At 39.2% G+C, this 72,089-nt stretch overlaps 2 protein-coding genes across 3 annotated transcripts; one reads left to right on the top strand and one right to left on the bottom strand.

Annotated features, from left to right (window-relative positions):
- Nucleotides 1-24,075: 24,075 nt before the first annotated feature.
- LOC110692115 (NPL4-like protein 1) lies at nt 24,076-31,875 on the top strand. The gene is made up of 2 exons (XM_021869103.1): nt 24,076-25,298; nt 31,162-31,875. Exons 1-2 carry the CDS (start codon nt 24,294-24,296, stop codon nt 31,417-31,419), a joined length of 1,263 nt encoding a protein of 420 aa, XP_021724795.1. The 5' UTR covers nt 24,076-24,293; the 3' UTR covers nt 31,420-31,875.
- Nucleotides 31,876-32,711: 836 nt separating this feature from the next.
- Nucleotides 32,712-56,779, bottom strand: LOC110692116 (CBBY-like protein). Of its 2 annotated transcripts, XM_021869104.1 has the most exons (11): nt 56,388-56,773; nt 54,708-54,757; nt 54,555-54,618; nt 54,145-54,193; nt 46,176-46,244; nt 43,687-43,748; nt 43,381-43,461; nt 41,107-41,261; nt 40,944-41,028; nt 35,224-35,367; nt 32,712-33,144 (listed from the first exon to the last, which is right to left on the bottom strand). In XM_021869104.1, the coding sequence occupies exons 1-11, from the start codon at nt 56,639-56,641 to the stop codon at nt 33,033-33,035; spliced, it is 1,125 nt and encodes a 374-aa protein (XP_021724796.1). In that variant the 5' UTR covers nt 56,642-56,773; the 3' UTR covers nt 32,712-33,032. The 2 variants fall into 2 exon arrangements, with proteins under 2 accessions (XP_021724796.1, XP_021724797.1); XM_021869105.1 differs by lacking the exon at nt 43,381-43,461 and having other exon boundaries at nt 56,388-56,779.
- Nucleotides 56,780-72,089: the final 15,310 nt, after the last annotated feature.

Here is a 72,089-nt window from a genome sequence, read left to right as displayed (position 1 = left end):
ATTCATGGTTTAAGCCCAAAATTTGCGAAATTCACGAAGAATTAAACCCTAATTTCGTAGCTAATAAAATTTGAAATTATTCACATGCTTAGTATATCATAAACTCAACAAATTCGCAACATAACTCAATAAATTTGCAATATTTATCATGTATATGCAAAATCAAATCAAAAAAATTTATATAAAGATTAAATTTTTAAAGAAATTAAACAAGAAAAAAGGAAGATAGAAGAGAAGAGGAGTAAGGGGAAACCGGCTGGGCACGGTCGTGATGGGCGGCTGGGCGGCTACGGGCAGGCGGTGGCAGCAGGCTAGGCTAACGGTGGTGGTGGTGCTCGGTGGCTGTGACTGAGGGCAGCATTTTCTCTCTTCTTTTTTTTTTGTGTGACTGTTTCGTGAATGAGGGCAGGGAAGGAGGGAAAGGGAGTAATAAGGAGAAGCAGTTAGGAGGGTTTTTGGGAGGGGTTTACTTAATTAAAAAAAAGAATGAGGAGGAATAAGGTAAGTTTACTTAATTAAGAATAAAAAATATGGCTTAAAGATTTTTCTTGGTTTTATTTGTCAAATCTTTCCAAAAGAAAATATTTATAAAGTATAAAATTATTACAAAATATTTGTATATGAAAAAAAAATATAATTATAATTTGCTAAGGAAAATATGGGGGATTACAGTTAGGTGGGGGACCATATGCCTTGCTCCCCAAGGCCTTGATTTGGTCCCCACATCCTTGCACAAAACCGGCTCAAGGAAGGTTAGCTGGCTGCCAGCTAGGGCTGCCAGCTAACACTGCCTTGCTGCCCAGCACCCCAGCCAGCCAGTGCGTGCTGCTGCTGGGCTGGTGCTGGTGCTGTGTGCTGGCGCTGGGCGCTGCTAGCACATAGTGCTGGCACTGGCCCTCAGCAGCCCACGCACAGGCTAGCACGCACACATACCTTGCGCACCATTGCTAGCACAGCCAGCATGCGTGCTGCTAGCGAACCACGCATGCTGGCCCCTTCCTCCGCATCGTGCTACGCACCACGCAACACGCAGCATGCTACGCACCACGCAACACTCGCACACGCATCAGCCAGTGCCTAGCACTGCTATGCTTTTTTGCGAGGCACGCACACACGCACATGTACATACGCCAGTGCCTAGCACTGCGATGGTTATGCTTGGTGCGTGTGTGGCCTTGCCATACGCACCCAGGCACCCAGGCTAGCAAGCTACTAGCTGCGATGGGCTACCTGGTGCTTGTGGTGCTTGCGATAGGCTGACATGCGCACCTAGGCACCCAATCTAGAACGCTGCTAGCTGCGATGGGCTGCCTGGTGCTTGTGGTGCTTGCGATAGGCTGCCATGGTGCCTAAGCATCATGCTAAGGCTGCGATAGCGCCTAGGGCTCGTTATAGGTTGCTTGTATGTCGCCGGCTCATCACCATCCAGTACTAGGATGTCCTGATCATCGGTTAAGACGATACGGAGGTATCTCTCTGGTTGAGATCTTTGCCGTTGCGACCTACGGAGGGTAATCGGTTGAGCATTTTCATTGTCAGTTTGATTCTTACCAATATTCTTAGATGCTTCCAAACATCTAGATTGTCAGTTTTGTCAGGTTGACATTGTTGCTCGTCCTCTCGAACTTCGTCGAGTTCGATTTTCCTCCCACTTGTCATTTTAGAAAGGTGTTCCTTCTCCAATAAGACACCATCACGAGCAACAAATACTTTGTTCTTGGATTTATTGTAGAAGTAATACCCTTTGGTTTCTTTTGGATATCTCACAAAGAAACACTTATCCGATTTAGGGTGAAGTTTGTCCGAAATTAATCGCTTGACATATGCTTCGCATCCCCAAATATTGAGAAAAGACAACCTAGGAGGTTTCTTAGTCCACAATTCATATGGAGTCTTTTCAACAGCTTTTGACGGAGCTCTATTCAGTGTTAGTGCTGCAGTTTGTAGCGTATGTCCCCAGAAAAAGATAGGGAGTTCACTAAGACCCATCATTGATCGAACCATGTCTAACAAGGTTCGATTCCTCCGTTCAGACACTTCGTTCCATTGAGGAGTTCCGGGAGGTGTCAACTCTGAAAGAATGCCATTTTCTTTCAAGTGATCGTCGAATTCATGGCTCAAATATTCGCCACCTCGATCCGATCAAAGTGCTTTAATTTTCTTGCCAAGTTGATTTTCAACTTCTTTCTGAAGTTCTTTGAATTTCTCAAAAGATTCAGATTTATTCGACATTAAGTAGATATAGCCATATCTACTATAATCGTCGGTGAAAGTGATGAAATATCAGTAACCTTGTCTTGCGGGTGTGCTCATTGGTCCACATACATCCGTGTGTATTAGACCTAATAATTCACTTGCTCTTTCTCCCAACTTGGAGAATGGCTGCTTTATCATCTTGCCTAATAAGCATCCTTCGCAATTTTCAAACGACTCTAAGTCGAATGAGTCAAGAACACCTTCTTTAAGAAGTTTCTTGATGCGCTTGATGTTAATATGGCCAAGACGACAATGCCACAAGTAGGTTTGATTCGACTCGATGGTCTTAGTTCATTTGGTATCATTCCTATTTTCTTTGTGTAAAGCATGCAATTTAATTTGAACATATGTTTGAAAGATAATCTTTGAAACAACTATGTTAGAAGTCTTTCATTTCAAACATCTTGGTGTCCAACACCATTGATAAAAATATTGTTCAAAAGCATGATAAAACTAGAATTAGTTTTAATTACATCTTAAAGACAAAATGGTGCATGCAAGCACGACCGAAAAACCATCTTCGTCGTCTTCTTGCTCTTGCACCAACACTTGATAAGCTTCTTACTTGGTTCCTGAAAAGGCAACATAAAGTGAGTCATACTTGGCATCCAATACCTTATGATAAGCTTAATTCACAAGTGTTTAGGAAGATACCTGAGGTAGTCGGAATGTAGTGGCCTTGTATGCCGCAATGGAAGCATCTCATCTTTGCCTTGACCTTCTTGAACTCCTTCTTCTTAGCTCTCAAGGGCCTTTTGGTCATTCCATAGGCGGTGGCTTGGCTAAGGAGTTGCACCACCTCCTTGAGAGAGTATGTCTCCTTTCCCGCAGCGATATGCACTCTAAGTGCATCATAGCCCGAGTGGAGTGAAGCAAGCAAGATATGCCCCGCCATCTCATCTTCCAATGGGATTCCGAGAAGCTTCATGTGTTTGAAGAGTCTAGTCATTCCAAGCACATGAGGTCGGAGGGGCATGCCGGGTCTCAATTTGGCATTGTAGACCTTTGTCCAAAGCTGGCGCCTTTCTTTAGCAAGACATCCCACGTTTGGTGGCTTTATCCTCATGTTTGAAAGTGACCTAGTCAAGTCAAACACGAGGCCATCAAAGTTGCCATTGTCACTCTTGGTGACTCTTACATTGACAACGTCCTCAAGTGCTTTGAGGAACATGTCCGGGAGATAGGAGGTAAGACTTTCCTTCCAATCTTCCGGGATGGAATTTGCCTCATCGGTCATGATTCCTTTGGCAAAGAAGCTTGGAATGGGAGTATCAAGAGTATACTCCAAGGAACAATTTCGGAGAGTTCTCCTGAGTTCCTCCTCCCATTCCTTGAAGTTGACCAAGTTTAAGGAAAAGGCCAACTTCTCGGGGAGTTCCGGGCACATATGGTCGTTGTTTGAGTTACTAGCAGACATTGTTCTACAATTAAAAGAATTTGAAGTGAAAAACCATTCATAAATCAATAAGTTGAAATTTAAAACGTTCATGCATATATTCAATCTTATTGAGCATTTTATCCACGCATTTAAAATGTCCCTTATGGGCGAGAATAAGATGATTCCGAGAACCCAAAGATCAAGAAATGGTTAAGCATGCTTTGGCTTGTCTTAATCATTAAATATCTTAAGGTAAGCAATCTAATTGCTAATAGCTCCAAGCTACTCTCGGTTTGATAAAACGTCGCATCTAATGCATCCTTGACATTTTATCTCTTTTGCCACGACATCTAAGGACTCCTTACTGATATCGTTGAGCTTAACCAAGACAACTTGTATACCTAGTATACCTTACGTTCCTAGGGAAGTAGTGATGCCTCGCTTTGGCGTAGCCCATCACATACGTGCATTAGTTCGGTAAGTGTTGTTCTTGGAACGACAAATTTTAGCTCAATATTATTAAGGGACCTAGGGTTTCTATGTTGGCAGCAGTGGGCTGGCTGGCTGGGGCTCGCTGCCTCGCTGCCCAGTAACAGCACAAGCTCGCCAGCAACTCACGCCTTACACACACTAGCAGCATTAAGGGGTTGGGCTGGCGCTTGGTGCTAGCATGCTGCGCCCAACACAACACACTACGCTGGCCAGCACCACGCATGCCTACACGCATGCTGGCGCCTAGCAGCAAGTGGGGGCTGGCTGGTGCTTGCTACCACACTGCCCAGCAGCGCCCCCAAGCACCCAGCAGCCAAGGCCACTTCCCAAGCCCAGCCTTAGCACCCCTCGCCACACAGCCACACAATATTGATGCTTAGCCATGCGCGCACCATAGGCAGCCCGGCTAGCCTTGATGACGCTTGCGGTTTTGCATCGATTTACGTGCATTTTACTCGGGATTTTAATTCCGATTTCTGTGTGACAATAATTAATTCTAAATTACATTTTAGAATCAATTTGAGGGAAAATAAAATAAAATAAAATTAAGTCCTACTTAAATAAAATTTATTTTATTGGTGCACAAGCCTAAATTATCCAAAAATTTCAATTTTGAACAAATTAGGTCTAACTTTATGCTTCAAATAAAATGAGCTATGTCCATAATTAATCTTGCCAATATGCAAATTAATAATGGGTTTGACAAATGGGAGTTGGAAAAATAAATTAACCATCCAATGATAAAAATTTTCCAACTTTCATACTTGTGTAAAATACCAATATTACATCTTCCAATATGAAGATTAATCAAATTTTACTCACAAGTAATTGAACTTGATGGATTTTAATCAACCAAACATGAAAAATCCAAACTTTGTTCAACATGGAATTTAGGGTTAGGGTTCCAATCATTTAAACCATTAAAGATTAGAACTTTAACATTACTTGGGAACTTAAAATTACAAGATCACAGCAAGTTTTCACATTTTATTTCAATTTATTTGCAAAATTTGTGAAAAAAAAGTTTATGTGAAAAAATGGTATATCAACTTAAAAACTCCATTATTATGCTTAAGGATATTTTAAAACCAGTAGATTAGTGATGCAAATGTGCATTTAATCTAACCTTGTAATGCTTGCATTAATCAAGGCTTAAAAAGAATTAAAATTATCGTTGAAAAACGAAAAACCCCATGAAAAATTGGTTTCTGGTTCGAATTTGGCTTCTGGACAGGCCTAAAAGGATTGAATCTATTTCAGAATGTTGATTCCACCCAAAAATCACTATTTTTGAGCCAAAATCTGGGTTCGACAGCCAAATCGAAAATAAAATCGAGTTTTAAAAAATTAATTAAAACGAGCATCTAATCCAATTAGAAGAACATGAACCACCAAAATAAATTCTTTTAAAACACCTTAATTAAAAAAAAATTGCAAAAATTAAAAGGAGCGTGTCTCCGATACCGCTGTAGGGTTTCGTAGTGACCCGACACTACGCGGAAGGAAACCCACCAAGACCCGCCCCTTAATTAAAACAACTAACAAGCATATTAAACTTAATCAAACAAGATTAAGAACAAGAATTATACCTTTGTCGCGTGCTTCGATCCCAAAGAGCTCTTACTTCAAAATCCCGAAAACACGAGATCTCCGAGGGATCGTACCCTCGACCCGACCCGAGCGTCCTAAGTCTTTAAGGTTAAACAAAACCCGAACAAAATAACTATGAGTTTTACGAATCAAAGGTTTACTCTTAATTAGAGTTGCCTTTTTAATTCCACTCAAGGTTGTTTATTTCCCAATACCCAAGCTTAGTATTTATAGGGAAATGAACCCTTGATTTTTCATCCTCCACCAATGTGGGAGTGTTGAAAATCAATGATTTATTTAAATTCCAAATTAAATAAATAATCAAGTTAATCATATTGCGACAAGTGGCATGATCACATGTAAAAGAGTGGTTGCCAAGGTTAGGTGGGGGACCATATGCCTTGCTCCCCAAGGCCTTGATTTAGTCCCCACATCCTTGCACAAAACCGGCTCAAGGAAGGCTAGCTGGTTGCCAGCTAGCGTGCCAGCTAGGGCTGCCAGCTAGCACTGCCTTGCTGCCCAGCACCCCAGCCAGCCAGCCAGTGCGTGTTGTTGCTGGGCTGGTGCTGGTGCTGTGTGCTGGCGTTGGGCGCTGCTAGCACATAGTGCTGGCACTGGCCCTCAGCAGCCCACGCACAGGCTAGCACGCACACATACCTTGCGCACCATTGCTAGCACGGCTAGCATGCGTGCTTCTAGCAAGCCACGCATGCTGGCCCCTTTCTCCGCATCGTGCTACGCACCACGCAACACTCGCACACGCATCAGCCAGTGCCTAGTACTGCTATGCTAGGTGCGAGTCACACACACACACACATGTACATACGCCAGTGCCTAGCACTGCGATGGCTGTGCTTGGTGCGTGTGTAGCCTTGCGATACGCACCCAGGCACCCAGGCTAGCACGCTGCTAGCTGCGATGGGCTACCTAGTGCTTGTGATAGGCTGCCATGCGCACCCAGGCACCCAGGCTAGCACGCTGTTAGCTGCGATGGGCTGCCTGGTGCTTGTGGTGCTTGCGATAGGCTGCCATGGTGCCTAGGCATCATGCTAGGGCTGCGATAGCGCCTAGGCATGATTCTAGGGCTGCGATGGTGCGCCTAGCACACCTAGTGTGCTTAGGCTTGCGCCTAGCCATGCTAGGTGCATGCTAGCTCGAACTAGCCTAGCATCCACATGGTTAGACCATTGTGGTGCTACAGCTACACTCATACTTGTCGCTTTGTGATTTTGCGACGCTCGGTTTCAACGCCCTAGGCTCGATATCCGACGTCTGTATTCATAAAACTCTGTCAACTCATTAAATCCTTTCGGATAAATTCGTCGTCTCGGATCAGTGATTCGATTGGGTTCAACCCGAAGGGTTCAGTTAAGATTAAGCTGTAACATCAATTGTACATTGATATTATTGATCGGAAGCGGCATCCACCTAGGCATTCTGATCACTTGACCTTGCAGAAGAATTAGCTCCGTAATAATTCTGAACCCTCTATCGGAAGAATACACTTGTTGGAAGGACACCATTCCTTTCACTAAAAATTTAAAGGGTCTTTGAAATCACTTTTCTTATTAAAATAGACTATGGCTTAATCTTTTAACCTTTAAAAACTTTCAGGAACTTATATTAAGTTCAGATAATTTGAGGTTGCAATCAATATTATTCCCTGCACATTACTCCCCTCCATGCCCCTTCCCTACACACTGTTCCTCGCCCTTCCTCCTTACCTACACCACTGCACCCTCCATGCCCCTTTCCCTGCACAGTACAATTTCAAATTGGAATTTCATATAACAATTCTAAAGCACAACCAAGTAATTGGCCAATACTCAAAGTTTAAGAGCTTAATTTCAATATAGCATTTGAATTATATCTAAAGTCGGACAATAAGTAAAATGCGGCAATAAGATGATCATCCTTAAGCAGGATGTTTTGTGATTTATGACACATGCTCTTTCTGACACAATCATAGCAAAACCCAGTGCCTTGAACAACACTAGTAAATCTGCATACGATTATACTCCATCATTACAATCATGAGTATCAAAACTATAATTTCATGTTAGAATTCCCGGTTGCAAGAAAATTAAACCATCACTTCATATCACAATTTCACACTGGAATTTCAAATTACAAATTAAAAGAGCAATCAAATTCATGAACGGAAACTATAAAAATAGGGCAATCGCAATTTCACGACTTTAAATCCCAAATTGTGAAAAAAAAAACCGAGCAGTCATTAGGTTTTTCTTTCACGGATTTAAACAATCGCAATTTCATACTATAATTTCTATCAAGATTATATTAAGAAATCGGGCAAGATATCAAAACTATCAAACAATTCGCAAAGAGCAATTAAATTCGTGAAAACAAACTTAATTAATATCAATTTACCGATGATAGAGTAAAAAAATTTCAGGCGATTGACAAAAGCGTAGCTGAAAGTGTCGCTTGAGATGTTAGATTTTGCAGTTGCGCGAATGAATTGGGAAAATTTAGAAATTATAAAGTTGACAAACTGACAAAATCACGAAGAGCCACTACTTGGTGGTAACCGTGGAGTTGAACCGCCGACCTCCGTTAAGTGGTGAGTAGAGAGAGAATATATCATCGTTTCTGGCTTTCTTCAATGAGAGTTAGGAGAGAGAAGAGAAAGAAATTAGGGTTTGATCTATCTAATTGGGAATTTGCAGATTTGGGGATAAGTTAATAGAAGAAAAAAAAAGGTGTGCTGGGTTTCGAATCCAGTACATTTGATTATAAAAACAAGGGATTTACTGCTCAATGTGTATAATAATTATTAATTAATGCATTTTTTTAATTAATCTTTATTTATTAAAAAAAAAAAAAAAAAAAAAAAAACCAACCTGAATTTTTTCGGATCTCACCAAACTAATACTAGATCCGCTTGAAGAACTTAGCCTAACACGCCCTAGGTTTAAGATTTTAGTCTCTCCCAATTCATTATACGGTTGTACCTCCTAAAACTTAGTGGGAAAATGGGTTTAGCGGAAATTACTTTTCGAAACTACGCTAAATTATACCTCATGAAATATATTTTAAATTCAAATCGGTTTGAAAAATTACCTACCTAGGTAGAGACTTTTTTGTGATTAGCCTATAATCTAAAATATTACACTCAAAGTTTCATATTCTAATTTAAAACTTTTTGTGATTTGTGAACTTTTAGATTTTTTTTTTTTTTCGGGTTGTGATAATATTTTGGTGTTTAATTATACCTAAACATAATTTTAATGTGGCACAAGTGTTTGAATGCAACAAGGGATAAGATACTCGTGACACAAGTGTTTGTTTGTCACAAATAGAATTATCAGCAGCACAAGTGACAATTTGCCACAAGAACAAATTACTCGTGGCATAAATGTTCATTAGCCACGGGAAAATTATTTAGCCGTGACACAAGTTTCAATTAGCCACATATTTTTAATTTCTCGTGGCATAATGTTTTGTTGTCACTTAAGTTTACTGGTTGAATTTATTTTCCCGTGGCAAGATCAAATTATGTTACGAATTTTGAATTCCCATGGAATAATTCGTGGCACAAGTGTTGAAATGTTGTAGTGTACATTCTTAGGCGACAATTGTATTGTCGTTATCTTTTCCAGCAACATTTTCTAAACTTGTTGCCTTAGGTAAAAAAAAAAGTAACATTTTAGGTGATTGTTGTCTTTAATGGTCTATAGCAACACTTTTTTAATTGTTGCACATGGATCTAGTAGTATTATTTTGGTTCAAAGTAACATTTAATATTCGTTGCCTTAGGTTATCAAGGGTAATAGTTTTTTTTAGTGTTGCAATTTTAGATGTTGTCTATTCTCATTATTTTTGTAGTGGAACTTGCGTTCTCTGAGATGATAGGAAATAATCTAGACTACAAAAAAAATTAGGAATAAAAATAAAACCGTTTCTCTGGCAACGACACCAAATTTTGACAAGCTAAAATCGTATCACCTAATCAAAAGAATTACCTAAGTCCTCTAACTAAAATAGATAGAGAAGTAGGGTTTAATCCACAGGGAAACAAGTCTTTCTAATCCTAAATAATTAATATAATCTAAACTATTAAGTAACCGAATTGTTGTTATGTGAAACTTAAACTAGGGGAAAAAATAAAATAAAGCAAATAAAACGATGGAGAAATCAATAAAACAAAGCCTAGGGTATAGGTTCACCAATAAATAATATTTCAGGGTAAAACACAATAATCAATCATCAATGCATAATTAACCAGATCATAAAGGGCTTTCGCTACGTACTATAATCACATAATTAATCTATCGGCATAAAATCGCATCTCTCGAATCTTGACTTAACCATTTATAAATTAACCTGCCTATTGAAATTAAGCCTAAACATCAATTCTCATCTCTTGAATCTCGAATTAATATTGCATAACTCATACAATTAAATCTGGCCAAATCTAATTGCATAGCAGTAAATTAATCAATAGGAAATCAACCAAAGCATTAATAATCAACAATAATAAATTACCCCTTCATATTATTTATGGATCCCCACAACCCTAGAATTAAAACTACTCACACATATTTAAATCTAAACTAAGAAAAGCAATTAAACAAGACATAATTACAAAACAATTAAATTACTGAAAATAAAAGGGGAAAGAATCGTTACCAAAATAAACAGAAATGATGAATTGTATAAATCAAAAGTATAGAGAGAAAACAAGAATATTCACCAAAGCTTAAAACTAAAATCTAGAAATTAACTAATGAGGAGAACCCTCCTCGTCACTTGCTAAAAACGTATTTATACTTTAACTAAAAAATCCTAAATAAAAAAAAATAAATAATAAAAAAAAAACAAAGTAAATTGCCGAAATTCCTCTTAGAAACACGCGCCCGGTCTAGCGGAGCTTGGCCCGGCCGGGCCCGCCTTTTTGCTGGTATCTTCTTCACTCGCGCCCGGTCGGGCGTGAGACAGGGCAAAGCGTGCTTTTCTTCTATATGCCTCGCCCGACCGGGCGTGCCTCAGGGCGAGGGCTTACCCGATCGGACGAGGATCCGGGCAACTAAGAATTCTTCAATTGAGCTATTTTCTTGGCCCAATCTGGATTTCCTCTTTAGGTCCTTAACACTTGGTCTATTGCCTTGGTCTCTTCTCAACTGTCGAGCCCTTAATCACCAGTTTGATTGCTCCAACGCGGTCTTGGGCTACGGAATACGGTCATAATAATGCGATCCCACTCCAATGCTCGTAGTGGCTCAAATAAGTCCGGGAAAATACTTCAAATCTGCAATTTCTTATAAAACAATACCAAAACTACGAAAACACTAGAAAACGCATATTAGTAATAAAAGTGGCTCCAAAGAGCCAATAATACTCCTAAATATGACCAAGGAACGGGGGTAAATCTCTATATAAAATGAACATATCAGTTGGGCATTAAAAATAAAACTAAAAAAAAAGGGTAAACGTATCCGGATATGGGTATTTCGGTTAGACCCGTATCCAAATCCGTTTTTTAGTACAAGATCCGTATCCGACTCGAATCCGCCGGGTCCAAATTTTAGAGATCCATATTCTTGAAAAACAAATATGGATCCACGGACCCGAGTCGGAGCCTTTGCCATCCCTAATTGCGACTACCCGAGAACACAATTACACCCTAAAATTCCAAATAGCTCTGCGCCCGAGGCCGGTAGCAACGGTGAGTGGCATGCCACTCTTCGACACCTTATTGGTGTCCAGCTTCTTTAGAGCTTCAAGTGAGGCGAGAGATTTGCTGTCTGTAGATGGGTGAGAGTCGTCCCCAGACCTGGCGGACAAGGGGGTCCGATGCGCCACAGTCTTCCTTAACTTGGTGGGCGTCTGGACATCAATGGTCGAGCGCTTCTACGGCTTCTAGCTCGAGTGAGGAGGCACAGGCGACCTATTTTGCCCCTCCTGTAAGATAAGAATAAGAATATGTCAATGTCAGGCGGTAAAAGTCGCTTGTATAATAATTGAAGACAATTCAAGGGTTGAAGAATTTTACATGAGCTAGCTGATCCTTCTTGAACTTCTCCGCCTTCCGCATGTTGATTTGGCGGTAGGCGGCCGTGGCGGATTTTTTGCTGGAGGAGACGTGTTCCATTGCTTCGTCTGTAGAAAATAAGTCGAATGTAAGAAACAACAACAAAAAAAAACTGCAAAAACAAACAAGCGAGACTTAGGCAAATTGCTAAGTTAATGTATACATTCGACCATCTACCTTTACACTTTTCAGTACTAAGGCCACAAGCCGCCAGATAAGTACCATTTGTCAACCACTCAAACTTTGCGATGTAGCTGTGGGGAATTATCTCCTTTTCCTTCTTCCCCTCTACTGATTTGGTGGTGACTTTGAAAAGACCAGGTGTGAGGATCTGGTCCCAGCCTTATTAGGAACAAGCGGCAAAATTGCGTTTTTCCCCAAGAGATAGAGGTTTTGGTACCAGGAGTTGAACTTTTGGTTCCTCTTGGTGTGTGACAAAGAAATATTAAAAAAACTTGTTCCGCCGATCCTTCCACTTCGATTCCTTGTCGACAGACATCATATACCCCTTGTGGGTGGTCTGGGTATACCAGCCGCCTGTCTTAGGCGCTTTGCTGAGATAGTGAATTTGGGAGAATGCCTCAAAGCCTGGCTCCACATTGAGCATCTCACAGGTGGAAACATACCCTAATATATTCACCTTAAAATTAGAGGCAAGTTGCCAGATACCCGAGCGGTATCCATTAAGAATTTTCTCCAACGCTGGGTGGAGAGGGAATCTAAGGCCAGCCTGGATGGCCTCTTCGTAACAGCCGAAGCATTGCTCCTTATAGCTGAACCTAAATGGCCAGACGACCGTGTCTTCCAAGTCGGGGACATGGATCTCATAACCAGCCCCCCATGACATTGGTGATGCGAAATTCGTCCAATTTCTTGGACAAGGATTTTCTGTGTGTTTGGGGTGATATGATGGTATAGTAGGCAGAAAATTCCTCCTAGTGAGAGGTGGAAGCCTCTCCTCTCCTCAAGGAAAACCTTTTCTGCCGCAGCAAACGACCTAGACTCTGCCTCGGAGCTCTCAGACTCCTCATTCAATGCAGACAGCTCTGATCCAACTTCAGAGACGTCTGACCAGCATTCGAATGGAACTACCACTGTACAGAGCTAGAGGTACTGCTCCCCAACTCATCTCCTGACTCCTTCAAAATAGATTCACTCGGCGTAATCAGAGGGCTTGGCGGATGGTCAAAGACTTCATTAGCCGACACCCTAAGGGTACCGTCTTCGTTAAGCTCTCGGCCTGTTCTCTTCTTTCTGGCCATAGTGTCCTTCATAGGCACAGAGACAATCGGATTAGAGGATGTTTGTAGGGGGGATCGAAGTCCTAGTAGGGGTAGTCAGCACTCCTAGTCCTAGATTTAGCCGTCCCACCGGCTGACAACTATCCTAGGCCGTGTCGTGTGTGTTTGTGAAATCATTTTTGAAAATAAGAAAAGAAAACATAGACGATACATAAATCAAGAAAGAGAAGAGAAATAGGCGGTTACCTTGTAAAAGAAAGTACTATTGAAATTTGTAATGGTTGTGATGCAAGCGAACAAAACACAAGCGACAAAAATAATTATCTCAAAAAGTCAAATTCTCTCTCGAAGATTTTTCGTGAAAGTGCGAAAATGAGGGGGGGTAAATCTCAAGGGCACCCCTGTAATTTTTTCGGAAGGTGAAACGGTTAAAACAACCGCTACCAGCGCATGCTTGACAAGTGTCACAGGTGCCATGTGACATGCCACGTCACCCCCTATGAGGGGCAAATGATTAGGGTAAAAATACCTTAGCCACGTGGTCCAGCCAGATCATGACATGTGTAACCCTAGGAGGCGTCCACAATGGACCAACTAGGATAAGACTCGTGGCACGCCCATCATACGGGGAAATGGAGACCTTTAAGGGCCTAATACCCGAGGCACCGTAAAACAGCGCAGCCCATTTATTTAGGTTAAAAGACCTAGGGAAGGGGAAATTTCTCAATTCCCTATAAATAGGGACATTTACCCCCATTTTGGGGGCACGTACGTTCATTTATTACACACTATCTGATTATTACATCAATCATTATTATCTTACAACAGAGAAATCACCTGATCTTGGGATCTGAGAAGATTCACTTTACTTTTCGCATTGTACTCAACTTCGACACATACTACCTTGATCATCGGAGGCGGAACTCCGAACAACCAGAGCTCCCGTTTGTTGCAAGTATAGGCGAACGACGATCTAGTCTTAGTGACGTAGCTCTCCCGTAGGACACATCAAAAGACCCCGAAACAGATGTGTGTGGGCCAATGAGCACGACTGCAAGGAATGGTTATCGCTATTTCAATTCATCACGTTCACGGATGACTATAGTAGATATGGCTATGGCTACCTAATATCGCACAAATCTGAATGGTTATCGCTATTTCAATTCATCACGTTCACCGAATAAGAATGCCTTGGTGGATAAATGTGCTAGCCTTCCCCAAGCATGAGGAACTCCTTAAACTTGTAAAATTTGCAATGAAAGAAGGCGAGGGCTACATCGCAAACTGGGCAGGCGTACGGGCCATTGAAGTTGACCTCATTTTCTTCCTCGTTTGCCTGCCCATCGTCTGGGTTCTCTGCCCCTTGTTTGACAACTTGTGGTTCGGGGTTCTTGTCTGAACCAAAACCAGAGGACCGCACCCTGTCCAATTCAGCACCTCGTTCGAGCTTCCCCCCTTGGAGCCTTGGCCGACTTCCGTAACAATTTTGCCCTTAGGCACCAAGGGTTTTTTACCCTTATCCTTCTTCCCTTCATCAGCGTCCGCCTGATTTCCAAAAGAAGGAGCACTGCGAGGAGGCAGGTTAGACGACTCAGAAATATGGATTCCAGTCCGTGGTCTGGCCGACCTGGTATGTTGCAAAGGAGGTTATTGAGAATTTTGGACAAATGCCCCAACGTCCACCTGAATTAAAGATGGATGCCTCTTAGAAGAAAGCAGCTCAGACGACATCAAGACCGAGCTGGTATATCGAGAAGAGGGTCGTTCCGTATTTTGGCCGGACGCCCCAGCATTGATTTCCCTCGTCTCCCTGGATGAAGATTAGAGAGGAATTTGTTGTGTGTTTTGTCCGGACGAGGTGGTAGTAACTTCCACCACCGAACACACACTGCCACTGAATGTAGCGTTTGTGTCCTCTGTCTCCGTCTCATTTACATGTGGAGGAGGAAGGGAATAACTCTTTGGCCGCCTCTGTTTCTAGTCGCCTCTCAGTCAAACGTATCGCGTGTACGTGCCATATTCGACTGCAGGGATAGAGAAGAACAGGAGGGGTGAGTTGGTATGCACTAGAAATAGACCCACTCCAAAGAGAAGAGGAATCGGCTCCATCTACTCTAGACTTCTCAGTCCCAGGAAACGACTGACCTCGTGAGGAGAGACGAACAAATCCGAGTGTTGTGTCAGTTCGTGTTTTAAAAATAAAAACAGTATGGAAAGAAAATATAAAAGAGGAAACGGGCGGTTACCTCTGTACGAGTAGAAAGTTTGAGGAGCTTTGAGGATCTTGAATAGAGTTGACCGGAGAACTCAAGAACTCGAACAGGAAGCTCAAAGGCGGAGCTCTCGAAGATCTGTGAAAAACAACATTTTCTCTCTCTAAAAGCTCTGACTTCTCTCTAGAAAACACAAAAATCCAAAGTGTTTTTATGAAGTCAAACAAGCCCTATTTATAGGAAAAAGTTATGGGGGCAAAACGGTAAAATTGCCTTTCCCGCCTAGAATCTCAAACGTCTACTCTTGAAAAGTTTAACCTAGAAGCTCAAACAGTTAAAAAACCGTGCCGTCATTAAAGACGGGAAGACGTATGGTTACCTTAACGGTGCGTCAGAATAAACGGCCAGGTTAACAGAATTCGAATCGTTAGTCCGAAAAATATGGAAAACAGGTGTCCCAATTGATACTTGGTGGCACCATTCATCCGACTGGTTTCAAGACTTAAGTCCGCTAATGAAATCAGGCGGACCGAGGTTAGGCTCAAGAATCACCCAATTCGGAGTTATATTGTAGAAGTTATAGCTTGTGCAAGTTCTGCCTATTCCTTCCAACGCAAATTCAATTCTCTTTAATCCAATTCCTTTATGTTCTTCATGGTTAGTTTTCTAAAATATAAATACTTATTTCAAAGTTATAATTTTATATTAAAGTATTATTTTTTAAAAGAGTTTTATAGTCCATGCACATTAGATTAGGGTTTATGTCTAAAGATGATGATGTGATAACCTTATGGTTATATTAATTGCAAGGTGTATTCGTGATTGAACTTTGAAAGTGCGAAGTGTTGATTGATATTCGGAATCAAGGTACGTTTAGGTGGCTAGATACCCTCGAAAGTGATTGGTTTCAATAGCATGTTTTATATGATTTTATTGGTGATTGAATTAAATTGATTTGAAGTATGATTTATGAAATAAAGTATGGTTGGAGGAATTGATTTTAATATTTTTGAAGGATTGATTTTAATATCATATTTTGAATGGTTTGAAATTATTTATTAAAGGAATTTGGTTTTTAAAAAGTATGTTGGATTGATTTTTAAAGAGTTTTTAAAAAGAGTTTTGAAAGCTTGTTGAATTAAATACAAAAGGAGTTTTTGAGTTATTGTATTATAAAGTTTAATTTTATTCAAAAGAGGAATTTCATGAGAATTATTGAATTATTCATAAAAGCTTTACAAGCATGATTATTATATTAATCCCATTATGCGGATTCATTGAAGACTATGGACTTTGTATGACCTAGTCTTTTCTCAAGAATAGCCTTTCAATATAAAGGTATTAGCTTGGGGGGTGTGCACACTTAGAGAGGAATTGGGTTTTCGAAAAGAATTGGTTTTACTAATCACTATTACTGAACTATTGAGTTATTGGAATTATTTTGAATATTTTGAGAATTGGTTTATGAGGTTTGAGTTATTGAATTAATTATTATTGGAATTTCATGATTGGTATTAAAAGCATGTTTGCAAATAAATTGAGTATGTTTATCTTACACTTATCGTAATTAGCAAATTTTGCTAATTCGTATTTCCTATATGTTTTGGTTTGCCCTGTTTACCTTAATGCATGGTAAGCAATGTTGACAGGTTGAGTCATGTATGAGCATATGGGAGTCTCGGGATTTGCTTCACTTAGTTTAGGAATGTTGGTTTTGTCTTTATTTTGAGTACTCGTAACAATGTTACTATTTTATAAGTAATAATAAAAGAAAATTGAGTTTTCTGATAAGTGCGTGGTTTATTTGACCACTTATTATGGTGATTTTAACCCGGTTTTGTAATCTTTTCCCTTTTTTCTACCCCCTCCCCCTTTTTTGTATATAAATGTTGTATTTTAGCTTTGCCACGTCTTTGTATGTGTTTGTCCATGATTGCAGGTATAAGACTAGCTTTGACAAGCAAATAAAGCTCGTGGAAGAACCTAGAGCAAACAATCAATGAAGGGAGAGGCTGCTCCTAGAGGAGCGGGCATGCACCTCCTCAGGAGCGGGCGCTCCTGCAAAGTTTACATAATTCTGCCATGTTTCTGATCCTGTGAGGAGCGGGCGTGCGCCCGAGCCGGAGCGGGCGCTCCTAGCTGGTCTGCTAGAATCTGCCTCAACAAGGAGCGGGCGCGCATCCTGCGAGGAGCGGGCGCTCCTCCCTTGAGTTTTGAATATGCTAATCTTTTGAAGAACAGGAGAGCGGGCGTGCAAGATTAGCGGGCGCTCCTACTTCTGGAGCAGGCGCTCCTGACTGGGAATCTGGGTTACTATTGACGGATTTCCCTATGTAATTCGAGGAGTATAAATACTACCCCTTTAGTTCATTTTTAGGGGGGCAAGCAGTAGAATAGATATCAGCAAACTTCCTCTTAGTTAGTACCTTAGTTCATTAAATTAGTTGATGATTTAGTTTGGAAACTCTCAAATCTAATCATTGTAGAAGCAAACTTCAAGGTTCATTCTCAGATTTTCAGCATTTATTCAACATTTGAAGCTTAAATAGTAACTTCTTTCACTTGTCTCTACTTTTTTCCGATTTTATTTAGTTATTGCAATTCACTTGAATCTCTCTTAATCTTGATAAATTGTTGTTGCATGTTAGTTTTATCCATAGTGAATCACTTTTCCCCCAATTATTGAACTACTTAGAATCCCAACTTGGAACTTTACATGTTACTCACAATGAATTGTGAGTAGTCCTCCTTGCTAGGGGTTGGGTGAAACTCAACCTAATGGTTATTTAAGTAAACTTGGGGGGAAGTATTGATATTTGATTTGTGATTAAATTTATTGTATGAGATTGCTTGTTAGTTCTTCATGATAGGAGTAGCTACCCTTGAATTTGGAGCTTGATGGCATGTTATGCTTAGTTTGACATGGAAATGTAGAGTAAGTATGTCATTACTCATTGCAATTTGATTATGTATCTCCTATTGCTAAACTAATGAGGGATCTAAGTTTAGAAGTGTGAATTGTTTTCCTAATTGCATGAGGTTGGTCTTACATATAGTCCTTGCTATCTCTTGTCTCTTTTACTCCCAATATGCCTAATTGCCATGGTTGAGTGGATCCCCTTCTCTAGTGCCTTTAATTAATTGATTTAGAATAATAGTTTGTTTGTCTACTTGACGAATCCCCAATCAACAAAAGTCTTTGAACTAGCTCGCGAATTAAGATCTTTAGCGATTATATCTCATTCCTTGTGGACCGAACTCTTACTTATCATTGTGCTTGGTTTGTGAGATGTTTGGTTATAAATGTGTTTGAATGAGTGTGGAATGTGCAACCGTTCTAACGCCCATCATTTTCCGCTGCAAGTTTTGCTATTGAGTTAAGTATTTTGAGTAGTCTTGCGTAATCACGCGGCGGTAATACACCTAAGTCTGTCTCTACGGTATAATTATACTAGTATTTCCGTAGATGGAGATTTGGGGGTGTTACACATATAATATCTGATGTGGCACTTAAATAAATTTTCTGTGCCTACAAATTGTCCCATTTGAGATCGGTCATCATGGACACGAATTTGGAGTGTTTGATCATGATCGGTCTCGAAACTTATTTATAGACAAATTTAGCTAATATTAGTTAATTAAATTTGAGTACTTGCAAATTACAACAATCACCCAATACAATATGCTGGACTTCGGGATGACTTTTTAAGCTTTTGAGTTTTATTTTTAATTCTTAATGTGCAATTGGAGATAAACTTGAGAGCTCATATAGTCAAAAGGAACGGAATGCTAAACCACTTTCAAAGATAAGTATTTATCAATATCAATCTTGTTGAGATATTTTGTTGGAGATAAGTATGATCAAGTCCTTGCTTATCTTCTTAGCCCTTTAGCCATATAGACCCTCGTAGAAATCTATTCTCCTTTATGGTCTATAAATACCACCAAAGATGATGAGGGCATTCATCTCATAAACTTTGGTAACTCACATACCCAACATGGAGGAGAAGCACTGAGAAAGTCGTCCATGCTTTGGAGCCATGAAGGAGGAGTGCCACTTAACCATCAACAGCACGGAGAAGCCATCTTTCCTAGCATCACTAAATCGTAGCGTGACGGACTATCGAAGGGGTCATCAAAACTTCATTTTAGCACCGACACTTGAAGCCATGCTGCCACGAGGAGCCAATAATCCACCTCAAAAGTCGTCTTCGTCGATGCCTTGGCGATGATTTTGTTCTTTTTTTTTGTTTGCAGGTTTGTGATCTTTCTTCGTTCCACGGAGATCCATCATCCTTCCATCACGGAGTCGACGTGGAGTTATACCTTAGAGCTACATGTTGAGCGTCACAACGAATGTTGACATCCCGGAGTCATGTAATTGAGCCTCACAACTCGAGCCTCGACACCTTGAAATTGGCAATGCATCATGAACTTTGACATTGGAGTGTTATATTCTAGAGCCTTACATCCCAAACCTCAACAGATTGGAGCTACACATGGAGCCTCATAGCCGAACTTTGTCATATTGGAGTCGTACTCAGACCTCGCAAAGTCATGCACACACATAACAGCTCAAAGATAAAGCTTCTGTCCAGCCTCTATTTCCGACGAACTAGAGGACATTTACATGATCACACTGTCCTGATTGCAACTCAATGTTTTGTCAACCATGTGTCAAAATTTCAAGTAAATCAGTCCACGTTTTCCCATCCGATCGAGTGATTGATCAAGGTTGCTCCTAGAACTTCATGGCTGCACTACTTCGTACTGCCTTTTTCGTTTTTCTTTCTTTTATTTTCTTTTTTTTTTTTATTTTGATAACGATGGTCATGATAGGATCATGATATCCACGTCACTTTTTTTTTGTTTTTTTTTTTGTTTTTGTTTTGTTGTTTTTTTTTTGGTATATATATAAAATGAAATTATATATACTAGGTGCAACAATCATGTTCTTGAACAACTTGATTGACTTTCAACTCGAAGGAACCATGTCAACTATAATGCAACAATTAAATGCATTGCCACTGTAACCTTGATGAATTTGTTTTCTAGACATTGTCTTGTTGATGTTGATGAAGAAGAGGTTTGACTACATGAGTGAGAGGTCATATTGCCGAGAAGTAGAGATGACAACAAGAAACTTTTGTGGTTCTTCCATGAGTGCCACTATCGACAACGGTTATTTGGTGCTTGAAGCTTTCTCCAAACCGATCTCAAAACGATAAGCTTGCTGGAAGTCTTTTCATGATCCATGTCAAATTGAGTTTGTTTATCCGACTCGGCGATGCAATGCTTTCTATGAATCTCAAGAATGGTGGGCCATTGGTGCTTAGCTTGGAGGCTACCTCAAAGGTGGTTTTTTTATTTTATTTTTTTATGTGCAAATCTTAAGTGCTTTGGTGGCCTTTTCCAAACCTCCAAAGTTTGTTAGTGAAGTATTGGTGTTCGATAGCTTTCTCCAATCTTCGTGTTTGATGTTTTGAGTTGGTCTCAAGTGCTTGAAAGCCTTCTCCAGATCTCGAGAACTTCGGTGGACCAGAGCTTGGTAGCTTTCTCTGATCTTCATGATTAACACTTTGAGTTGATGATCTCTGGTGCTTAGAAGCTTTCTCCAGATCTGAAAAAATTTGGTGGAGCACTGGTGCTTGGAAGCTTTCTCTTAATGTCCACGTTTGATCAATTTGTGAATCTCCAGTGCTTGCAGCTTACTCCAGATCTTCGAGTAAACTTGGTGAAGTAACTAATTGAAACTCTTGCAATTTATAATTCATTTTTTGTTTTTTATGGATGCCTTTGAATAAATTTCTATATATCCAAGATTTCTACGTACCAATTAAGTAATAGAAATTTACGTTTTGGATCAAGCCAGACGTAGTTCAATTTTTTTTTTTTTTTTTTTTTGTTATGCAGTTTAGGCTCTTGCTTAGGAGTTTTGAGGACCGCTTTTTCATCTTTGCCCCCTTGGATGTTGATGATCGTCTAATTAGATCCGTCTTCACGATTAGCTATTGTAAACTCCATCTCATGAGCTTGAGTCACCAAGTCTTAGAGTGTTTTGGGTTTAATTCCTTGCAAGATGTAAGCAAGATCCTGGTGCATGCCTTGGATGCACATCTCGACTGCAGAAGTTTCGGACAACTAGTCTTTCCATTGAAGACTTAATCCTCGCCATCGGTTGATGTAGTCGACGACCGGTTCATCATCTGACTGGTTGGTTTGTGTCAACTCCGTCATGCTGTGAATGCGGCGAGTGCTGAAGAAGCGATTGAGGAACATTTATTCCATTTGTTCCAAGCTGTCAATGGATTTTTGAGGTAGATTTGTGTACCAATCGAAGGCGGTGCCCTTAAGAGAACGAACAAATTGCTTGACAAGCAAATCTCCCAAAGTCCCAACATTATTGCATGTTTCTATGAATTGTGCGATATGTTGCTTGGGGTTGCCGGTCCCATCAAATTGCTGGAATTTTGGAGGTTGATAACTGCTTGGCATCCTCAACTTATTAATCCTCTTTGTGTAGGGATTTCCGTAGCGTGACCATCTTTGTTGACGTCTCTACCGAGTTGGTGTCATCACTTGAATTGCTTCGAAGTTGAACGAATCACTTTTTGAACTAAGCTTTGTTTTCGTGCTAAGTTTTGACCCGATGCTATCACCTTCACTTTCTTCGATTGGGCGCTTCTCGAGTCTTCTTTCGAGTGTAGCAATTTGTTCGCTTTGGAGTTTGATTTGTGCTCCCTTTTCTTTGTCGTCTTTGACAAGTTTCTCAAGAAGTAGCTTCATATTTGCTAACTCCTCCTTGATGGTGTTTGCTTCGATTGCCATGACATTTACAACGACGTTGTATTGTGTGTCGTCCTTCGTCATCACTTCTTGAAGGTGCTTCAACATTTTGATTCGTGAAGAAAGTGATGAGAGGTAGAAATTGTCCCACCGAGCATGCCAAATTTGTAAACACAAATTTAAAATCTACAAAATATAGATTCAAAACAAATGCAAAAAAGTATTAAATTTATTAATTTGATAATTTTGGGTACAATCTCTAATTTGCTCCTGTGATTCGATCTTCACTTTAGCTTTGACTTGTTTCACAGGCTGACTTGATTCTTGATCATGGGCCGTCGAGGCTTGATCACGATCGAAGACTGTTGATGCAGAATTTTGACTTATTGTTGACGTAGACCTTTGATTTGAATTGTTTTTCTTTCCATCGTGTTGAGGGCCGTCGAGGCTTGATCTCTTCCACGGGTGATCTTTTAGAGTAGAATGCACGTTGAATGCTTGTTTGTACATTAGAAATTGGGCTTGACAATATAACTCAATTATGATGGTCTAGCCTATATATTGGGTTTAATAATTTAATTAAATAAAATGGGCTATTTTAACATATTTCACCCAAATTAAATAATTTAAATTAGTAAACAAACCATTAAGTCAACAATTTGACTTTTGACCCATATAATATCCGATGTTGCACTTATCTAAATTTTTCATGCCTACATAGCCTTCATAGCATGTATCTAATAAATATTTCACATTACAATACTTATTGAAATAATACTATTTGTATCAATGATATGTTTTGAATTTGGCATATAGATAAAATAAAAGTTTATGTTAAATTTTAATAAACAATTCGGACATCGCCCGGAAACAAAACTAATACTATGTATAAACTAGTACTAAATATAGATATACTGTAGAATTGTAGATGGATTAGATTGACTCGATCCCAACCCCAAGCTCGTTTAATGGTTTACCCAACCCAAAAATAATTCGACTTATACTCCCTTCGTCCCATAATATAGTTTTTGTTTGTGTTTTTTCACGGTATTTAAGAAATAGGAGGAAAAAGTGGATGGATTACATTAATAAAAGTGAAAAATGCGATTATAGACAAAAGTTACAGAGAGAAAATGGAAAAAAGTACAAGACATGTACAAAATTCAAAAGGTAATTTAGGAAATACAATGAGGGGCCGTTTGGTTTGCACGGGGTAAACATAATGGAATGAACAAAGGGAATGAAATGGAATGGAATGAAAATCCCTTAAATGTAGTATGTTGTTTGGTTGTAAAAAAACAATGGGAATCACTAGATTCACCACCACCACACCCACACACTCTCACCGCATTTTCGAAGGTTGTGGTGGCTGGACGGAACCTTAACCCCCATCCCTACCCCTCGCCGCCCATCCCTAACCCCTCGCCGCTCAGACCTAACCCCTCCAACTACACGGTGGTCGACTTAGAAGGGTTTCTAGGGTCGGGGTGGCATTTTCGAGGAGAGGGGGTGGCGTTTTCAAGGGCTATGCGTGGGTGTGGGGAAGGTTTTCCGGGGAGGGAAGGTAGTTTCAGGGGGCGGCGAAGGGTTAGGGAGGGGCGGTGACTGGTGCGACGTGGGGATGACCGGGATTAGGGAATTTTTTCGAGGGAGTTGAGGGGATGGCCGGCGAGGGGTGGTGGAGTTGAGGGGATGGCCGACGAGGGGTGGGGGAGGTGCGGCGAAGGGTAGGCGGTGGTGCGGTGGTGCAGTTTTCGGGTGATGTGGGTAGGTAGGAGGGTGGTGGTATGGTGGTGTGGTGGTGGCCAAGGAATGGAATGGAAATACCTTGGGGGGTGGAAAATGAACTTGGAGGGATTTAGGGGAATGAAGGGGGAAAGGAGAAATGGAAAAGTGGCCTAACAAACAACAACAAAGGGAATGATTCCCGTCGATTTCCATTCCCTTTGTTAAATACCCCCAACCAAACGGCCCCTGAATAAAATTTAAAAACTATATTATGGGAAAGGGAAAGTATTAGTTTGAGTCAAAAGTACCTGCTCCATCCGTATAACCCAGGAAACATGTCCTGTCTTGGGTGGTACTCCATCCGATAACCCAAACACATATATAATGTTGGTGTAGAATCTGTCGACCATCTCATGTCTTTCGTTTATTCTTAACCTCAGTAACACAAACTTTGCGGAGAGAGAAAGCAAGTGCAAAGAAGCATTCAATAAATCAATCACTAATTCTATCAAATTTCACCACCACTAATCCAATCCAATAATTCGCCGGGAAATATGGTGATGATCAGAGTTCGCAGCCGTGACGGTGTCGAAAGAGTTACAATCGACAACCCTAACATTACAATCGCCGAACTCAAAACCCTAATTGAGTTACAGCTTCATGTACCGCTCTCAAATCAAACAATATCGCTCCAACAAAATCTGTTGTTGGCCAAAAACCCCGCCGATCGATCGCGGTTTTCGGATATGGCGAATCCTGATATTCGATTGTCATCTCTCGGTATCGGGCATGGATCCCTTATCTATTTGTCGTATGATGGGGAGCGTGAGATTGTTGCTGCTGCTCGTCGTCCGAGTATAACTCCAGCAGGGTCGTTCGGGAAGAAGATGACAATGGATGATTTGATTGCGAAACAGATGAGGGTGACACGGCAGGAAGCGCCTCATTCACAGCTTGTGTCGTTTGATAGGGATGCTGCTAATGCATTCCAGAGTTATGTGAATGAAACCCTAGCGTTTGCGGTGAAGCGAGGCGGGTTTATGTATGGGACCGTTTCGGAGGATGGGAAGGTGGAGGTGGATTTTATTTATGAGCCGCCGCAGATGGGGGAGGAGGAAAGGTTGCTGCTGATGAGGGATAGTGAGGAAGAGAAGCTCGTCGATGCGATTGCCACGGGTTTGGGGATGAGAAAGGTTGGATTTATATTTACTCAGGCTGTTGGGCAGGACAAGAAGGATTATACGATGTCGTATTTGGAGGTTGCTCAGGCTGTGGAGTTCCACGCTGAGAGTGGGTTGAAGGAGTGGGTGACAGCTTTAGTGAAGCTCAAGGTTAATGATGATGGTGTGGCTGATGTGCATTTTGAGGCCTTTCAGATGAGTGATATGTGTGTTCGGCTTTTTAAGGAAGATTGGTTCGATTTCGAGCGTGGCAAGGAGGGGGAAGAGGTTGATTCTAAGGTATCCCGGATGAAGGAGGATGTTGTTGTTGGTGGGAAGGATGTTATAGAGGTGGATAATGATTTCTTCTTGGTTGTCGTCTCGATTTTCGATCATCAGGTGTTGCCTCTAACTCAATCCTGTTTTAAGTTCTCTTTTACCGGTACATAATTCTCTGGTTGTTTACTTGCTATGATGAAGTTATTATCTTCCTATATTTTCTTTTCTTTTTAGTGTGAATGGTTATGTGTTATTCATTCTTATATGCAAAAAATCATACCTAACCATTTGGCGATGTATAAGATTAATGTATCACATATTAGTGGACAGGGAATCTGTGAATGTTTATGGTATCTAAAACTACATATGGTAATTATAGAAGCTTGTGAACATAATGAATATCCTTATTTCAAGTTTTCAAGTGTTATAATAATATTGGTGCAATAGTTTAGAAAATTTCAAGGGAATCTGTTTATCTTAGAAATTTTAAAGAACTTATAGGCATGTGGAGGTCAGGGGCAAAAGCAAACTACTAAATATATCATCTGAAATTCTAAATTGTACAATAGCTGCACCTTAAAATTTCCTCTATATTTAGTACGAAGGTGATAAAAAAAAAAAATACTATATCTATGAAAAGAAACATCAATTATTAATTTAATAACTTTATGTACTTGTGATGGTGGAAAAGTTTAGAATCTTGAGATAAAATTAGAACACTTAAATATGAAATACTTCTAAAAACCTACAAATGTAAAAGTTATGCACAAATGCAAATACATTGGAATGAACTGAAAACCATAATTGAAAAAAAGGAAAGAAAAAGTATTAGTCTAATAATGGGAAAGAGCATTTAATATTTTGTGCACTATGATTGACCATAAGAGGGAACACCATAAAGATAATAAGATACATGCCCCAGATGTTACTCGCAGGTGTCCGTTTATGAGTTTCTTTGTTAAAATACCATATCTTTGAAATATTCATGATGCTTGAGAAAATAGAAGAAAAATACAGAAAAAATGAGCTAATGTAAAATTGAATACTGAAAAAGAGAATATGGGAAAATCAACTCATAAAGGTGTCAATAAAAATTAAAAAGCATATGTATCTATAAGAGTTTGCAGGAAATAAGTAAACTCCAATAGGAAATTAATATAGTAGAAGTAATAATTAGGATGAATTAATGTAGACCCTTCAGAAAATTACAAGAAGTGGATGTGTTAAGAAGCACTTATGATGATACTTTGTAAGGGTAGTAACATAGTACCAGGACATGAAAGTAAAGTTATGGGGCACAAAATGCAGTGTTTAGAACAATCACGGGCAGTGGGCCATGGAAAACATTGATTTTTCATATACATTGACTAGTATTCACAATTTTAGAACTTCCTCTTTATTTTATTATCAAACATGTGAAAATAAAAATCTATCCACCAGTCTAAAGGAAACATGTGAAAAAAGCCCATCAACCAGGCTAAAGATGGTATCAAATTAAATGTATAACACTCACTTGAGAAATTCAAATTTTATGATTGCTTTAAGTTAAAAGTACCATTTCAATCAAATGAATCACATCACCTCAAAGGATTTCTTAAAGTTTGATAACTCTAAAAAAGGGGTTGTATGTTTAAGGGGTTTCAAAAAATTGAAGGGCGATCATCACCCACCAATTCCTCACTATTTATTTGTTACGTTATTTTTCCATTTGGTTTTCCCTCTAGTTTGTAAGGTCATTCCAAAAGCTCTGCTTTAATCCTCTACCCCAAATATGAGTTAGGAAAGAGAAAGAACAAATGGTGAGGTATGAGTGACAAATTTGATCAACACCACTGCCTTCCACCATCATAGCTACATTTTACAGTGTACAAAATTTCTTACGAAATTTTTGTGCATTATTTTCGGTGTAATTTTTTTTTGGTGTGTGAGACAATGCGTCTGTGCACGTCAAGAAGGTGAAGATGTAGGAGGTATGAATGTTAGGGTGTTGGTTGAAATTTTGAAGAAGAAAGAACGTCAAAGGTTTCCTTTCATAGATAACCAAACATATGTATTGTCCCCCTTTTTCTGTTTCCTTTTGTATTTCTTTTCCCTTTCTTTCAATTTAATTGAACCAAAAGCCCCAAAAAATTATTGACAACTAACCTGTGTAATTGTGTTATGTAGACTCTTCATGTTACCTCACTTACCTGTCTCAAACACATAGTTCAAACTAGAATTTCCTTTTGTGTTTCCATATTATACCCTTGCAAAATTCACCTTTGTGGAGAAGAAAATATTATATCTGCTCACTGTAACCTACCTTACCTTTGATCTCAGCTAATGCTAAATCAACCTATCACAAAGTTGTCAAATGACTATTATGGAGTTTGCTTTGTTGAGGGTTTTCAGGGGTGGGGGAAGTAGAAAGGTATAAATTATTTTTTACCTTTAAAAGAGTCAATAAGTGAGGAACTTAAGTTTATTGCCAAGTTCAGTTTTTTTTCATCAAATTGTCTGAGGTTATATTTCATTATGTTACCTCACAGCTGTGGCATAATTTAATGTTTTCATAATTTTTTTTACATAATGATGAGGGTAATGTGGTCAATGTAAATTCTCTCTACCAAATTCACCCCCTTCTCTTTTATTAACAATCGATTTGAAAAGACCTCTTATAATGTGTTTTAAGCCAGTTGGTGGCAAAATGTTCTGCATTATTGTGATGTGTGTTTAAATCATTCATGAAAACCATGTTACACGGACACGACATCATTGGTATTTGAGGTCAAATGAAGAGTCAGGGTAATATAGGTTGAGAGCCAGAGTACTAGTGTTGATACCCCTACATGTAATAAGGATTGAATTTGGCAATTTGCACTCGCATACAATTAGATCTAGGGAGTGAGTTAATTTTACTATAATATTTATGGTGCAAAGTAAACAATAGAAAAAATAAAAAACAAAATCAGTGACCTGGAGTGTTGAATACACTATTACTTCCCTTAAAAAAATGCACTTTTTACCAAAGAACAATTGTTGCTACTTGTTAGACATATTTTAATCTGAAGCTAGTTTTGGTTCGTTGGCATAGTTTGAATATTAAAATACTTGTGCAATCAGCCAACTAGCATATTCTTTCATATCATATTTATCTTTTTTTTTTTTAAATGTTTTAATGAGAAAATGCATTGTTGCATCTTGAATTTGTAAATGAATTTGATAAACTTATTCATCTACTTGCGAAGGGAAAGAGGAAGTGACTAAAAAAACATTTTATTGATTGATGGAAAGTGGGTGAATATGATAGGGGCTTAGTTTTAAAAAGCGCGCCTCGAGAGCGCCTAGGCGAGGCGAGGCGCAGGCCAAAACGCCTTGGTCTTCCCAGGCGTAGCGCATTCCAGAAGGCGCGCGCCTCAGACCGCCTCCACCAAGGCGCAAGGCGCAGCGCCTCAACCGCCTTATGTTTCAAAGCGTGAGAAAAGGGGATCTCGATTAATTTTTGAAAAATAAATGTTTTTTATTTCAAATTGAAGCTTACCCAGTGTTTAGAGTGATAATTCGAACAAAAGCCCCTTGATAATTGAATGAAATCACTTCAATTGGACCCTCAATCTAAAAACCCTAATTTTCGAAAAACCCTAATATCCGGGTTGCTTTGCAATTGAGTAAATTGATGGGTTCTGCTACGGCAGACATCACCGGAGATGACTTCCCGGCGGTTTCCGGCAGCATGTATACCGACTATAACGTAAAAGAGATTATTTTTTCTTAATTTTTTTTCTTTACTGATAAAGTAACAAAAGCCTGCTGCCTTCTTCTGACTTTGTTAATCACGTGACCATCTTCCTTTTTGTTTGTTTTTTTTTTCTTTTTCTTTTTTTTTTTTTAATTTTACAAAAACAAATTATTTTTAATTGTTTACTATACTTAAATTTGAGGTTTGTTAAAAAAAAAAAAATTATTATTACTCTAAAAAAAAAAGTAATATAAAATAAATTAAATTAATTTTCACATTAATTTAATTTTTTGATTAATTTTTAATTAAAAAAAAAAGAAGTAAAATAAAAATTAAAAAATTTGCGCCTCATATCCAAAAGGCGTGCGCTTTCGCTTTGCGCCTTGCCCCTAGGCTCTAGGGACCCTTTGCGCCTTGGTGGTCCTCGCGCTTTTTAAAACTAAGGATAGGGGTTGTTTTTTTGTTATGTCATAAAAAAAGGAACTTAGGGGAATGAAACACAAAGGATATGCATGTCATTATTTCTTGCTAACTTTTTTCTATTTAATATTACTATAGATATAGATTAATTTTAAAATCTATTAATGTTGTTTCCCATACACTAAATATTTTAAAGCAACGTGTCGTACACTTTGTACCAAACTTGTATCTGATACCTGTATTCATTTTGTCTAAACTGGTAAGATGATATCCTGGTTACCTCTGCCCCCCTCATATCGGCGGCTTGCTTAGTGAACTCTTAACTCTGGATGGAATTTTGAATAGTTATAGTCTAGATGTCCATCACCAGAAAGTTGTTAGTTCATCAAGTCCTCCACTGGTTTAAGGGATAATTTTTCTTTTGGTACAAGTCATGGAATCTATGCGTAGGTTATTGGCTCTTTGTTTTACTAGCCTGTCAAAGTTTCTGAAATTATTGACTAGACTGATTGAAAGCGATACATTACACCTTCAGGACCTAGAGGATTATACGCATGAAGTAGAACTTGTAATGTATGTCCAAATTGATGACAAATGATATATGTCCAATCGAGAATGGCTATATTGAATGGCTGCTCTTTCAAATTGTGTGTTTAAGAGTGAGAGTTTGTATACTCTTATTGTTCTATTTTACTTAGTCCAACAATCTACTTTATGTTGTTGATGTTTTTAAACCCTAATGTTTTGGTAAAATTAAAATTGGCTGGTTTTGATGGCAAATAGATTTTTTGTTACTCCACTTAAAGATCATAAACAGTGCACAAGGCTCCCACTGTATCAATTTCTGGGGGAAGGGCCTTACCTTTACATAAAGAGGTTGTTTTTAGGGATCAAACCTGTGACCCAGCGGATAGAAAGTGAACACTTTACCACTGCACCACCTTTATTTTTCTTTATTGTTGACAGCATTAAATATTTGACTGGCTTAATTTGCTAACTTGATGTGTGAGGTCTGTATAATATGTTCTTAAGGTGTGGATAGATATTGTGGTTGCTCATCTTCAAATCCATATCTTCTAGTTTTGGTGGTTGTTTTAGGCTATTTTTGTTACTTTCAGGCTTTATTTTTGTTCTTTAATTGGCTTTCCAAGAATTTAGTGTTATTGTTTTTCGAGACTGAAACTCCAAACTTTTACTTAAGATATCATGGAAGGGGCATATTTAATGACCTGTTTTGGAGATATTCTCTCATTGTTGTGTTGGTTATTTTAAAGTTGGTGGTTAGCTTATTATTTGTTAACTAAATTCCTAAATGATGAAACAATGTCCTTTCTGAATGATGTTACTGCTATGGAGGCTGCAATTTCTTAACTTATCATTGATTACAAATAAATTTCTGTACCCTTAATTTTTTTCCCTTTTTTTTAATAGTGCCGTATCTCGTATGTGATTCGTGTTTGTACTTGCTCCTGTACTGGAGTTGTGCAACTTAGCCGCCAAGTATAATATAATGGTTATGACCCCCCACCCCTCTTCATACACAAGGGTCTTTTTGGGACACAGGGCCAAAGAAGGGGGTTGTTTTGGAATTTTGGAAAAATAAAGGGTTTCATTTAATAGTTTGTTTAAATGTTTATAAGCAACCCTGTGAGTAAAACAGTCAATATGGCTTATCTTTTTTTTTTTTTTACACATGCATTCATTTTTTCCCAACATTATAATTACCATGCCTTCAAAAATATAAGCTCTAGTAAAAAATTGCAACAAGAGGGTACAGAATTACAGATGGCTAAGACATGTTGAAATGAAAGTTGTGTATTGATGTCTGCTTATGGTGGTATGCAGGGCCCCCTTTCATCAACATTCCCAATAGAGAACAGGAACTTTCCGGTTACAACAAAGGCTGTGAAGACTCACCTTGAGCGAACTAAATCTCTTCCGTTTGTGAAGAGAATATCTGATTTCCATTTGCTGCTCACCTTGGCTAGGTTTCTGGATATAAATGCCGATATTCCAGCGTTAACCCAGTGTGTACACTCACAGACAGCTGTCCCTGAAGGATACCAGCTTTTGATAGAGTCCATAGCAAATGCTGGTGTGTGATTTTCCCAGCAACAGAAGTTGGTTGCTTCATTTCACTGCACTAATCATATGCTGTTTCCATGATGGTTCATGGGGCCTTTATTGAGGCTGTCACCCTGTTATGCCTTAGTTGATGCAGAGTACAGTGGTTAATGGAGCAACTACATGGTCATCTGTGTTCCAAAACAGACCTTGATCCTGCAGTGATGTCTCACTTTATTGTCAAGAGTGCCGTGTTTATGACTTTATGAATTTGAGGATCAGAAAAAGGTCTTTCAAAATTTGCAACAATGTTGCTTCAGAAGTTGCACTTTCATGATGTCATTGTATAAATTATATTTTTATTGCGTTTACTATGCCATTGCACAATTTAGAATCAGGTAAATATAACATAGCAAAATTTCTGGGAACTGCATATTGCATAACACTTTGAAGAACTGGTTATTTTAATTAATAAATTGTACCTTATTCACTAAATTGCTTTATCATAGATCTGTGTTACCTAGCGTTGTCGGCCAGAGTTCACAACTAGATGGACATCAGCGTCAACTTGTCTGAATATATTAGGAGACTTAACAATACAAGTACTAGTAAAATCACTGTCATCAACAAATAAACTGGTCATAGCTTGCCTCATGCGCTTGACATTTTTTTGAAAACAAATACACTGGTAGTTTGGTATAAAATGGCAAAAAAGAAAACGAATTTAGAAAAATAAAATATTAAAGGGTTTTCCAAAATAAAGAGTAAGAAAATGGAAAAAACTCAAGAGACCTCTCAAAATTACGAACCGACATAGGATGTTATCATAACTTAATGAAATATTGAATGAATAATGTATTGATTTTTTATATCCCTATATTTGGATTCTTAGTCCTTCCACTTAAAAAGTTGTATAAGATAAAAGTGAATGATAACGAATTGATAATGCGTTGAATTTTATATGTATTTGAATTCTTAGCGCTTCCATGGCTAATTCTTATATGATTTTGTTCAATCTATTTTCTTCGTTAATTTTCATCCGTAGATACAATATGATGGAGTTTTATAGAGTAAAGAAGAAGGATCTCCATATAGTTTTATTGATTTACAGAGATTTATTTGTTCTTTCATAAGTGGTCACACGGTGTGGCTAGCCACACTCAAGACTAACTAGTTCTTTTTATTTATTTAATTTTTTTTTTTAAGAATCATAATATAGCCATTAATTATGTAGGTATGTGAGCTACTACGTATTACATCATAAATCATCCAATGACATGATCTATTCTCACATATATATGAGTTTCACATTGAGAGTTTGAGACCCATTCTCATGTGAATTGGATTGCTTTTCCCTCATTGTGAACAAAACTGCTCAAAAATCCATCTAGCACTCGTAGATCTAGTTCTTTCTACTACTACCACAAAAGTTGAGTTCAAAATGCAATAATCAAATAACATAATAACACCACCTACATGGCTGCATCAATGGTCACGATAATTATTACTCCATATTCATTTATAAACAACCTTTACTATTCCTGCTAATCAAACTAGGAAGGCAAAGATGTTGAAGATGTGCTGACATGTAACATTTGGTAAAGATAATCAAGCCAGCAGCAAGATGCAACAGATTGCAATGAGAAGTGTCATCATTGGGACAATCTTGAAAGGGTCAATCGTAGTTTAGGCACTGTTAGGTCTGCATCTCCGAAACCATCCATGACAGCAACTGCTGATGGGAACTCTGCTCTGTATGTCAAGCTGAAATGAACATTGAAACACAGTCAGGTATGTCAAATAAGTAATGAGTCTAAATATACTCAACATTTCACAAAACTGTACTCAAACGACCAAATCTGAGAGTTGAGAAAGTAGTCTGAAATTCTTAATTTCATTCCAAACTCTAAAATTCATAGCTTCGCATGTTTCCATATAATGGTTGAACTTTAACTTTTCAAGCATGTCAATGTAAATCTTTGAACAATAATATCTCAAATTATGCATATGTAAAATACTTAGTATTATTACTTGTATTATATACTTAAAAGCAAACTTTAAATATTATTATTTTGTTATTAAAACTGCAATACAACTTTTTTATAACTTCAACCAGTATGACGACGAAAATGACATCGCTAAATATATTATTGAAGCATAGTAAAGCCATCTTTATTGTTTCGAAGTGTGTGTTGTGGAATTGTGGCTATGGAAACAATATTGTCGGTAAATGATTCGTGACGAATTCGTCAAATTCCACATTTGATTTTCATTAGGAAATCATTGTTATAAAAGGATTTATTTGTGGATGTTTAGTTTTGGGATGAAAATCTAGACATGACTTATATGGGAGTATGTCACACATGAGTCATTAAAGATCTTCTCCTATAGCATTATTGTTGATGTGAATGTGTTGAAGAGACTACTCAATAACAACAACAACAATAACCACCACCATCCATCCTTCTTGGGCACAAGGATGATATCCGAATTCTGAAATCCCACCAAAGCCTTCATCCAAAAATGGGGTTTAGTTACATAAACCAAATAATATCTCTGGTACTCACCAATCATGATCCTCTCACTAAGGAACTACTTATTGATTACTCCGTACTATAAAAACAAAAATGTGAAAAGTGTTTGAGTGACAAATGTTTATCTCATCCGGATTGTAATTCCTTTTTGCCTCGTATTAGCATTCTTCACACCTTGTGATCAAGGTAGACCTCCAGATGTAAAATTCTCGTGGCCTGTGAGTCTAACTCCTTTTTGCCTCGTATTAGCATTCTTCACACCTCACGATAAAGCCTTAGTGCATACCCTGATAAGTGATGTTAACAAAATTACAAGCATACTCACTGGGGAGCATGCTTAGACAGCAAATGTGTTTACTAAGGTCCTGTGTTCAAGCCAGTTCAATGAATTATTGTCCAATCTAGGCATGATTGCTACCATGCCTAGTTGGAGGGAGGGTATTGAACATATGAAAAATATGAGAGGCAGTACACGTGGAGATGAAGGGAGTGCACTGCAATAAGGTGAGTCAGCAAGCAGAAAAGATGAGCAGCTGAAGTTTGTTAGAAAATAACTCTCCCCCCTGAATTCCATGAATTTAGTTAGAAGCCAAAAATTGTAATAGAAACGGCCTTTAAGCTTTCTGTTTTTTTTTTTTATAGAAATCTTGTAAGAGTATTTTTCTCTCAACAATCAGTTTCATCTTCTTCAATAATATCTTACTCCTAGTTTTGCCAGAGCAGTGATGGCCTAAATCAATGTGTTCATTGTTCTTATTTTGATAATTTTCTGCAATTTTGCATGATTTTTGCTGTAAACCATTGATAAATTATTATTAGAAAATGGAAGTGTAAACAAAAATTTAAAGAGTGGGTAAGGTAGATTTTAAAGACTGCCAAAGTATGGCAGAATAGGTCTCTATATACAAATCTTAAAACTTTACGACTGTTGGCAATTTAATTTTTAAAATTATTTTCATATGTAGTTGTTTAAATGTACAAGTTACAACTTAAACAGGCTAATTTCCATTTATTAAAAGGCTGAGAGGGATACACAGCGTGTCTCGACTGGTTAAGCTGACACACTCCCATCGACAGCGGCATTTATTTTATATTTTTTCACTTTCAGCAATCAAACAACGTGTTTTGAAGCTGCATCATTTAATCATTAAACAGAATTGACAAAGAGATTATCCGTTAAAGCTTATTTTATAAAATGGTTATCTTTATCCTAAACCATCCCTACTAACTAGGAATTTGCTACCAAAGAGTATAACCCATAGTCATGAGTATTTTCAATACAGGACATTAAGCCAAGAACACACTATACCTGTTTCTGAGAACAATGCATGGCATGCCTGTAGACTCAGCAGCAGCAATTAAAGGTTGACTTCCAGCAACAAGCACACAATTGCAGACGGGTGCTTCTGCATTTTCAGCACCTGCTCGAAGTGCAGCCGCAACCTCACGCAAACTGGTTAACACTCATCATATCAGAATATAAACTTTAAGGAATCCAAAGGCGCTTTTTTGATTAGCACATGATAGCTAAGTACAATAGTTTTCATGTCAATAATAGAGAAAAGGAAAACCTAAACCCTTAGGAAAATAAAAAATTTGATTGACACAGAAATCTGGTGTTGCACACTCCACCGTCTTTGAAAGAGTGCCCACCTTGGACCTCAATGTCAAACTTTGAATGGTAATATGAAAAGAAATAATGTAAATTCATCATTTAAAATTACATTGTTAGACATAAATCAAAAACACATGATTTTTTCACTAGAAAAATGAAATGCTACTACATTTATGATTAGTAATGGTCAAATTTTTACACAAAAATCCAACATGGAGAAGCTTTCAAGGATCAAGAGAGGGTGTAAATAGTACTTGTACTACACATGGATAACCGGATAAGTGAGCGTTAGGATGCATCAAATCCTCTCTACTCTGCATATTGTCCTCTATCCCAATATCCTACAATAAATACATTGTACTCTAGCTCCCAATGGGACGCTTGTAATGTCACTTACTAGGGCTGATTTGAACATGGGAAAGGACGAGGCTTGAATGTTTGCACCAACCGAGACTAAGCATCACTCTATTTGATTTGTTAGTTTGGAGTTTAGTATGTTCTATGCTAATTATTTGACATTCATTTATGCTCTACTTGCTTGTTTTGGAAAATTATCGAATCTTTGAATAAATGATTTAATGAGGAAACCACTATCTTATTTCCTCTTGTTAGGACAAGCAATAAGCTAGCTTGGGGGATTTCAATCAATCAAAGCTTTAATCCCATAAGCTAGCTTCGGGGATTTGATGGTGAATTTTTAATCCACTTTAAGTAGTGTATGTATTTCGTTTTTATAGTCTTTATTCTTATTTTACCCCTTTTCTAACTCATTTTGATACAATAGTAGTGTCTTCGGTCTTTCCATCCTTGTGTGTTTGCTCATGTTTAAGGATGAGTTGTAGTTTTGATTAAGCTAAAGAATACCCAAAGAAGTGCCCACCATCAAACGAAGCGGGCACTCCTAAGCCATGCTCCACCTAATGCCCACTTGTGCAAAGTTTCACTGATGCTTGTTGTGTTCAATTGACGATAGTCAATGCACATTCTCCAACCCGTGACAAGTCGGGTTGGGATCATTTGATGCTTGTTATTTTCCACTATCGTCATACCGCCCTTCTTAGGCACTAATTGAACCAGGGATACCCAATCACTATGAGCTATTGGGTATATGATCCACGCATCAAGTAGTTTGGAAACTTCCTTCCACACAACCTTATTCATGGAAGGGTTAACTTTCCTTTGATGTCATCCTCCTTTAGATGAACTCTATGCATCCAAAGCGCGGGACTAATACCTTTGATGTCATCAAGAGTATGGCCCAAAGCTTTATATTGCTTCCTCATAACATCATCGAATGATGGGATAAGTGTCATTGGATTCAAGAAATGCATACCTCAAGCTCGAAGGTAAATGTTTCAAGTATACCTTTGGTGCTTCCTAACCATGAAAAGCCAATTTCTTTTCCTCAACTTGGTAGAGATTGTAGATGGTGAGCTCTTAAACATCCTCTTCCATCTTCTCATCTAGTTCGTTCTCATACGAAAGCATCTTATTTTAGTGTTCACTTACCTTGTATGTACTAAGGGGATCATTAGTATGATGCAAATGCATAGGATAGAAATCATCCATTACGGAATCAAGGACGTCAACTCGATGGCAATCACCACAAGAAGAATGTTGACGCAAGAGGATATTCATGATCGCTTGAAATGTTAATAGGGAATGTGGTGGGGTAAGATAGTTTTTTGCACATGAGGATGTTTGCTGATAGGATGATTGTTTTGATGTAGTTGGTGAATGTTTGTTAATTGTTCCATGAAGCGTTAGTTTTATTGATGTGATGATGATGATGATGCGACAATGGTTGTGATGTATTTCCCTCCTTTCTCTTGACATTGTAATTTAATTCCCCATAATCCAAACTTGTGGATAGCTTCTTGTTAGTTCTTTTTCTGTTTGTTTATAGTTTTAGTTCTTTTGTTCTTGTTTACTAACCATTCCATGTAGGATAATTCTTTGTGTTTTCTAATCTTATTTTGTAGGATACAATTGAAAGCTTGGAGTAGATCAACAAGGTGTAATGCTTTTGTTACGTTCATGGTTCCTAGTTTGCCTCCTAGTTGGTGAGATCGTCCTTGGTTAGCCTTTTTTTCTTACTTTTCTCTTTGTCTGCTGAGATTAGGTTGTAGTTAGGACGAAGTTGAATGGTTCGAGGTTGTGTACATTGATTTTACGGAATCTGGTGGTCTTGGCGTTGTGGCCGAACAACCTTTGTTTGCTGCTTGGATTTAGTCGCTTTATATGTTTCCTTGAATGTTTGGCTTTGTTTCAACAAAAAAAAAAAAAAAAAAAAAAAGATTTTCTTTTATTCAAGACAAACCACGTGAATTTTGTTTATTCATTTTCAAATTGAGCATATTAAAAGATGGACTTGTGTGTTTAAATGCCTCAAATCTTAAGCATTAAGAGTTTGCACGCTGTTGTTTTGCCTTTGGTTGACTCTAGGATATGCCTATGCTAAGATAGTTGTGTTAAGAACTTGTAAGGCCTACCGAACCTAAATTCACTTGTTTGTGTTAACATAATGTTGCTCTCATTAAGGGATTTGAAGCCCTAAAGGTAGTTATTATAACCCGATGTGAGTTCTTCGATCAAGAACTTGACATGACCAAAAATCGCGATCGAACTAAATCTAAAGAGAAAAAAGACATTTCCTTTTAGCGACTTCTTTTTATATCTAGGACTAGTTTTTCTTTTTGTAGTTTCTTTGTGTTTTTGTTTGCATTTTCCCTCTTTGCTAACCAATTGAGTCTGTCCCTCCTTCATTTTGAGCAAATTACAACCCTTTAGGCCTTCCTGTTTCGTTTTCATCCTTAGTTTTTATGAAGATTTTTAGTTGTGTACGTTTGTGTTGTCTCCTCATTTTGAAGTGTTGAAAAATATTGCTAGCTTAGAATGGAAAGAAAAGTTGTTTTGTGAGTTTTTGTCAAATAAGGGATAAAGCAAAAGCAAGAAAAAGTCATCCAAAGTTAAAAACGCCAAAGACAAGTACAAGTTGAATGTAAAAAATAAAAATAAAAATAAAAAAGAGAGAAAAAAATAATGATTTTTTTTGGAAAAAGAGGTGAAAAGAATTAAAATTTCAAAGGTAGTTATGGGCAAGTTGGACAAAGATTGTGCTATTTTTGTTTGAAAGTTGGAAAAAGGTTTGATCTTGAATTAGAGGCTTCATCATCCTTTGCTTCACAATTAGGCTTAGCACCAATTTCCAAATTCTTCCACACCTTTACCCCCTAGGCTATGTTACAACACTTTAAAACCCTTTTGACTTAGATTTTAAGTCACTAGTCGACGGAGGGAGCTAGATTTCAAGCATATGGAGAGAACATAACTTGGTAAGATATCGGGTTCCCCTTGTTCTTATTTTCTTATCTTTGTTCCGGCTTTTTCGTGGAGTCAATAGATACTACCTCGAAGGGTGGAGAACACTGTAAGAATGTTTGGAATACAAGGGGAGTGGAGCATGTTAGAGTTCTCTATGCTAAGAATTCATCCTTCAATCAACCTTTGGCATCCACTTACGTGCTTACTTCTATTGCTTAGTAAGCTAGTCATTCATCTATGCTTTACTACCTTAAAAGTTCAATTGGATCATGATTTGTGTTGTGATTGTTGTTTATCTTCGTTTCCTCTTTTCCTTGTATTTGGTTTGTCTTGAACACATTTCGAGAGTTGGGTGTTAACCTCTTTGGAAACCCTCACGAGAGCATACTCGTCCTCATTGGCGACTTCGGGGTTTAAATGGCTTGTTGTTTATGCTAAAAACAACCGTGAGTCCTACACAAGTGACTTAGTGTAAATCCTTTCTTTTCTTTCTTTCTTGTTTGAATAAATCACCGTTCTCCCTCGTGTTTTGTTCCTGTTTTGCTCAAGGGCGAGCAAAAGCTTAGCGTGGGAGAGTTTGATGAGTGACATTTATGTCACTCCTAGGCTAGGTTTTATGTTTAGTTTTTCTTGTTTTCACAAGCTTTTTAGTTCAATAATACTCTTGTAGCACACTTGTTTGTTTGATGAAGAATATGCATGTTTACACTCGTTTCTCGATGATTTTGATGCATTCTTTCATCATTCCCTCTCTCCCGTTAGTTTTGTTGCCTTTAAGTAGGTTTCATGGCATTCCCGAGCTTATGAAGGTTTTCCTTGGCCGAGCTAGGAAGCATAGGAGAAGGCATAAAGCTAAAAGAAAGAGGAGAAGAATAGAAGAAGTGGCCTTCAAGCAAGAGGTTCACGATGTTGGCCTGGAGGTTCGACCAAACCCCTTAGTAGTTCCGTCAAATTTTTCCATAGGCTGATTTGAAGATTTTTGGTTTTTGGAGGTTCGACCAAACACCCAAGAGGTTTGCCGAACTAGGCACAGAACCTACCCTCTGTTGGGTTAACCATTTCCAGAATCCAACCTCTTTTTGTAAGGGCTATATAAGCCTTTAGTTAAGACATTTTTAACACAACTTAGACTAGCTTAATCCTAGGGTTCTTAGCTTAATTTTAGGAAGAGAAACTTATTTTAGCATTTTTAAGATGATTTTGTGATCAATTTTAGCACTTTGAAGGTTAATGAAGCTTTCTAAGTAATCTCTTTAACTCTTATCTATTCTTTTAATACTTTTATGCAATCTCAATTTCTCTAGTCTTTCTAATTACTTGTTAATCTCTTTATTTAGTTCTTAATCATGTCTAGCTTTGTTGATTAACTTGATGTTCACCATGTTTAGAGAGAAGTTCTTTAAATAAGGGGATGGTGATGGCTTAGCTTAGATCTTAAGCATGTTAAGGGTTGGGATTAGGGTTTGTGATTTAATTCTTTACTTTTCATGATCTTCCAATTATTTCTCTTAAGTGGCCAATTAATTGTTGTAATTAGGTGAGTTAAGCTTAATCATGACGATAGTATGATTGGGTGTGGTTCATTAGATGATTTGTTCTTTATTTACCTCATTTCATGCTTGATTATGATGATAGTGTAATTATGTATGCATGAGAAAGCAATTGGCCTTGATAGGAGGTTAGATTGTGCTTTTAATCATCGATTGTGAGTAGTTTCGTTTGCTGTCCCTTCCCATTTCTTATCCCTTGGCATTGCTTAAGTGTTAGCTTCGTTTGACCCATTTTCTTAGTATTTTTCCTATTTGATTTCTCCCTTCGATCATCCGTAGCTTGCTTAGATATATAGTCGTCTTGATAAACTTTCAAGTTGGCTTAATTATTGATAGTGTTTTGTGTGTTTAGCTTCTCCTTGTGGTTTGACCCCTTTACTTGCCCTAGGCTCGTTTTTGGTTTGTTTGGGAGATAAATTTCATTTGATTTAGGGTGAATGGCAACAACATATTTATCCCCTTCATCAGTGTGTGTCTATGAGTGTGTGTGTGTGTGCATAGAGAGGAATTTTACAAAAAAAAATTCATAAAAATAAAAACCTTTCGGGTGTGCCAGTGTTGATATCAACGCGCAGCTTCAGCATGGATGCTACCTCCTCAACAATCCTTTTTTTCTCTGCAGCAACTATTCAACAGCAGACCACTAACACTTAAGCATGCAAACATCAAAAACTAATACATGGTATATAAATAGAGAAATCACCTGCTTTACTTGCTTCATTAGCAAGTTCCTCATCCAGACCCGAGAACTTTCCCAAACCAAGTATAAATTGCCCATACAAACTCTCCTCTATCTCTTTTTTCCCAATAACTTTTACCTTCAACATCCTTCCTGGGCCAAGCTTCTCAACAATTGCTCTAAGTCATAAAAAGACTAACTATCAACATTAGGCAGTCATAAACAGTAGGTCATGGTATTCAAATAACATATTCATCATTTTCAAGTGTGTAATTTTTGAACTACAATTGCGTATTGGTTTGGTTAACTTGAATATTTCTAATATAAATTTAAACAGTTTATGCACCTGTAGCTCAAAACTTGTTCACCCTGAAAATGATGAAACTACAACTTAAAAATTATGCACCTTAAGCAGAGAAATAATTTACCTACATCTCAAAAGTGTGTATACAAAGCAAGAGACATGCTAGGGGGTGTTCACGATCTAGTTTGGTACGATTTGGCAACTAAACCAAATCGTAAAATTATGTTTTGAGATTTTTAAAAACCGAATCACATAGCAAAAAATGATTTGGTGCAATGAGGTCCAATTAGTGGTTTAATCACATTTAAAAAATAAAAAATAAAAAAAATAATCCCACCAAGATAGCTTCTATTTTAATTCTTTTTACATGGTGATGGTTATAAATTTATAATGGATGTATGGATAAGTGGTAACTTTATCCTACGTATTTCACCTCAAGTACCCGTGTCGGACCCTTGACACTTGGACATGGATATGACCCTCCGACACTTCTATTCAATCATGGAAATTTTCCAATACATAGCCGGCTTGGACACTTGGACACGTATCTGTGTCGAATTGAGCAATTGATTCATCTTTAACAACAATTGTACAAACCATATTAGTGGTCTAAAATGGTTTGATGATTCATCATGGTTTTATAAGGATGATTGTGTACTAATACTATCTTGGGTACACAGAAATTTCATCTTCAACAACACAAAAATGAACCATATTAGTGCTGTAGATGATGAACCAATTCAAAGAGCCTAGGATTCCCCGGAAGATAGAGGCAAGATAAGCCAATCCGCTATTCTGCCTTAGCGCAGACGGATCACTCGCGGCACACACGTTATATGCTCGATGATTCCAATGCGCTTTGATTTCATTTCTTCGCTTTCGGAGATTGTCTTACTTTCATAACATTTGACGCTATATATGTTAAGATCATTTTTTTTTTTAATACGAACAAGAAGAACGAGGGGGGTACTCCCCCCGTGGAAAGACTGCAGATAGGGCTCTAATACCAGAATGAAGATCCAAGGCCTTCCCCCTCCCCTGATTCTATTGGCGAACGAGAAGGTCTAGTCAGAGCCACCAGGTTTGGAACAAAACAGTCTCGCCGAAATCAGGAACAAGGGATAAGCAAAGTGAGAGTGTAAAACAGAGGCAGTGATCTACATTCATAAACATTTGGATAAGCATATACAGGAATACAGCAAGAAAGTGAAACAAAAGTAATTAAACGGGGCATGAAGGGTGGGGTAAGGGGAAGCTAGAGAGATAGAGACTACTAGGCTAACCAAGAAAAAGAACACGGTGAAGACTAAATGAATCCAAAACACTATTAAATTTAATGAAAGGGCAAGGATGATTAACTACGTGGCCTTCACTGAAATTTCATCTTCAACAACAACAATACAAAGTATAAGATCAAGTCATGAGCAAGCTGCTTGAAAACATTGAAAATTTATTGCAAGAAACTGTACCTATGAAATTGGTAGACAAATCATATAATTTCAAGTACCAAACATTGTGAATGTTCCTCTACAGTTGAATATACAGTTTCTAATGACTCAAAAAATATAATAATCCCTGTATTTCGTAATAATCGCAACACTTTCCTTTTTCATCCGTTTCATAATAATTGAAACACTTCCTTATTTGGTAAGGATCCACTAATATTTTATAGTTACTCTCTCCTACCAACCCCACTTGTACTACTTTTTAATTATTTCTCTCTTCTATTTACAATTAATTATACTTCATTAACTATACTTTATATTATAAAATTTCTCCTTTGGTCCCCATCCTATAATTCTCTTAAAACTTTGTGCCTTCCCTAGTGTTGCGATTATTACGAAACGAAGGGAGTACATCATTTACAAAGTTTCTGGCATTGCTCTAAGAGTCTATGCACAATTTAGACAACAAAAATGACTTCTTGAAATATCATTCTTGACTCAATAAGCTCTAAAAGATTCCACAAAGCTTATAAAGAATGGAAAACAGACCTTGCTGTCTCTTCCCCAAACTTACTGGATGCTGTCAAAATAACAACGCATATTCCTTCGTCACATGCATCATCAATAAATCTGAAAAATAAATAAATAAATAAATAAAACAAAGCAAAACAAAACATAAAAAGGAACCAGAAGCAGTATGACCCTCTAAAAAGAAACATTAGGAGATGCTTTCAAATCTCTAATTAACATATTCACATAACTTAAGCTAATATCTAGCATGGATTTATTATTTTGACATTCCCTCATCAAAATTCAAAAGAATTTAAGATGTAATCAAAAGACTAAGATGCTTACTTTTCAACCCCAGGTCGTAAAGGTGTGTTCTTTGAACTCATAAATTCAGCCAACGCCTTCTTCTGTGAATTGTAAGTCAATATCATATTCAGCATGTGTTGCAATCAACATGAAATAATTATATATAAAGGGAGCAAATCAAAATATACATGAGCATAAGACTAACAGCATCTAGTGTTTCCCATGATAATAGGACAAAAAAATCCTTTGGCTCTTCAATTGTTATCATGACAACTGTATACTATATCAAATACAGTTGATATAAATTATGAAAATTTTATCAAATACAAATTATGAACTAAAGCAAGCTGTATGGTAAACTAAAAGTCACTTGATAAAAAAAATAAAATTAAATAAAAAAAATAAAATTAAAAATTGGCCGTACGATTACCTTAAATTTCCAGAAACTTAAGTTTAACTACTAGAGCACTTTGACGGATTTTGATAAATGGTAACAAAGACTTAAATTTTCCGAACTATTATGTTAAATACTTCATACATTAATATTTTCAGATATAAAAACACTAATTTTAAAAAATATATACGGTAGTATTATTACAGCATTAGAACAATATCTTAAAACTCCTAATCTACTTTGATCAAATACTCCACCACTTCATTATGTTTTATTCTCTCTATTTATAATTGAAGTGGAGGTGAAGGTGTCCACCTAGAAAAACTTATTTGCCCCTCATTGTTATTTAAACACTACTATAATAAACACGTTTCCCATATAATTAAGATATCTCTTGCATTTAATTCACATGGCTCCAAAGAAGGCAAATCATCAAAATATAAATCATAAAAGTAATTTATCAATCAAATCCACGTGAATCACTCATTTAACATCGAAATGGAACATAGTCTCAACTTGCCAATAAACTAATTTTACTTTTGAGAAGACCTTAAAAGATGGATTTATATCTGATTGTACGCCTAAAAGTTATTATATCTAGATATATGATGTTTATATTTTGAGAAATTTTACATAATGACCTCCTAGAGTAAATATTCTATTTGGACAAACCTTTTTTTTTAGTTCTCTGTAGTGGCACTCTAGCTTTGTTAAACTCGCTAAAGTGGCTTAAATGTCATTAAATTGACTAACCAACACTTAAATGGTTCATTATCTAACCAAAAGTAATTAAAAGACTAACATCCCTCAAATTAATCCTTCCTTCAAACAAATAAAAAAAAAAAAAAAAACCCACCATCCCCCCAACCCCCACCTCCACCCCCACCGGCCAGCCACCTCCTCTCTCCCTTTTCCCACCAGGGACCCACTTGCACCCCCATCCCTCCTCTCTTCCCGCCGGCGACCCCCAACCCTTCCCATAATCCCTGAACCCACCACACCTCTTCCCCGACCACCGAACAGCCCCTCCTCCCTTTCTTCCACCCCGAAACAACTTCCCTCGCCATTTAGGGGTGGGAAAAAGGGAGGGGGGATTTTTCGGTGGGGGAAGAGGTGCGGCAAATTTAGGATTTAGTGAGAGGCTGGGGGTCACTGGCAAGGGGAGAGGAGGGCTGGGGAAAGGGTAGGGTTGGGGCAAAGGGAAAAGGGAGGGGGTGGGTCGCCGGCAGGGGAGCTGTTGGCCGGCGGGGGTGGGGGCAGGCAGGGCGGGAGGGGGGAGTCGGTAGTGGCTGGAAAAGGTGGTGACGGTGTATTTTTTAATTTAAAAAATAAAATAAGGTTAACCATTTTAATTATGAAGGTTAGCCATAAGATTAGTTTGCCTCTTGATAGAATTGGAAAAAGTTTGTCTTCCAAATAAAATTTTTGTTTCTAGGAGGCCACCATATAGAAATTCCCTTAAATTTATGGGGAATACCATGTTGCTTAGAAAACAACTAGTATGATCATAAAATTAGATGTTAATATATCATACAATTTGAAGTTAATTTTTATAATGTTGCATATTATTAAATAACAATGTGCTTCATAATTATCTTAACACTTTTGAAATAACTTTAAACAATTTCAAACTTTACACATCAACAAATGTATCACATGCATATACGGCTAACATTACAATTTACAACTAAGAGCTTATAATTTTTAACATGTTTCATCAATTGGAATAAATGTGTTAAATAATCAATCTCAACGCTTTTGAAAATAATTTTAAATAATTTTAAACCTTACAATTAGCACATGTATCACGTGTCCATATACGTCTTACATTACAATAAAGGCTAGAGAGGAATAAATAATGCCAATTTTACAAGTGATATTTGAGTACCATTAACATTATTACTTCCTTAGTTTTGATTTCCATAAATTTTACACACACATCGCGTGCATATAAAGCTAATATTATATATTACATCATATATGGAGCAAAGAGATTTAAAGAAACAATTATGTGCAACCTCATGAAACTTCAAGCAAATAGATCGTAGCCATTCATAAACATGTGTAGGATAATAAAAGATAAAAAATAAAAAATAAAAAATAATAAAAACAATAAAAAAAAAAGGAAAAGCACCTTTTCCTGTAAAACACTTTTCATAAAGGTATCCTTATCACTGGTCGGCAGAGATGTAGGCCAACCAATCTGTCAAAAAAAAAAGGCAAGAAATACAAATGTAAGATAAAATAAAAATTAGAAAAGAGGGACAACTGAAAATGAACAGCTTAACGAGTAACCATGCCATATATTTTAAAGAGACAACCAAGAAACTTCATATCTGTATTAGGCACCCAAACTCTTGATGTCAAGCTTTTGATCTTCCTACGTAGTCAATTCAATTCACTTAGAATAAAAAGGAAATTATTTTCATAGCACATATCCACCAACATATATAACTTGCAATGAAAAAAAAAAAACAATGATAATAATAATACAATAACAATAATTCACAACATACCGCAGCTTATTTTTCATAACACATAACCACTCACAAATGATACGTGCAATGACTTTTTGAAAGGAAAAAATAAAAGAAAGAAAGAATAGAACAACCTGAATAAGAGAGAGCCAATGATAAGCTACAATGCCTCATAGCTTGCTTTCCCACATCAACGTTTTAAAGCTACTACCCTTTTAACTAGAACCTACTCCAATGCTAAGCTACAAGATGTAGCTTGATTTGCCACATTATTATTTCTAAGCTGCAAACTACTCTAGTGATTAACTATAAAGTCCTGTAGCTTGTATTTAAATTTTATTTATATGGTATATGAGGAGCTGAAAATTTGCCCATATGTGAGTTGAGAATTTCAATATCAAAAATTAACATGCGATTATAGTACTTGGTATTTTAGTTTGAGCATCAGTTACTTTATAAGTGCCCACTATTATTAAAATCTACTTTGTTTAAATAATTACAAAAGTTGTAATTCTCCGGTATTTGTATACTTGCACCGTGAAATAACTTACTTGCAATTTGACTATTTGAGCTTAGATTAGATATTTTAATTAAGAATATTGAAAAACTTTCTCCTTAAATAGTGATTTATTCGTGTAGTTTGCAATCAACATTTGGTAACCTTAAATGAAACAAATTATAACAAAAAAAATTCTCTATAAAAAGTTAATTTTAAATTTCACAAATAGCAATACAAATGATGGCTTCTAAAACGAAACCATATATGCCTCGAAATTCATTCATACCCTTGATGAATATCCTCAACAATGCTTGGTGAAAATTCATTGTCAGAAAATTGTACGTTATAAGTGTGATGCTCGTCATCAACAATCATATTGTATCATATAATACATGTATCCATATATCGCAGATATTGTGTTTATGCCAATAACATGAAACCCACGAACTATAGCAAAAGGTTAGAGTATTCTAAATGCTCATCAAACACCTTTCCTTGCACTCTCATGCTTTTCCCTAAAAAAGCCTCTTCAAGTCCCTAGGATGCGACATTTTTTTAACAAATGTAACACACTCATGATAGATACCATCTACAAACTATTATATCTAGTTCATACTCGATGTCATTAATAATGAAATGAACCTCTGCGATTTTTCGTGAAACAAATTTCATCTGCATAGCACATTAAGGTTGTTGTTTGATCCAACAATACCAAATCATGGGTGCCATATCCAAACAGTCTTCCCTTTTCCATTGTAATACTCGACAATCTTTTTCCAATAATCCACCTTACTTTGCTTAATGCCTTTGTTTGAATCAGCTTTGAAATTTAAACAACTCATGCATAAATTTTCTTCCACGTATTGGCTCCACGTAATTATTTTGTCGACATGTGGCTTGCACATTGACCTCTTGTACGTTTTCTCTTTGCGACCCTTGAAGTGGAGATTCATGGTGCATGAAGAGGTCCCTACACTTTCTCTTCTTGTAGCATCACGAACCACATAAGATTCACTCAAAAGTGGAGGTTAAGGATAGTAACTCGACAAATTAGGTGCATATTAGGCCTTGTATAAGGGTAACAAAATCGAGGAGGTAGTGCATTTGAGGATCGTAAATATGTGGTTGCCTTAAATTATTAGGAGGGTAAAAAGTTTCATGGTGATTTCAAGGATTCAAAGTGTAAAAGGGCAAGTTTATTTGTTGGTGAAGGGAAGTCAACAAACAAGCTTAATTCCAAACTCTCCACTATGTAGCTGCCTCAGCCAACAACACCCACTCTACTACCCACTTCATGGTGATAAAGCTCAACCTAAGAATACTCAAAGTGTTTAATTATATTTTCATACTCAAATGCAAGAAGCTAATTAATACAAGAACCTAACTATTGTTGAATTTTGATATTGTTGAGATAAGGCGGACGACTAATTGCTTTCTTTAGTAAGAAACTCAATAAGTCAATGCGAAAGTACTCAACATACGAGAAGGAATTCTATGCCATTGTACGAGCCACTATCTTTAGTCTAAAGAGTTTTTGCTCATGGAAGCATCTTCCAAGCCAACAAAAACGTCGTCATGCAAGATGGAGCGAATTTTTATCTCCTTTCACTTCGTCCTGAAGTACAAATCCAGGACGTAAAACAAGGTTGCTGATGCCTTAAGTAGAAGACACACCTTGCTCTCTACTCTTATTGGTTTTGAGGTCCTCAAAGACGTATAAGAAGATGATGAAGACTTTGGAGAAATTTGGTAGAGTTGTTTAGAAGGCCCTCACTGCCAGTTTCATTGACAAGATGACTACTTATTCAAGGGAAATCAATTGCGCTTGCCAAGATGTTCACTACGCGAGATGATACTACATGAGTATCATGCTAGTGGTCTTGCTAGCCATTTTGGTCGTGATAAGCCATTGGGCATTGTTAAAGAAAATTTCTATTGGCCACGTATGGTTCGTGACATATCGATCGATATGCCAAGTGATGTTGAGCATGCCATATTGCCTAAGTCAAAATATTGGTCTTTACACGCCATTGCCGATGCCTAATGCTCCTTGGGAAGATGTACCCCGTACCCAACGCAACAAAGATTCCATAATGATCATCTAAGGGATTGTGGAATTCTTTCACAATTAACTCCTAAACACCACAATTAAACTCATGTGTCAGAAATGAGAAATCGAACATTATGAGATATGGTTCGATCCATGATGAACATTAAGATGTCAACTAGACAATATAATATACACATTACAATATGATTGTAATGGTGAAAGTTTGAGTCAAGACATTTACTTGGCAAGATATTCAAAGTATTGAGATATGATCGTAATAATGAGAATTTGAGCCAAGACCATGATTAACATCCAAGAGTTGTGAAATTGTTTTACAACATGCTCCGAAAGAAAAACCTCGTGAAGTGTTTATGAAAGGAGGTATCAATCTATATAAGATATAGTTTGATAATGGATGAAAATTACCTATCTTCCAACCATTATTCAAAGGATATACTTTTAAGATGAGCTATAATACTAAACAACCCTATATACGTCAAATCAAAATGTAGCAAAGGCTTCATATGTGATATGGATAAGAAAAGTTCTTATACAATCCTTTTACAAAACAAGGATAAAAACTGCATTAAATCGTTTAATGCACGTTCGATTACCATACAAAGCACGGGGTACTACTACACGGTTCATACTTAGTACAAAATGTTTGTTGCTCAAGTAGGTGCCCTTATGGAAAAGATGTCATTTCCAAAAGGTCAAGTGGAAGTAGTATAAATCTCAAAAAGTTCGGAAAAAAGCAACAAACAAAGATGGTTCAAACCATGGTTGATTCACCCCATACTAATGTGCCTCTTTAAGAAGGCAAGTGGGAGTATACGAATCTCGAAAGAGTTTGAAAGAATCGAAGGAGTTCGAGAAAAGTTAGTTCGATAATCTCAAAGAAGTTTGAGAAGTACTCCAATAAAAGTAACAATATGAGCATGATTCACCTTATGTTATAAATGACAACATGTGGTCTCATTAAGTGTAAAGGGAATGGTAATCATGTGTCGAAGGTAGCACATTCCAAGTGCACACCCTCTCTTGTCGTTTCTCAATGAAAAAATAAACAAGTAGTTGTATAAGTTTTCATTTGTTGCGTGAAAACCCACAAATGACTAGCATATCTAAAACTTACCAAAGAAATATGATTTCATATTGACTAAGAGTTCTAAAATATTGAATTTGGAGCATATTGATCATGCAAGTAACAAGGACGATTTAACAAGCCGTAACTCCAAGTGGTTTAAAAACCACGGAAATCTGAAATAGATTCCAAGTCTGAAAGCAAGTGTGTGACACTTTTTGCCAAATTGGGTAAAACCCATTGTAAGCAAAAACAGACAAGGAAGAAAAATGTTTTCTAAGCAAAGCAAAGACTTATTGTTAAAGAATTCAACTAATGCATAGTATGACTATGATGAAACTTATACATTAGTAATTTTGCTAAGATCTATTAAAGATACTTCTAATGATTTCTATCTTATGAGATTAGGTAGATGGGTTTTGGAAACACTTTCTTGAAATTGTTCATGAAAAAAGATTTGTATGTGATACAATCAGTATAGTTTTGAAAATCCAATAATCCTAAGGATGCATTAAAGGTTCATTTATGGACTAAAGTAAGCATCATGGAGTTAGAATCTTCCATTTAATGAGTTAATCAAATTGATTGATATGCTCATAAATGAAGATCTTGTGTATACAAAATGTATAATGGGAGCTATGCAGTCCTCTTGGTCTACTACAAAGAGCGATTATTCCATGCTTGAAAGGTCAAGTGATGGCTAATGCATTTTGTATGAAAAACCTTGAAAAGAAAGATGAGTATATTTGGGAATCAAGATCTATAAAGATAGGTCTCGAATGGTATGATGTTTGAGCTTAGTTAAGAAACTTATATTGATAAGATTCTTATGAAGATCAACATTATATTGAAAGGAGTTTCAATCCCATATAACATGGCACATTGCTTAACAAGATTCAATGCTTTGAGAAAGGTTGATGAAATTAAGGGTTTGAGTGATGCTCCTTGTGCATTTTGCAAAGGATGCATCATGCGCGTCATGGACTACACTCGTCCATTTGATTCACATGTTTAAAGAACATGTGGTGATAGATTTCAATCGAAAACCAATATAACATTGAAATACAATTTAGAAATTCCTAAATTCCTTGTGGAAGAATAAAGAAAGATTTTTAGTGCATGGAGATAAATATTATTATAAAATTTAGAAGTTGCAAAATTCATGTTTATTAGAATGTCTCATGAATTGTATTAACTAAACTATTTCAATAGCCTAAACACACAAAAGGCTCATTTGAAATTAACATAATGGTGGATGGTTTTGAATGTGTACTAGGGAGTTACAATTGCAAAATCATCAATCATGTTTCCCTATGTTTATCAATTGAAACAAAGTTTCAATCTCATTTAATCATGGTTTAGTATTAAATAAAATGTTCAAAATAATATGAATTGTTAAAATCATCAAATACTTGATTTGGTGAATGAAACCCCATAGGTGAACTGAATTCATAAATTATTTAAGTTCCTAGTTCGAAATCATTAAATTGGACATAAATGATTTCAATTAATGGACTAGCATGTAAGATTGATTGATAACGCAGTTTCTTGGGCTATATGGACATAGAAATGTTCGATTAATCACATGGATATGTATGAATGATGCATGATCGAACTATTGACCTACTTTGAAGTTGAAGTATAGAACTTCTAGATATATTAGTGGATTCCTTTGACATGAGTGAAACAATATTTTCATTCAATGATTGTTTTAACTATGGGACATCAAAACGTCATGCCGTAAAAGGGAACTATAAAGGGTGTTTCCTTGGTTACTTCAAGAGTGGGAGTTTTGGTTGCCACAAGATTGGATTGAGTCTACCTATTTAATTAGGAAATTTGTCGTGGCCTCTAAGAGGAAGAATTGAGAAAATGCATGGTCGTGCTCAAATAGATTACATAGTAATCATTTGTTTTGCAATTCTAAGTCAAATTTCAAGAAATGATTTGTAGATTAATGTGATCTCTGACATGTGATGCAATCATATTTCAAATCGACACAAATTGACTTAAGGAATTTATGTTTTTGTCAAGTGCAATTACTAGATATTTAAATGGATCAAATTATGAAGATAATTAAGTTCGTTCATTTGGGTCGTCGTTTTATCATAGCTAGAGATACTAACGATCTTTGGGATAGTAAAATAGGCCAAAGCCCAATTGAACGGATCCTATAAGGTCACACAAAGGGGCTAGATTGAGCATAAGAGGAAGAGGCCCATGATGGGCCTTCTCCCTCTAGGTGGTCGTCCATATGAGGAGTCATAAGGGGTTTGGGCTTTGTTTCCTAGTCTAATTATAATATGATTATAAATAGACTAGGTGTCTGGGGTTGAATGATAACATTCTGGGATCAATTTATCAAACCCTAAACAGCAAACACAAACCAACCCCTCTCACACGTCTCTCTCTCCTCCTTTCGCGCCGGTGGTAGTGCACGAGGGTGGTGGTGGTTTGTGGTGGTCGGTTGCCCCCAAAGGTGGTGATCGTGGTGTATTCCTCTTTCAGCCGAGCCGACCAATATAGCATTGGACGGCTCATTCGAATCTCGTAAACTAATTAGAGGAGTAACGCTTAGGGCTTTATTATCTCCCTAATTGATAGTCAATCGCATCGTGGAAATCACGCGTCAAAGGTATGAATTATGTGATTCTTTATGTGTTATGATTGTAGATCCTAATTAGGTGCGAATGAATATGATACGTGGAATTCCGCAATATAGTACCTATTTCCCTACATCTATGTATCTAAGGTTTCTCTCAATTATTCTTTAGTGGTGTATTTGTATCTAAGAATTAGTAGAGTTGTATAGTTGGAGTAGCCGACCGACGTGGTGTATTTGGCTAATTCTATCCGACCCTTACCTAGTACGGTGTCACAAGTACTTACGGAAGGACCCCTAAAGGCCTGAACGATGAGGATCCTATCCTTTTTCCGGTGAGTCACTTCAAGAACTTCTTGATAGCTAACAATAGTTAGTGACCGCAGAGGGCAATGATTGACACCTCTACCTCAATACCAATAGAGAGAGGGAGAGAAAAGCAAAAAGATAAGCATGTTGAAACTGAGGCGGCAAGGGAGATCTCTAAAGGTGGCAGTTGGTCGGTCACCTATGACACTGGTCAAAGTTTTTGGAGAGGAGGAAAACTACCATTATGCCCAATGTATAAAAAGGCTAACGGTGCAATGAGGAGATGAAGGTCCTGGTGCGCCTAAGCGTTCCTTGGTCGCGCTTTGGTGCACCTTTTTGAAGTAAAGCACACAATATAAAATAGTCCAAGAAAACTGCCAATGTGCGCCTCTATGAAGCAAAAAAAACGGAGCTCTACCCTAATTGCCTAGGCCTCTGTGCCTAGATGTACCTAATGCGCGCCTTTAATTAAACTGATCATGCCGACCTAAGGCGACATCCAGTCAAACAAGCATCCAAGGATATGTAATCAGCATATATTGCATCATTTGATAACTTATATTGACAATTTATTAACTAATATCAAAATTCTTGATATATCGACAATTTATTAACTAATATCAAAAATCAGATATTTTATATCAAGATTTAATAACTTATATTTGTCAATCAACAATTGATAAACACAACAGCAACACAAATTCAATAGCTTATATCGATATTTTAATAACTGATATAAACTACGTATTAAGTAGCTGATATATATATATCACCTTTTAATTGCTGCTATCAAAATTCCAGTAATTGATTTTAACTTTTAAACATGGTGTAAAAACAGGACTGCATCATTTTGGTTAGGTCATATTGTAAGGGATTTTCAATTGGAAAAACTTCTTTCGCGTCAAACTTAAAACTTCTTAATTACGGCCGCCTCGAAAACAACACCACACAAACCAAAAACCAGTTCGCTACAAGAGGATTATCTCTTAGTCTAAAACTTTTTAGAGCAGCACCACCACAAACAAAATCAACACACATCGCATACAACACGTGCTCTTCTAAAGGAAGTGAGTATTACGAACCCGATTAAAATATAAAGCCAGCATTTTTTCTTCATCGCCAACACCCTTCCTGTCAATGGTACAATATTATTGAGTAAATCCTGAATAATCTTATCATAAATCTTAAACAGCAGAAAAGTAGAAAAGTAGAGCATATTTATCTTGGATATGCACAGTTAAAAACTTAATTAACTTCAACTAGAGACTCCGCATCCAAAGCCAGTTATATAAAGTAGTGTCCTCCCCTCCTTTATACCTGGTCCAGGGATGGGAATCTAGGACTACTAACAGCAATTTGCTTCCTCTCCCTTCCCAGCACCAAAGACCACACCTTACTGCCTCACCATGACCAGCCATGCTACCCCCACGGCCCACACACATTCCACCAAAAAAAACTGAAGTAAAAACCAAAAGAAAGAGCAATCTCACACCTTGAAAGGTCTGAATATATAGGCTCTGTCCATTTTGCACAGTCCAGTCCGAGCTTTTGAAAAGCTGACAAATATCAGTATAATAGGAAAGTGAGGACTTACATCACCCACTCAAAAAAAGCAAGCTTATACTCTTAGTTGCCTCTTCCGCACCTACATTGAAGGCCTGACGGTTCCCTGATCGATAAGCGTCAATGAGGACCCTGAAACAACGAAAGCAACCATTGTTGGTCAAATCTTGTACTTTGTTAAAATAAGACAACCTGAGTCAATTTTATCTCAACAATCACCGAAACCAAATTATGTCCATTGGCCTTATAATATGGGCCTTTTTTAATGCATTTGTAAATGACTTCAAGTTACTGTTAAGCTAAAGCTTGCCTCTACAGTGGGGGCAGTCAACTATTGACCTTTGTTGACACGTAATCATAAGTAGCTCTCACCAAATTAGTAATTAATATCATGTTTAAGGTTTGTGGCTAGCCTTATGGGCGCATTTGACCAAAAGATTGAGGCCAAGAGGGTGCTATCATGTTCACAACTCAAGCAGCAGTACTTACAGAACCTGATACAGGAAAAAAGGGCTATTTACGTTAGCATAAGCATACTACTCAGGGGGTGTATGGTTGGGGGTATTTAACAAAGGGAAAGGCAATAAACTACCATAAATCCCTTTGATGATGTTTGTTAGACAAATTTAAAATATTTTCTATTATCTGACTTAGTATATTTACTGCCCTGTATCTTCTTGTGATGGTGAGATATATAAAGCATAGCTCCGATATATGCTGCCTACGTCTCTAAAAGATAGTCCCAAATTCTCCAATTATTTATTTTAAGAAGCAAGTGCAAATTTGTGCACATGGGTAGGCTCAATTATGGACGAAGAGATAGATAAAAAGAACAAGTGAGGTGCATGGGAATATATATTAATTTAAGATATGGAGCAATCTTTTAAGGACATCTATTTTACAATATATGGGGGCAATCTTTTAGGGATATCTATATTTAAGTATATTAGACAATCTTTTAGCAACAAATGGAGTAATGAACGGTTAATGGTATGTTCATTTTCGTTTTTTTTTTCTTGTTATTCTAGAAACTAAACAAAAAAAAATTAGAAACCAAGTGGTTTGCACCTGGTTGTCAGTTTCCAAAATTTTGATGATTCTAATAATTTAGACTAAAGTTTTAATCTTTTTATCAAATGAATCATATGACTTTCAAAACATAAAACGAAAAATTGAATACTACGATGATACCTCCTAACTAGCCCGAATAATCAACAACTAATACTCCTCTCTCTCTCTCTCGCTCTCTCTATACAAATGGTGCATTAGATGGTTGTACATGCAATTAATACAAACTAAAGTGGAAAAATTATCAAGGTTTACTCATTGCAGTCCGATGAACTAATGAATATAATCTTATAATAAAAAATCTAAAAAAATTATAAAAAAAAAAAAAAAAAAAAAAACACACACACACACACAAAACAGAAAAAACTAATGAATATAGTGGGAAGAAAATATTTGTATCCGATAATGATCAGCCCACACTAACAAACACTACAACTACTGTAGCTCTGTAATCATTCTTCTTATTTTCCATTTGTTCATTTCATGATTTCATCAGCAACCCAAATACTAAAATCCAATAATTCACATAATCGCACTCTTACCAAACAATAGCAAAATCGAAAATGAAAATTAAGAATTACGGAAGAGATGATTCATCAATTTCAAGAACAAATCTCTTAACAAACAGTAGCAAAATTTAAAATGAGTGATAAAAAAAAAAAAAAAAAAAAACAACAACAACAAAAAAAATTACCCATCAACTTCAAGAAGAACAGCAATTCGATGAGATGAGGCGTCATCAGCAGAGTTCTGAAGGGAATTGTAAGAGACTAATCGTTGGGAGAATCGACCTTTGAGACGTAAATTGAAGCTACAGAGATGAACAGATGAAATTGACGGCCATGAATGACGATGTTTTGTGGAAACTTTTTGAGAGAAATCGCCATTGATTGAGGATTTAATGAAGGACAAAGAGCGTAAAGTTGGAGTTGCAGTGACGACCTCCATTGATGAGCGCCAAGAAAATTTGGTTGGATTCTTGAGTCCTCTAAGTCCGCAATCTACTCTACAATTCTACGGGAAGTAGTAACGGAGGAATGATGCGTATATGTAAATTCATAACAATCTTTTATGAGTAATACTAAAATAACAACCGCCAACATTATTTATTTATTCAAATTATACCTGTGTTAATATTTCCTTTAATTTTTTCTCGCCTAAATTTTTTTTTTTCTCTTTCACATATTTATGGAAAAAAAATTAAATATTGACTACAAAATACTTTAATACATAATACTGTACATTAAACTCTTCACAATTTTTTTTTATATACCGTTTGACAACGCTTTACCCAATGAAACATTATTTTATGTTTTTTTATATATGTTTGGGGTAAAACTACCCTATGCCACGTGGACCAATGACATGCTGACACGTGTCAGCCTTAGAGAGGCCCAATGGGATCTAATCTTCCGCTGACATATGGTACTTTAACCCTAAAAGGGGAACTGATCCCCTTCCACTATAAATAGGGGAAAATCCTCATTTATTTCACATTCATATATACAAACACAAAAACCGAGCAATCTTAATTGCAGAATTCTCTCTGAATCAGAGAGAAAATCCATTTACTTTCCACACATTTATACATCCGAAAACGTTCTAACTTGATCGTCGGAGGCAGAACTCCACCCAACCGGAGTTTCGTGGTTTTGCAGGTACAGACGGTCGGCGCACATTCCTGGAATTGTAACTCTCCCGAGGGACTCCAAAAACCTCGAAACATTTGGCGCCGTTTGTGGGGAGAGTACTTCTGAGATGGCATCCGATTCTGTACCGCCTGGTGAGGGCAAGTGGCCTACGGCCGAACCTGAGGTCCATACGGACCAGGAGAGCGGTGACGACTTTGAGGTCGACACCTATGTGGCCCCCGATGGGTCATTCCGAACTAGGCGCACCCGTTCCAAAGAAACAAGGGAATGGGGCGAAGACAAAGTTGGTCCCAGCAACCCAGCCACCAGATTCGAGCTCATGAAATTCATGACGAGTTTCAAAGGGGAAATCAAGGACATAATAAAGAAGTCAACTGGCTCCAACAAGGGTCAGTCGACCAAGAAGCCTTCCCCCTCCGGGAAGAAGCACATCAAAGATCAGGTACCTACTCCTCACCCTAAACCAAAGGGGGCGGATAGGCCCCTAATCGACCTTTCCAGACTTCGTTTCCCTGAATCAGGGCAAAGGAAGGTCATCCGACAAGTTCAGCCAAATGGGTCAAAAAAGACTTACTCTAACGCCCGGGTGTTCATCTAGGAGAAGAGAAGTCAACAAATGTCTGAGTCGGCCTCAACGTCGACCTACCCAGACAGTTTTCGTAATACTTCAATGAAGTATTCAGAGACAAACCGAGAAATTAAAGTCAGTCACGCGGCATGTCCGCACGTACTGGCCCTCGGATTATCTAGCCGGCTTCGTATGTGCCCCAACAGCCATACATGCCGTATGGATCACCATACATGCAGCCGACCCTCTTCGGGGGACCGACTGGCAGCTCCGGCTGCTAAACCTTGGGGAACAGCCGTCGACGTTCTCTAGGGAGATAACCGAGGCGGCTTAGCTGGCCAAGGTTAAGAATGTGTTGGTCGGTACCTATGACGATACCACCAACCCGGAAGACCACCTAATGGCTTACACCAACCTTATGTATTTATAGGGGTTGGAAGACGCCACCTGGTGCCGATGCTTCCCGGAAACGTTGAAAGGCATAGCCCAACGATGGTTTGACAATCTGCCAGCCGGATGCATCAACAACTTCAAGACGCTTGCATACTTGTTTGCGTCCAACTTCTCCATGAACATCCCTGCCAAAAAGACAAGTCTCGACTTAGGGGCTATTCAGCAGGGAGACAAGGGGGGACTAAGGTCCTATGTCAGGCGGTTCAATCTGATGAGAATTCATATTCAAGGACTGTCTGACGAAGTTGCCTATACAGACTTCTTCAAGGGTCTGAAGGACGAGTCGACCTTTACGTTCGACCTGGTCCGCAAAAGGGTTGCTACCCTCCAAGAGGCATTGATGGAAGCCGAAGCCTACATACAGGCGACGGAGCTTTGCGCCATCAAGCACTCGTCAGAACCGAAAAGGTCCGACAGGAAAGAGAGCCGGTCTGCTCAGCCGGCCAAGAAAGAAGAGAGCAAGAAAAGAAAAGAAGTCTGGGCGGCGGACCGTTCTGGTTAGCCGTCCCAGAAGAAAAAGAGAGAGTTGAAGTTGTACGTCCCCAAGTACGAGTTCAACAAGGACTGCTCCTCCATCCTCATGGAGATCAAAGACCGGTTGACCCTTGAAAAACCGGCAGCAATGAAGAGTCCCATCAACAGCCAGGACAAGAGTAAGTACTGTCAGTTCCATGAGGATGTCGGCCATGACACCAATGGCTGCTATAGCCTCAGGCGGCTATTAGACCGCCTGGCTGATGAGGGGGCTTTAAAGTCCTATCTGGTGAAGTCCAAGGGTAACTCCAAAGCAAACAGTGGACAACCGTCTAAGAAGCCGGCTGTGAGCTCTGACACTGATGAATAGCACATCTTTACCATAGCAGGCGGCTTCACAGGAGGGGGTCCTACCATCCGGGGTACCAAGGACAACATCCGGAAGCTGGTCAACTCAGTGGATGAGGGCTAGACGTTGAAAGACACCTTCCCTAAGGTCCTCATCTCTGAGAAGGATCGGGGAAAGGTCAGGCAGCCTCATGATGACCCAATTGTCATCGAATGCAAGGTTGCCAACCGACGGGTGGGCCGGATCGTCATCGATATCGGGAGCTCGTCTGACCTTATCAGCTATCAGTGCTTGGCAAATCTAAAGTACAAGCCTGACAGCATGCACAAGGCTTCTCACCCCCTAGTTGGCTCTGGGGGTGGGGTAGTGCATCCAGTGTGGAGGATTGACCTACTCATCCGGCTAGGAGAGAATGGGGAAGGATGAAAAATGGTCGTCAAGTTCTTGGTGGTCGAAGAATTGACCGCTTACAATCTGATTTTGGGCCGTCCAACCCTTAACGAGTCCAAGGCAGTCATTATCCCATCCCTTATGCTGATCAAATTTGAGAGGGATGACGGGTCAGTGGGTTCCCTAAACGGGGATTAGAAGACCTAGGGAGTGTTACCTCTCAGACGTCAAGCCTACTGTGGCCGCAGCCGGCCAAGACAAGGAACCCATTGACCTTGATGACTTCAAGGAAGCCGCGCCTGCTCCCAAAGCAACCAGCAAAAAGAGAAAGGCGGACCACCTGGTGGCCGTAAAAAAAGAGAAGCAATAGCAATCACTGATCAGGGAACGATCAGAGGATCTCCGTCCCCAGCCGGCTGGTGAAAATATTGACATTGTTTTAGATGACAGCCGTCCGGAGTGAACCGTAAAAGTGGGACGGTTGCTTTTGCCAAGTTGGGTGCAGATTTGCACCAACTATTGAAGGAATTCAAATAAATTTTTGCCTTTTAAGTAGAAGAGATGCCAGGCGTCAGCCCAGATCTTGTTGTCCACAAACCATCCGTGAATCCAAAAAAGAAGCCGATTAGGCAAAAGAAAAGGAACCACGGCGAGGAAAGATCTCAGGCGGCAGCCGTCGAGGTCAAGAAGCTACTGGATGCCGAGTTCATTCGGCAATGCTACTACCCGGATTGGGTAGCCAATGTCGTCCTTGTGAAAAAGCCGAATGGAACCTGGCAGATGTGTGTTGATTACACAAATCTGAATAAGGCATGTCCTAAGGATAGTTATCCACTTCCAAAGATCGACAGTCTGGTCGACTCTATAGCCGGCCATGCCTTGATGAGCTTCATGGACACCTACTCAGGCTTCCATCAGATACCCTTGTGGAAAAAAGATCAAGAGAAGACGGCATTCGTCACTGATCAAGGATTATTCTATTATACGGTTATGCCGTTTGGGCTGAAGAATGTGCCTGCTACCTTCTAACGGATGATTAATACGGTCTTCATTAATCAAATAGGGAGGAATGTAGAGGCGTACATTGATGACATGATAGTCAAATCTAAGCTCCAGACGGATCACCTTGCCGATCTCCGAGAAACCTTCACCACCCTCAAGCGGCATAAGGTCATGCTTAATCCCAAAAAGTGCGTCTTTGGTGTTGAGTCCGGGAAGTTTCTCAGATTCTTGATTGATCAAAGGGGAATAGAGGCAAATCCTGAAAAGGTACAGGAGGTGATTAACATGAAGTCACCCGGCACTGTCAAGGAAGTCCAAAAACTTACCGGTTGTCTGGCGGCATTGGGGAGATTCCTTAGCTGGTCAGGTAACAAGTGCCTTTACTTCTTTCAGGCAATCAAGAAGAAGACTAGATTTGAATGGGGGGAGAATGTTGAGGCGGCATTCCAGAATTTGAAGGAGCACCTCCACTCATTGCCACGGCTGGTTAGCCCTCTAGCAGGAGAGGTTCTCTATATGTACTTGGCCGTCTCAGATTATGCCTTCAGTGTCGTTCTCCTAGCTGAGAGAGACGGCATTCAGCTCTCGGTCTATTTCATTAGCCATGTTCTCCGAAATGCTGAGCTGCGATACCCCTTGGTTGAAAAATTTGGCCTCGCCCTGTTTATGGCAGTTAAGAAGTTGAAGCCATACTTCTTGGCATATTTGGCGGTGGTATACACAGATCAACCTCACAAGCGGTCAATGACAACCTTGGAGTGATCCGGTAGAATGCTCAAGTGGGCCATTGAAATGCAAAGTCTGGAAATTTCCTTCGAACCTAGAATGGCACTGAAGGGTCCGACTTCATTGTTGAAATGACAAGGCCGGCTCAGCCGAAAAATGTCGATCAGGTTTAGAAGGTTTATGTAGACGGGAGCTCTACTATGAACGGTTGTGGTGCAGGCGTAATTTGGAAGTCTCCGGATGGGGACAAATATGTTTACGCATTACGGTTCAAGTTTCAAGCCTCAAATAATGAGTAAGGCGGTATACGCATGTGTAAGGCGGCAGGGGCAAGAAAAGTTGACGCCTGCTCAGATTCTCAGTTGATCATTAGTTAATACCATGGTGACTATGAGGCCACCCATCCGGCGATGATCAAGTATCTGCAAGCGGTCAAAGATGAGGTCGGGACACTTGACAAATTTCATCTAAGTCAGGTGCCCAGGTCAGAAAACAATCAGGCGGATGCATTGTCCAAATTGGCATCATCCGCCACTTGTGATACGCCTAGGTCAGTCTTCTGGGAAGTCATGGAGAAAAGAAGCATTGAACATGATCCCATTCGAATTCTTGACCGAAGCTCTACCTGGATGGATGCCATATCTGGCAGACGGTACTTTGTCGGACGCCCCTTCAAAAGCGGTTGTGCTGAAAAAGCGAGCCTCAAAAGTTTTGAAATCTACAAGGGGGAGCTCTTCAAAAACGGTTACCTCCAGCCGTTACTGAAGTGTGTTACTCCTGAAAGGGGAAAAGAGGTTCTAGTGGATCTGCACTCGGGCTTTTGTGCATCACATATAGGCGGCAGAACTCTAGAAAAAAGGGCTAGACAACAAGGTTAATTTTGGTCCACTCTTGAGGAAGACGCCATGGAAATGGTGAAGAAGTGTGACAAGTGCCAATGGTTTGGCCGACTCATACACCGTCCGACCTTAGATTTAACGGCTATCTACAGCCCGGTTCCATTTGCAAAATGGGGCATGGACATCATAGGTCCATATACGCCTGCTTCAGGCGGGCGGAGGTACATCCTGGTGGCTGTAGACTACTTCACCAAATGGGTTGAGGCAGAGGCGGTTAAGGGCATTAAGACAAAGGATGTCATCTCTTTCATCTGGAGAAACATCATCACCCGGTTTGGTGTGCCTATGTCCATGGTCTTTGACAATGGCCCTCAGTTTGAAACGCCTACCCTCAATAGCTGGTTAGGAGATTAAGGGATCTCACATTGCTTTGCATCAATTGGCCGCCCCAAAGAAAATGACCAGATTGAAGCCTTCAACAAGCTCATCTCAGACGGCATAAAGAAGAAAATTGAAAGGGCTGCATTCTATGGGCGGACGAGTTGCCTCATGTCCAATGGGCCATCTGAACAACTAAAAAAGGGGCAACCGATGAAACCCCGTTTCTCATGACATACGACACTGAAGCTGTCCTGCCAATTGAACTTTATGAGCCAACACTCCGAATCATGCTCTATGATGAAGAGCCAAATTGGGAGGCCATGCGTCTAGCATTGGATTCACTCCCGGAGCGCAAGGGCAATGCTGCCTTGTGGGAGGGCCCCTACCGGATTTTAAAAGAAGTTAGAGGCGGCACCTACCACCTGGAAACTCCAGACGGCAGGCAGCTAGCCAGAACCTGGAATGTAGATAACTTGAAAAAGTACTACTTCTAAGGACTTGTAAATTTTTTGTAAATAGAGTATATTAATGAAAGTGTACTTTATTTCTACTATCTTTTGTATATAAAGTCCCATCTGTGCAATGCACAACCAGGCAACTACCAAGTCCCATGTGCAGTGCACAACCAGGCAACCGTTTGCTCTAAACTGAGTAGAAGGCTAAGTATTGAACTTAGCTATTCATAAGGCCAATGGCCGAACACATTTTAAACTGCCTGCTCCAACATGAGCAGGCATTCGGCGACGCTCATTTGGGTGAATTCGTCGAACAGAACATCTCCCTTCCGGGTGGTACATTGTTCTATAGTGTTGGGTTTCGTAGTGACCCACACTACGCGGAATGAAACCTGCCAAGACCCGCCCCCATAATAAATGCAATTAACAAGCAAAACATAATTAAATACAAGAAAGGATAAAAGATTATACCTTTGACGCGTGCTTCGCTCAACTATGAGCTCTTACTTGAACCCCGAAAATACGAGGTCTCCAACGGGATCATACCCTCGAACCCGACCCGAGCGTCCTAAGTCTCAAAGGTTAGTCGAGACCCGGACAAATAAAACTATGAGTTTTACGAATCAAGGTTTACTCAAATCAAGAGTTGCCTTTTAATTCCACTCAAGGTTATCCCATTCCCAATACCTTAGCAAGGTATTTATAGGGAATTGGGTCCTTGATTTCCAATCTCCCACCAATGTGGGAGAGTTGGTAAAATCAATAATTTATTTAATTCCAAATTAAATAAATAATTAAGTTAATCACATTGCGACAAGTGGCACAATCACATGCTAATGAGTGATGACCAAGGTTAGGTGGGGGGGACCATTTGCTTTGCCCCCTAAGGCCCTTGATTGGTCCCCACAATCATGCACAAACCGGCACAAGGCTTCTGGGCATGCAACCAGCTAGGCACGCCAGCTAGTGCTGCCAGCTAGCACCAGCCAGCAAGCCCCTCATCACCCCATCCAGCATATACGTGCTGTGCTGGGTGATGCTTGTGCTGCTGCTGCGTGCTAGTGCTAGGCGCTGCTAGCGTTGGCCCTTGCCTCTCTCGCACACGCACACGCTCTACACATAGCCACTCGCACCCTACGCACAGCCAGCTTAGCCAGCGTGCCTAAGCATGCAAGGCCCTAGCATGCGTGCTAGGCGATGGTGCACATGCACTTGCACGCACGCAAGCCATTGTCATTGCGATGGTGCTGTGCGTGGTGCTAGGCCTGCGATGGTGCTTGGGCAGCGTGTTGCGATGGTTCGATAGGCCTAGGCACAAGCACACACACATACGCATAGGCCCAGCATTGCGATGGCTGCGCTTGGTGCGTGTGGCCTGCGATGGTGCCTAGGCACTCGCACACGCCCAGCGTGCTGTGATGCTAGGCAAGCACCCTTGCTAGTACTTGGTGCTAGCGATGGTGCTGCCATGCTAGGCACGCACGCACGCTAGCACCTAGTGCCAGCGATGGTGCGCCTAGCACACCTAGTGTGCTTAAGCTTGAGCCTAGCCATGCTAGGTGCATGCTAGCTCGAACTAGCCTAGTATCCACATGGTTAGACCATTGTGATGCTACGACTACGCTCGTACTTGTCGCTTGTGATTTTGCGACGCTCGGTCTCGACGCCCTAGGCTCGATATCCGACGTCTGTATTCGTAAAACTCCGTCGACTCATTAAATCCTTCGGATTAATTCGTCGTCTCGGATCAGTTGTTCGATTGGGTTTGACCCGAAGGGTTCAGTTAAGATAAAGCTATAATATTAATTATACCTTAATATTACTAATCGGAAGCGGCCTCCACCTAGGCATTCCGATCACTTGACCTTACTGAGGAATTAGCTCTGTAATAATTCTGAACCTCTATCAGAATAATACACTTGTTGGAAGGACACCATTCCTTTCATATAGGTCATAACTCAAACGGCTTTAACCGACTATCTAGGTTAAAGATAACTCATGGCTGTTTGAATAATCAATCGAAATCAAGATACCACCGGTTATTGCCTCAAGGCAACGCAGACGGTAATTTACATCTTGGTCTGTAGCCGGCTTTTGCCAAAAAGCACTCCAACCGGCTACAAATTCCATAAGCAAGGTCAAAACCTTGTCATTTAATCCGCAGTTGGTTAAGATGCATACGTCCGGCCACAGGCCGCCTGCATACCGATCAACAGCACTGCCGGATACCCAAAGGGTAATTCGCAGCTGATTAAAAGAATAATCTAGGTTAGGCTTAGCCGGCACCGCCAGCAGATCTAACTTAAGAGTAATTCTATTTTAAAATGGTTAAGGACCGCCTATTTATTAGTCCGGATACTTGTATGGACGGTTGCCTGCTTAAAGTTGGATTACTATAAGCATACAACCGTCCGGGGCAGACAGAGCCAATGCATCCGGCTTACCGCATGTAACAATTCAAATCGCAAAAAGAAAAATTTGTACGAGGCAAAAATTGCAAAAATTGAAGCAAATTATATCAAGGCAAAACTGACACAGTCGGCAATTATATTTAAAGAAGATTGTCAGTCGGACCTACGTCCGGGGAAATTAGATACATGCTTAAAAATACACGGCACGCAGGCCGGATGAAGGCAGGAAGCATAAAATATATTAAGCTACGGATGGTGCTGTCGTTGCTATTGTTGTGACGGTTGACCCTGGCTGGCAAGAGGGGCTTCTTGAGTTTGCTGGGTTTGGGCTTCGCCAGCCTCACCCGGCACCAGCTCTTCCGCATGCTCCTCCTCCTTTGGGATGCCGACCCACTCTTCAAAGGGCGCCGACTTCTCGGTCCCGAGAACTTGGGCGTCAAATACTTCAGTAGCGTATTTGTACCTCAAATCAAAGAAGGTATAGTCGGTGTCCGGATGGATCATGGACCAGGCTATCTTCATGCGCTCCTCGCAGTCGTGCTCATTCTCGGTGACCAGCCGGTCCTGTTCAGCCGCCAGCTTGTCCTTGTGCTCCGCTTGGGTCTGGGCCAACTCATTTTTTAGCCGGTTGACCTCAGCCCGCAGCTCGGTGTTCTCCTTATCAGCCGCCCCCAAGGCTTTGACGTCAGCCTGGAGTTTTTTGACTTGGAGATCTAAGTTGGCTCCCTTTTTGTTGGCTGCATCAGCAGCAGCCATGAGCTCCTTGATCAGCTCCTCCTGTTTCATCTCCCGGCTTTTAGTTTGGATTTCAAGCATAAGGGAGCTATATTGGGTAACATCTATGAGTTCGACTGCCCGTCTCTAGGCATCCGTTAACTCCTCTTGCTTTTTCCGCAAGGGGACCTTCATCCCATCTACCCTCAACATCACTTGCAAAGTCAGCTGGAAAGAAGTTAGCTTCTCAATTATGCTACAACCGGCAATGAACAAAATGGCACAAAAGCCCCCAACTGGTGTATTACCTCAGCCAGCAGTGAGTTGATGCGGTCAATGTTAACCTGGTTGATACCCGGTACCGCCTCCTTTTCGGACCGGGTAAGGGTCCTCAGCATTCTCTTGGCATAATTTTGCAGATCCGGCCAACGAGAAGAGGCATATGCCTCATGAGATTTATTGATTAAGTACTGAGCATATGCAGCGCTTATATTCTGTCGGCTGCCTGAAGAATCCCCTGACTAGGTAGCTTGGGACTTGACTCGAACAGGCCCAAGCGGCCAGGGGGGATCAAAGGTGAGAGCAGTACCTTGATTTTCAGGATGAGGGGTCACGCCACCCCCAGCCGCATTGGAATCGGATGCTACAACAAGCACCCGGCTTGAGAGAACCTCGGGCTCCCCAGTCCTGGCCTCAGCCGTCCCTAGGCTCAAGCCCAGATCTCATAGACTTTTGCCTGCTAAAGTAGGCCTCTCAAGAGCCGGCGGTCTTCCGGTAGAGGCAGGGGCAGCCGGGACCCTCCGCCTTTGTGAAGTAGGCATGGAGGGCTTCTCTCCTGACCTCTTCAACATTTGTCTAATGGAGCAGGGAACATTCTTGCTCCCCGTCTGCAAAAGAATACAAAGCAGCCGGTTAGTATCAACATGAGCTACAAACAATACAAGCGGTAGAGAGATCAGCCAGTTCTTACCCCATCATCTTTGGCCGCCAGTTGGGCCCGTTTCTTCTCTAGCTATTCCGTCCGGATTTCAGCGGCTGACTTAACCGGAGTTTTTTTTTTTGGAGGAACCATCTCGAGTCCTTTCTCTACAAAGAAGAAGAATAAGAATTAGAAACTATTCAAGCATCACATAGACGACAAAGTGTGCCAGTTAACAATCAACATACGTTTACTCCAAAAGGTGCTAAGGCCACAGGTGGAAAGGAACGCCTCGTCCTTGAGCCAATCCGGATGAGGGACCCAAAATTTGGGGACAATGACTTATGTCCCATCATCCAGAGGCAAGGTGGTCTTCTTGAAAAGACTCGTCTCTTGATTTGATCTCAGGCCCTCTCCGGTATTTTGGGAGGGCACACTTCTTTCCCAGGAGAGCCGGGTGCTTATTGTAACGACGCAGCCAGTGGTTCTATTGCGGAGAAGGGGAAGAGAACAGGTAAAATTTGGTCTTCCAGCTGCTCCACTTAGACGGCTTTTCCAGCATCATCATATACTCCGGATGTGTGGTCAACGTATACCACGCATTCCAGCCGCCTGGGGCACGACTGAGGTAATGCATATGTGCAAACGCCTCCCAGCTAGGCGTTATGTCCTGTATCTTGCAGGCGGCGATGTATCCAAGAATGTTTACTCATGAATTGGGTGTTAGCTGCCAGACGCCAAGGTCGTAACCCCTTAGAATGACTTTAATTGTGTTGTGGAGGGGAACCGGAGACAGTGAAGTTTCCCAATCTACAATCCTAGCCCCCTAGCAGGTAACCGTTCTCTACGCACTTCTTGGGGCGGAGCCAACGACCCACTAAGACTAACATATCTACAACTACATCCCCGAGCGGCAGTCAAACGAGGGCGTGAATGCGAGATGCCAGCGGAATGATCGGCCGGACAGAGGCTAGGGCTACTTTCTTCCCCACCGCGTCTTTCCTTGTGTGTCGGAGATATAAAGCGAGTACACCGAAAAAGAACGGGAACTGACTCGATCTATTCTATGGCGAAGCATCCAAAGCATAACTGCACACTCACCTGATCTTTGCCGAGAGATAAGAGCATTCGGTGAAACCGGTGAACTACACTTGCTTCTGGATAGATGTGTGGGGCAGAGGGCTCGTGGTACCTCCTGCTCACCCTTCCTCCCGGCTTTGAATGCCGCCTCATAGCATTCGAAGTAATCATCGGCATGATCTCAGTCGTCATCCCAGATGACGGATGCCTCAACAGGCGGCACAACGATTTCCCATCCGACCCTACCGGGCGCTTTTCCAAAAATGCCGGAAGGGTTGCATTTAAGTTGACCACGTCTCGCGCGATCATGTGCGCCTCCGTTGGATTATATATTGAGGGCCAATTATATGCCTCCTCGTCCTCTTGAGGGGCATTCGACTCCATCGTTGACTTAGTGGAGTCGGATGCTGGATGGTCTCTTCACCATCTGAGCTCCCGGATTCCTCCAAGATCTCATCTCCGGACGTGCTAGGTACGCCCGGTTGGTCATAAGGAACATCATCAACCGGAGCTTTGGCTGAATCACCTGATTGGTACTCAGGGTCTACAGCTATCCATCTAGTCCGAGCCATTTTTTCCTGCACATGAACAGAGACGGTCGGATTCGCAGAAGAGTAAGGGTGGTCCAAACACCCCCAGACGGCATCCCCAGTCCTAGATTCAGCCATGTCCGATGACCGGTTGACAACTGCCCTAGACCGTGCCGTGTGTGTGTTGGGTGAGTCCATTATTCTCTAACATTCTATACAATCAGGAAAACCTCAAAAAAGTTGCAAGGGGCAGAGACGGTACCTTGAAGTTGTAAGAAACTTTGAAGACGGTTGACTTGCTTAAGTTAGCAGCTGGAAATCTTCTTTGTTGCTTGGAGATGCCCTAGACGGTTTCCCGGACGTATCCCTTCGAAGAGAAATTGAAATTTGTAGAAGATCCAACCGTTTTTTCCAAAATGTGGCTTAAAGATACCATAGGCGGTAGAGACCGACTGTGGGTGTTTTGAAAGCTAGAGAAAATAAGCGAAGGGTCAGACGATTTTGAAGAGGATGGATTGAAGATGCCAAAACGGTAATAGACCGGTTGTGGGTCTATTGAAAGAAAGAAGAGAAAATTGACTAACGTCAGGCAAAGAACACTCAGACGGTATCCGGATGTGTCTGAAAAGAAGAAGCTGGTTGAATGCAAAGCAGCCGGTGTCAGAGTTTTTTTTCTCAAGAAGATTTTGAAAAATTTGTAAAGTGTTGAAATGAGAGGAGGAAGCCTCCCATTTATAGGAAGGGGCAGAAGGCGAACCGTACACCTCCCCCTCCAATTCAAATTCGAAATTCGAATTCAAAAAAAAAGGAAAAAAAATGGAGGGAAGGAGACGAATTGTCACCTTCCTAGAATGTGACACCTGTCACAGGTGCCACGTGGCAAGCCATGTCACACTTATGAGGGGCAAATGTTTGGGGTAAACTACCCTATGCCACGTGGACCAATGACATGCTGACACGTGTCAGCCTCAGAAAGGCCCAATGGGATCCAATCTTCCGCTGACACGTGGCACTTTAACCCTAAAAGGGGAACTGATCCCTTCCACTATAAATAGGGGAAAATCCTCATTTATTACATATTCATAAATACAAACACAAAAACCGAGCAATATTAATTGCAGAATTCTCTCAGAATCAGAGACAAAATCCATCTACTTTCCGCACATTTATACATCCGGAAAAGTTCTAACTTGATCGTCGGAGGCGGAAGTCCACCTGACCGGAGTTTCGTGGTTTTGCAGGTACAGACGGTCAGCGCGCATTCCCGGAATTGTAACTCTCCCGAGGGACTCTAAAAACCCGAAACAACGGAGTACTATTTTATATAGCTCTCTTTTTTTCATTATATCCGTGCATCGCACGGGAGCTAATCTAATGATTAAAATATTCTAAAATCACCTGGTATAGAGAGAAATGAGGAGAGAGATAGGAAGATAGAGGTCTATATAGTTTTTGGTCAGATTGACTCACTTGATGGGGGAGGGGGCACATGTTGATTATTCAATTGAAAGCTTATATATTACCATTGAATCTTCAGTGATACTATTTATACATAAATTTAGTACAACTGAATGCATATATAATATCACTATAAGCATATATAATATCATTGTATGTTAAGTGGTACTTTCTCCGTTTCTTTTAGTTGCTACACTTTCCTATATTAGAAATTGTTAATTAGTTGCAACACTCTCCTTTTTTTACATTCTTTTCTCTCTATATCTATCGTACCCACATGGGTCCATCTTATTTTTCTCTCTATCTCTCTCCTCTTAAAAAATTGTCTAGGAGACCGTGAAAATAAAAGTGTAGCAACTAAAAAAACAGCGGAAGTACTATTGATCATTCAATGATACCAAAATATGCATTTGTTTGTACATATGTGTTATTACATGAATGCCCCTTGTTATGCATTTATACATGCATAACAGTCCTCCTTTTAAAATCCCTCACAATTTTATTGCTAGCTTACCGTGGATTAGAGTACCAATTATTTAACTAGTTGCAAATATTTAGGTCAAAATTTAAACTTAAATTTTGTAAATAACCACCCCTTCTTTGCAAATTAGACTATTTCCAATTGAATATCTTGTTTTTCTATATTCTCTCCAAGTTTTAAGTCGGAAATTCTCATTGCTACCATTTTGATATTGACTTTTTTCATTGAAACACTCCTGAATCAATTTTTGCATTTCCACTGGTACACATATGGTTTGGTCTTTTTCACAACCGTGACTAACAAAGTTAAAAACTATTAAATTAAATAAAATTAATTAATTAGGGAAAAGACTATACCCCTTTTAAACATCTAATGTCTTGATTTGTGTGTGAAAAATTGTTGGGTTGAAGTTTTGAGGGTTATTTTAGCCCTAAAGGGTCCAAATTGACCTTGAAATTAGCAAAGAAAATAAAAATAACGCAAATGTCTAGTCTGTGTGTGAAGAAGTCTCGATTTGTGTGTCGTTATTTTTTTCGTGCTAATAATTGTTAGGTTAACGTTTTAGGGGTCATTTTGGCCCTTATGGGTCTAAATTGAACTCGAAATTGTAAAAAAAAATAATTAAAATGTCTCATTTCGCGTGTCATGACAAAAAATAAAAAACATCATAGACACGCTAAACGAGACATTTTCATTACTTTTTTGACAATTTCGAATTCGATTTAGGCCCATGAAGGGCCAAAATGACCCCTAAATCCTTAACTAAACAATTATTATCACTAAAAAAAATAACGACGCGCAAATTTTTTTGTCACGCATACGAGACTTTACCTTTCTTTTTTCTTTTTTTTTTTCTTTTTTTTGTAATTTCGAGGTCAATTTGGATCCTTAGGGTTAAAATGACCCCAAAACTTTAACCGAATAATTTTCAACATGCAAATTGAGACATCAATACTAATATTTAATAACAGGAACACTAATATGTCATGCGTCCTTCACTGGCTTTCTCTTTTTTTTCCATCCTTTTATGCCACGCGTCCTTCACTGGCTTTCTCTTTTTCTTTTTCTCCCTTTTTTTCCCTTATTGTTGTAAAAGTAAAAATACGTCTTGTACTTCCTACTTCTTCCCTAACCTTTATTTCAGTCTTAAATCCTCTCTCTCTCTCTCTTAGTTTTCTCAATAGGTGATACAGTACTTTAAAGTTCTGCAAATTTGTTTATCAAATGCAACACATCAACTCTAGATTCATGATCTTATTGACGAATTCCGTTCAATTTCAATCCACCATGGCTCCTGTTTTATTTACTTCTCCATACTTGCTTGTGTCAATTAGCAGTAATCAACCACTGACGAGACGTCGGAGTCAAAGGTCTAAATCGATAAGTCGCCGAAATCAAAGATCAAACACAATGGTACCTGCACAAATTAACCTTCTCAACATTCATCAATTAATACCTCCTCCTGCCATGAAGGTCAGAACTCTTTCATCAATTGATTTTTGGGAATTTATTGA

The sequence above is a fragment of the Chenopodium quinoa genome, unplaced genomic scaffold (genome assembly GCF_001683475.1).
Source record: "Chenopodium quinoa cultivar QQ74 unplaced genomic scaffold, ASM168347v1, whole genome shotgun sequence".
Taxonomy (NCBI): domain Eukaryota; kingdom Viridiplantae; phylum Streptophyta; class Magnoliopsida; order Caryophyllales; family Amaranthaceae; genus Chenopodium; species Chenopodium quinoa.
This window is presented reverse-complemented; position numbering and strand designations above follow the sequence as displayed.

Excerpts from the sequence above, each read along its gene's own strand:
- LOC110692115 (XM_021869103.1), top strand. The coding sequence starts at position 24,294 with ATGGTGATGATCAGAGTTCGCAGCCGTGACGGTGTCGAAAGAGTTACA. Across the intron at positions 25,299-31,161 it reads TCTCGATTTTCGATCATCAG|GGCCCCCTTTCATCAACATT; the intron begins GTGTTGCCTCTA and ends GGTGGTATGCAG.
- LOC110692116 (XM_021869104.1), bottom strand. The coding sequence starts at position 56,641 with ATGGAGGTCGTCACTGCAACTCCAACTTTACGCTCTTTGTCCTTCATT. Across the intron at positions 41,029-41,106 it reads TAATGAAGCAAGTAAAGCAG|TTGCTGCAGAGAAAAAAAGG; the intron begins GTGATTTCTCTA and ends GCTGTTGAATAG. Across the intron at positions 33,145-35,223 it reads TGCATTGTTCTCAGAAACAG|CTTGACATACAGAGCAGAGT; the intron begins GTATAGTGTGTT and ends TGTTCATTTCAG.